The 71,771-nt window shown below is 30.9% G+C and overlaps 8 protein-coding genes across 12 annotated transcripts; 6 read left to right on the forward strand and 2 right to left on the reverse strand.

The window, feature by feature from the left end:
* Window positions 1–7,612: 7,612 nt before the first annotated feature.
* On the forward strand, window positions 7,613–11,193 carry LOC114370634. Its single transcript, XM_028328028.1, has 4 exons — window positions 7,613–7,981; window positions 9,256–9,331; window positions 10,445–10,529; window positions 10,830–11,193. The coding sequence occupies exons 1-4, from the start codon at window positions 7,689–7,691 to the stop codon at window positions 10,970–10,972; spliced, it is 597 nt and encodes a 198-aa protein (XP_028183829.1). The 5' UTR covers window positions 7,613–7,688; the 3' UTR covers window positions 10,973–11,193.
* Window positions 11,194–12,542: 1,349 nt separating this feature from the next.
* LOC114384393 (abscisic acid 8'-hydroxylase 3-like) lies at window positions 12,543–15,846 on the forward strand. Its single transcript, XM_028344066.1, has 9 exons — window positions 12,543–12,857; window positions 13,134–13,452; window positions 13,549–13,701; window positions 13,789–14,052; window positions 14,142–14,228; window positions 14,308–14,386; window positions 14,491–14,597; window positions 14,682–14,800; window positions 15,160–15,846. Exons 1-9 carry the CDS (start codon window positions 12,649–12,651, stop codon window positions 15,260–15,262), a joined length of 1,440 nt encoding a protein of 479 aa, XP_028199867.1. The 5' UTR covers window positions 12,543–12,648; the 3' UTR covers window positions 15,263–15,846.
* Window positions 15,847–18,900: 3,054 nt separating this feature from the next.
* LOC114370644 (transcription factor VIP1-like) lies at window positions 18,901–23,131 on the forward strand. The gene is made up of 4 exons (XM_028328037.1): window positions 18,901–18,987; window positions 20,850–20,979; window positions 22,284–22,368; window positions 22,729–23,131. Exons 2-4 carry the CDS (start codon window positions 20,890–20,892, stop codon window positions 22,824–22,826), a joined length of 273 nt encoding a protein of 90 aa, XP_028183838.1. The 5' UTR covers window positions 18,901–18,987; window positions 20,850–20,889; the 3' UTR covers window positions 22,827–23,131.
* A 3,770-nt stretch (window positions 23,132–26,901) lies between these two features.
* On the forward strand, window positions 26,902–30,552 carry LOC114384400 (abscisic acid 8'-hydroxylase 3-like). The gene is made up of 9 exons (XM_028344075.1): window positions 26,902–27,602; window positions 28,164–28,482; window positions 28,575–28,727; window positions 28,836–29,099; window positions 29,188–29,274; window positions 29,353–29,431; window positions 29,543–29,649; window positions 29,732–29,850; window positions 30,200–30,552. Exons 1-9 carry the CDS (start codon window positions 27,394–27,396, stop codon window positions 30,288–30,290), a joined length of 1,428 nt encoding a protein of 475 aa, XP_028199876.1. The 5' UTR covers window positions 26,902–27,393; the 3' UTR covers window positions 30,291–30,552.
* Window positions 30,553–31,144: 592 nt separating this feature from the next.
* Window positions 31,145–38,477, forward strand: LOC114384424 (receptor-like protein Cf-9). Of its 5 annotated transcripts, none has more exons than XR_003660688.1 (3): window positions 31,145–31,629; window positions 33,011–33,085; window positions 36,866–38,477. XR_003660688.1 is itself a non-coding variant. In XM_028344097.1 (2 exons), the coding sequence occupies exons 1-2, from the start codon at window positions 31,194–31,196 to the stop codon at window positions 33,046–33,048; spliced, it is 474 nt and encodes a 157-aa protein (XP_028199898.1). In that variant the 5' UTR covers window positions 31,145–31,193; the 3' UTR covers window positions 33,049–33,290. The 5 variants fall into 5 exon arrangements, 3 of the variants coding, with proteins under 3 accessions (XP_028199898.1, XP_028199906.1, XP_028199891.1); XR_003660689.1 differs by having other exon boundaries at window positions 31,145–31,494; XM_028344097.1 differs by lacking the exon at window positions 36,866–38,477 and having other exon boundaries at window positions 33,011–33,290.
* On the forward strand, window positions 33,500–35,018 carry LOC114384413 (SKP1-interacting partner 15). The gene has a single exon (XM_028344084.1). The coding sequence runs from the start codon at window positions 33,549–33,551 to the stop codon at window positions 34,650–34,652; it is 1,104 nt and encodes a 367-aa protein (XP_028199885.1). The 5' UTR covers window positions 33,500–33,548; the 3' UTR covers window positions 34,653–35,018.
* Window positions 38,478–48,358: 9,881 nt separating the features above from the next.
* Window positions 48,359–49,551, reverse strand: LOC114384448 (extensin-like). The gene is made up of 2 exons (XM_028344124.1): window positions 48,966–49,551; window positions 48,359–48,627 (listed from the first exon to the last, which is right to left on the reverse strand). Exon 1 carries the CDS (start codon window positions 49,503–49,505, stop codon window positions 49,002–49,004), a length of 504 nt encoding a protein of 167 aa, XP_028199925.1. The 5' UTR covers window positions 49,506–49,551; the 3' UTR covers window positions 48,359–48,627; window positions 48,966–49,001.
* A 1,547-nt stretch (window positions 49,552–51,098) lies between these two features.
* LOC114370056 (extensin-3-like) lies at window positions 51,099–63,124 on the reverse strand. Its single transcript, XM_028327349.1, has 3 exons — window positions 61,797–63,124; window positions 52,385–53,005; window positions 51,099–51,336 (listed from the first exon to the last, which is right to left on the reverse strand). Exons 1-2 carry the CDS (start codon window positions 63,111–63,113, stop codon window positions 52,412–52,414), a joined length of 1,911 nt encoding a protein of 636 aa, XP_028183150.1. The 5' UTR covers window positions 63,114–63,124; the 3' UTR covers window positions 51,099–51,336; window positions 52,385–52,411.
* Between the last annotated feature and the right edge of the window lie 8,647 nt (window positions 63,125–71,771).

The raw sequence follows: 71,771 nt of genomic DNA on the forward strand, positions 1-71,771 counted from the left end.
TAATTTAATATTGCATCTCGTTTGATGTATTTATGTATTGAACAAAATAATATAAATTTTACTCTAAAATCATAGGTGCATTAGCAGCACCTTGACAACGCAACAAAAGGGGGCATCACCATGGAGGAGGCGCGACTCCTGATGCCACCGGGCGTAGGGCCTGACAGCACGAGGCCGCCATAGGGTCACAACGATCGCGACGGCGACAAATATTTTTATGCTGTTCAATCCCTTATATTTTAGCAAATCAAATACACCGATAGTAACATATAACACAATTTTATTTTTAAAGAAAGCCACTCTTGATAGTTTTTTTTTTTTTTGCTATACAAAGCAACTCATGAAGGAGTTCACTTATACGGAGAAATCAAAAAAGAAAACAAAACGCATATCTTTATGAAATAGTATACCCTTTCAAAGAATATGATCTTGAGAACAAAATAAAACAAATATCCATAGAGCAAGCTCAACATCTCAACCAGCAGAGACATATCCCATTTCACATTTACATAAAAAAGAGGTAAGTTAATTCAGTGATTTAAAGATTAAGAAACCATGGATACTCAATCAGTTTTGTGGATGCAAGCGCCTTCGACAATAGCATCAAATTGCTTTACACTTTCTCCTCCGTTTTCTTCGTCTTCTGTCACTTTCATCAGAACATGCCAAGTCTGGCTCTGAATCTGAACTAGCTGTTCGATAATCTGGTGAATTAGAATTCCTTGACTCATGTTTCTGTTGTTGCATAATAAGACGCGGCATATTCTTCAAATACTCATGTAGGTGCTCGGTAAGACCACCAAGACCAATGGATGTGAAGAAGTTAATGCAGAACCGTGTGTTTTTCGGAAATATGATACGTGAAGAACAAGTTGTATCCTCTTCGGTCAAGCATATATATGACAAAATATGCCAAGGTATATATAGCATCCGGGCCAAGTAAATGATCCAAAAATTTTGCCACATTATGCAGTTTATTTGTTTCAAGTCTGTGAATCATTGAGTACTGCTGCACCAAGCACTTTTCGAGATTTTCTTGGTGTAATTTGTTGATCATGCAGAAACGCTGCCTGAGAAGACCGTAATATCGGAGATAGGTTTTATATTGGCTGCAACATTCCAAAAGCATGATGCACAGTTCCATCTCTTGGCCTGGCTCTAGCTTAATTTCCAGAAGCTTATGACCAGCTTTCTCACATAAATTGCTGAGTATATTGTTTTTCGAAGATTGACAAGATTTGTTTCTGTTTCATCTTTTATCTGCATCAGTTCTTCCTCTTCATCTTGGTCGTCATTTGACTCAGTAGTATCCAAGCCTTTCTGATCATCATCCTCAGATTCCTCACCCAACATTGTTTCAAAAGATAACTTTTAAAATTCGTTAACAATCCATTTAAAAAATTTGACTTTTTTATGTCACTTCGGCATAGACGTCAGTGTAAACAAAAATTAACTCATGAATTTTTTTTCTTCCAAAGTAATGCATGAAGGCCTTTAGGAGCGTACTTTGACTATTCACATTCATAGATAATTAAAATTAAAGTAATATATTCCCTCTTATCTAAAAAATATAAACAACAATTTTTTTATTTTATTTTTTTGTCTTAAAATAAAAGCAAACCTCAACTAATTTTTTGTTATTTAAGGAAATTATCTTCAAAATATCTTTCATTTAATGTCAAAAAAAAATTTATACTTGATATCAAGTTCTAATTAAGAAAATCAAGTGATTTGACACATTAGTGTGTTAAAGTTGAAGTTAAATCAGTTAAATACTACTCATATTTATTTCTTAGCAAAAATAATTCTTAATGAAATTAGTATTAAAAGGATCAAATAGGACCCATTACTTCAATTATTTAAAAGATATTGAGAAAATTAAATTTATTAAAAACCTGAACCCACCATTTTTCTCAACGGCTACCCGATTTTGTGTCACTGAATACAAGAATTATTCCTACTAACCTTCTTTCCTCTCTGTTTCTTGTCTTTATCTCTTCAAATTTTTCATCTTAACCACTGTTAAATTTTAGGCAGTACTTTCATCAATCAACCAACGAGAAGTAATAGGATTTTGATAGCAATGGCACTATTGATAACAATGGGAATATTACACAAGAAGAAGCTAGTAACAACAATAACAGGCCAAGGAGAGTCATAAGGGAGCCCATTTATCTCAATGACTTCGCGTGAAACTTGAAACCGCAAAGCACAACAGTCAGCTAGTTTGTTATGGCAATTCCACTCAGTCTGTTATTACAAATTATCAAATCAGTTATAACCATATTTGTATTCAGTTAGACTTGTGATAATTGAAGTAGTATAAATATGAGTAATAGAAATAATAAAAGGCAGATTGGAACTTATCTTAATTTTTCTTCCGTATTCCTTATCCTTTCTTCTCCAGTTCACTATCAGATTTGCTCTTAGTTATAAAACCTTGATTAAATGTTTATACTTTGTAGGGACCTAGTTGGGGGCAACTATCGTTTGATTAGACCATTGGCTAAACACACTTCCCTCAACTTTTACATTGTGGGAAAATGGGAAAAAATGACTTGTTTGATGCATTAAAGTTGGTTTGGATTTTGAATGTTGTGTTTGCATGATTCATTGCAGTTGGAAGGGAGTTCCAAATGCTTAAGACTGAAGTAACTAACCTCTCTGCACAAGATATCATGCTTCAGCAGGTACGTCATTTTCCTTATCGTTTTTATTGATTCTATCATAAAGAAAACAAAAAGAAACAAAGAGGATGTTTGTGTAATTTTTCATAAATCTTAAGGGATGTTTATGTAAATTTTAAAAATAAAGGATTTGTTTTGGAAAATCTATAATTTCATTTTTCAAGTATTAATATCAGAGCTATTCGATTTGGTGATCGACTAAAATGAGTATAATGGAATTGGCGGTGGATCTGTGGACATGAAAATCTCTTGTATCGGAAGTATTCATGACGGTTGAGTCCATATATGAAAGTGAGGTAGATTAAAATAACATCTGTTTGAAAGAAGGTCATCATGTGAAAAAGACTTAAATTTGAAAGAAATTATTAAAATATAAGTGTGAGGTAAAATCTTACATCAAATAAGAATGAAAAGACTGAACAACATATAAGTGAGGATAAAATTCATAAACTTAAATTTTAAGGTTTTTGATTGAAATATGGTATAAGATTCATGTGGTTCCTCATGATCCATTGATAAAAATCTCTCCAATATTTAACTTTCTCGGTTTCCCATCGATATGTGTGTGAGAGAGACAAAGATCTTATTGGTGTGTGTTGTTGTTATCCTAGCTAATTTATTTTACGATGGGCAAGATCCATTGAGCAAGACATTACAAAATTGAAAACTTAAATTGGTGCTTTTATTTGCACGCATGTGACTCTTGTATGAGAGTGATTCCCATCACTTTTTGTATGCATTCATAATGAGCAAAAGAAGAAAAAGGCAGCAAACTTATCAATGTCTTATGATGCAGAGACATAATACACATTGGACAAAAAAATGTATAGAGCTCAGAATGCTTTATGAGGTTTTGGAGCATGAAAAACAGCTTAGAGATGGTATATAAGCATCGTTTCATATTTGATTGGACAGATAAAATCATTACACTTGTTTGTTGCATGGACATTATCTCATGAATCTTCGCGTGTCGATTTTACCTTTTTCCTAAATTATGCATGAAACAATTGTGGAATCCTAATGCATATTTTTCAAAAATAGCAATATATATATATATATATATATATATAAGTTCAAGTCCAGGAAATCATATTGATTAATTGAAATTTGTCAAGTTGCAGATTTTTTTACTTGCTTGTTTCAAATTTAGCTCATGAATATAAACATGGCGTGCTATACACTATGTGATTGCAGATCTCAATGAGGTATTGAAGGAAGAAGTGCAGCTCCTTAGGGTACAAAGAAGTCTTATATGCATGCTCCTTTTTGTTGTGTTATTCAACAACAAGCACGACATGTTTGCATGAATCCTCGTCCCTATGAACAATCTTTCAATGGACAGAACTATAATTTGCAAAAGTGAACGATCTGGACAATTAGTTGTGTGCTAATGATGACTATTTTTAAATAGTCATAATTTGCTGTTTGTTTTGCACAATCAAATAGTTTTTGAATGTAAACACTTGCTATAGCATCTCACATGGGTGATAATCTGAGATACATCAGAACTATTTAATTTTGCTCCTCTATTCTATTATTTCTATTTGGTGGTTCTATTTTATAGTAGTATTCTTTTTGTGACCGAGTCCAATATATATTATGAGCGTACAATATCTCTGTTCCATTTTTTAATAAAAAACCATTGTTAGAATAAAATGGTTTTTTTTTATAATTTATTTTTTTAGCTTTAATTTAGTTTTTTTATTTTTAAAAGATTCAACTTGATCACTTAATTTATTTAATACGTTTCATTAGGTTCCTTTAGTTTCAATTAGTGTTTTTTTTAAAAGGTTCTATTTGATTAATCTACTATCTAGCTATGCCAACTTTAGGCTATGGAAAAAACATTATTGACCATTTTTCATGGATTGATATATATATATATATATATATATATATATATATTCCTTTTGAGGACTTCTACCCACCTTTCTTCTATGACCCTTCCTCCCTTTTTCTCTCTCTTTTAGTGAATTTTCAATTGCAATCACAAGATTCACTTACATTTGAACAATTTATGAAATTGTCATATTTTTTACGCATTTAAAACCTAAATTTGAAATTTCAATCTTTCATAGATTAAATTCACATTCAGAAACTAAAACGATTATTTATCCTAAAAGATATTGTTTAAACCGAATTAAATTATTAATGGTCCCATCCCACCATGAAAGTATAGTTCCTATTGTGGGATAGTCAATGTTTCCTCAAACAAAATTACCTATACCGATAAAAGATCACGAGAATACAGTAAAAATTATATTGTAGGACAACTAATAATGAACACAAAAATTTAGCGTGGTTCGACACCACTTGCATACGCCCACGAAATCATCTCAAAAATATTTCACTATCAAAAAATGATTACAAGATTGTAACCCAACCTAAATTGTGTATCACTCTATAAACTCGAGTACTTCACTCAATAGTTACATGAAATGATACCACCTTCACATAAAGACAATTTTCTCTCAATAAAGTTACTTTGTTTCATAATCTCTTTTCTCACACACTTTCTCTTCATGTATATCATCTCTACTATTTATTTTCTCTATTTATAGTTAAGAGTGTCACCAATTATAATAAATAAGTTTTCTTGAAAGTTGAAACAAAAACAACTTTTAATGCATCTATTCAAATAAATTTTATCTAGTAAAATATAATATTTCACTTTGCATTTAAACCATCTAAACCTTAGTAGTAAAAATTCAATTCTCACTATGCATCAAATGTACCTTATCTTTTGGTTTGAAATTTTACAATTCTCCCTCTCAAGCCAAAAGAGAAATATCATTCGATCAATTTGAAAGTGAACAAACTCTCCCTCCAATGGAAGTATCTCCCAACACTTCAACAACATTAGAAAACTTTACTTTCTTCTTCACTTTACTATCATGGTTCTTTTTCAAGACTTGTCCATCCAAATAGTAAATGTTACTTTTATTTTTCTGTCCTCACAACACCAAGTGTCCCCCTTTGTATACCTTGCATCCCCACTTTGAACCAATATATTTATACCTTTGTGATTTCATCTCCCCCATAGAAATGATATTGACAACAACAAAAGATTCAAACCTCACATTTGAGAAAATTCAAATAGCATCATCATGGAGCTTCATCCTCACACTCCCTATGCCTTCAACTTTCATTTTTCCACCATTCCCTAACTTGAAATGATCGAATTCTCCATTGGTTTTTAAAGTGTCAAACATCTCTCGATCTCTACAAATATGCTTTGAGGCAACATAATTCATCACCCATTTTGTTTTACCAACCTTGTCATTTGTTGTCAAAAACACATCATCTTTATCTTCAACACTTTTTACTACACTAGCTTGGGAGTTCTTACCATCTTTGTTCATATCTCTTAATTTCTTCAAGTCTTCTTTCATTTGTTTGCACCTTGCTTGCACATGATCATTCTCATCCCAATAGTAACATTGCATGTTACTCATATCTCATTGCACACGCGATTGCAATTTTGATCTTCCTCTTGATCCATCACATCTTCTTGAATGATTCCTCCCTCACTCAGACTCCACCACAATTAGTGCATGGTGTTCATCATCAACATTTTAGTTTTCATCATTTTCTCATTTTCTCTAAGAGCGGCGGTCACCTTATCCAACTTCAAAGTTGATATTCTCACAAGCAATGTTTGAACCAAAGCTTTGAAAGACATTGATAATGAGGCCAACAACAACAATGTCTGCTCCTCACCAGAGAGCTTATCATCTGCATTCAACAATTGACTTGCTAGCTTATTGAATTTGTAGATATGGTCATGGAGATCTCCTCCCATCTCTATTTTGAGTTGATACAACTCTATTTTCAAACAAAGGCAATTGGTTAGTGACTTTGATGATATATATATATATATATATATATATATATATATATATATATATATATATTCTCGAGTCTCTCCTATAAGGCCTTCGGTGTTGTCTCCTTCAACATGTTGTGTTTTATCTCAGGAGTAAAGGCTAATCGAATCATGCTCACAACCCTTATTTGGATCTTAGTCCACTCGGTTTCATGTATAGAAGTTGACCTTTCATCTTCTAACGCCTAATCAACACCTTGATGTATCAAAAAGTTTTGAATAGTTTTTTGTCAAATCATAAAATTTATTTTTCCGTCAAACAATAGTATCTCAAACCTTTGTGTGCTCTCGACCATAGCTCTGGTACCACTGTTGGGTAATTAATACTCCCTCAAACAAAATTACCCACACTCATAAAGAATCATGAGAACACAATAAATATTATACCGTAGGAAAAATAATAATGAGCACAAGAATTTAGCGTGGTTTGACACGTTTTACCTACGACCATGAAAGTATTTCACTATCACAAAATGATTACAAGATTATATCTCACCCTAAATTGCACATCACTCTACAAATCCGAGTACCCCCACTCAATAATTATAAGAAATTATACAAATCTCACACAAATACACTTTTCTCTCAACAAAATAGCTTTACTTTACAATCTCTCTTCTCACACACATTGTCTCTTCATGTGTATAATCTTTGCTAATTCTCTTTTCTATTTATAGTGACGATTGCTATCAACTATATAAATAAGTTCTCTTGAAAGTTGAAACAAAACAACTTTTAATACATTCGTTCAAATAGACTTCATCTAGTAAAATGTAATCTTTCACTTTACATTTAAACTATTTAAATCATAGTGATAAAAATTCAATTCTCACTATGCATTAAATGTACATTATTTTTTGGCTAGGAACTTTACACCTATTAACCTTCTTTATTCTCTATCCGTTTTTTTGTTAATGCCACTCTGTCCATTTGTCTGTATCTATCCATATTTTCTGTCTTAATAATGGTTTCTTTAAAAGTACGTTTTATTTTATTTTTTATATTAAAATTATATAGAAAACCTCCCCTCTCTGCTTAGGGAAAATATAAGGAGTTGTTCTTTTTCACTTTCTTAACAAGCACCATTTTCCTTTTCAGTTCTTTTCATTTCAACGATGGAACCAAAGTTCATCGGAGACCATTTTACGACGATGATCTTAAAGAAAATGTCAGAGAGTGGATCCCATCATCGACGATCTCACTCTGACTCCTTTGTTTGCTTCCTTGCAAACTTCAACATCTCCAAGCCCCCTTCTTTGCTATCGCTCCCATCTCTCATTACTCTTGATGTCGTTCCGATGGTCATGGATTCAGACGAATTTGATGAACAAAAAAGATCGATAGAAACACCAATCCCAAGACACCACCGGAGCTTGTCAGCGCACTCTTACTTGTTCAACAAGCCCTGGTTGGTTATTTTTTTACAAACCAATTTAGAACATATCTTGCATTTATTATTTTTTCACAAAAATATCTCCATATATTTTTTAGTTCAATAAGTATTAAATAAGTAAAATACATTATTGTCTTAGACTCTTTGCGCGTGTAAGAAGCCGTTTGGGAGCTTACTTTGATTATTCACATGCATATCCAATAAAAATGAAAGCAATACTTCTTTCGTTTTTAATTATAAGATCTTTTTTAAAAATTTATTTATTTCTTTTTATAAGACTCTTTTATAATTTTTAGATGTATTAATTATTTTTTTCCTATATACTCTTATTTAATTATTCTCTCTCCAAATATTAATGAGAAAAAAGTAAGTGGATAGTGAGAGAAGAAATAATTAATTTTGAAATCAGCGTAAGTAATTGACAAATTTAATGCGATAATTACTTTTCTTAAGACAAGTAAATTAGTTGAAAAAGTCTTATAACTAAGGATGGAAGGAATATATGTTAATGATAAAGATTATTAAAAGATCTAATACTAATAAAAAATAATTTAAAAAAATAAAAGTTTGTATAAATAATGTTATGGGTAATTTTGAAAATAAATATATGAATTCAAGACAATTTTAATGTTATTAACTACTTTAATTAATTTTATTAATTTTTATTAATTAGATGTTATGAAAAGACAGAATATTACAATTAAAAAGGACCAAATGGCCAATGGGACCATTAATTCGTTCCATTAAAAGATACTGAGAAAACTAAATTTATTAAAAGCCCGACCCCACCCGTTATTAAAAGCCCGATTTTGCGTCATAGAATACAAGAATTATTCATTTTCATATTAACCTTTCCTGGCTGTCTTATTGTTTTTAAAGGTATGTTCGTTTGCTGGTTTGCGGTAAAAGAGGACTAAACAAAGTGAAATAAAATTCAAACTTTTATTTATATTTTACCGAACGGATCCTAACTCTCCAAATTTTCCATCTTTAACAATTGTTATTTTTAGGCAGTACTTTCAGTCAACCACCGAGAAGTAACATTATTTTCTCCTAGTTATAAAACCTTGATTAGACATTTATACTACGAAGGGGCCTAGTTAGGAGCTACCACCAAACGAAACGCTCCATTCTTTGTTAGACCATTGGCTACACACTACTTCCCTCAACTTTTGCTTATGGGGTGTTTGCATTGTGGGAAAGCCGGGAGAAAAAGTTATCGGTTTAAAACCCTGACACCGTTGGTTTGTTATTTTGCATGTTGTGTTTGCATGATTAATTCCTTACAGCAGCGAGTTGGAGAGGGAGTTCCAGATGCTTAAGACTAAAGTAACTTACCTTACAGAACTGCATACCATGCTTCAGGTATGTCATTTCCTTTTCGTTTTTATTGGTCTTACAATGTAACTTATGAGCCTAACTTAATATTATAAAAGTGACTTGTATGGTGATAGTTATTTCTTATTTATATACATTAATTTGATCATATTACTAGTACATGTGTTATCTCCAACAATTGATTTCATTAGAAAGAAACAAAGAGGGTGTTTTTGTAAATTTTCATAATCTCAAGGGATGTTTGGGTAAATTTAAAAATATAGAGGTTGTTTATGAAATCTACAGTAGCATTTTGCTTGATATATATCTGTGTGTGTGTGTGTTAAAGAAATTGGTCATGAAAACACATATGTATAGCATTTAGAAAGAAAGAAAAATTGGGGACTGGAAAAATGATAATTATGCTATTCTGTTATGGTTTTGTATGGAAAGAGTGGTGGGAAATTATTTGTTGGAAAGAGCAACCCTGATAGCATTCGTGGAAATGCTACACAGTACGGAAGCATGCAACATATTCTTAAATGTGTATGGAAGAATAATTTCATATATTACCACTACGTTGGGATATATATAGTAACTTTCTTATCTTCTTTGGGTGTATGTTAGAGGGATTTTTCCATTGAGCATTGAGAGAGTTTGGCATGCATTGCTGAAATGATGAATTTTTTGTTTTCTTTATGTAATAGAATATCTTATCCTCGTCTCTTATGAATTTCTTCTGATAGAAATTACGAGACAATGATGTTCTTAAGTAATACCATAGCACTAAAGGAAAGTAACTTACAATATACTAAAATAGTGACTAGAATATAGAAATAGTCATTATCCAGGTATCCAACACTTCTAGGTTCCCTTGGTTTCATTGGATCTCTCCACTATTTTTGTATCCTATCTGTTTTACGAGCAAGATATTATAGATTGAAAACTTAAATTGGTGCTATTGCATGTGACTCTTGGTTGATGAGTGATTCCTACCACTTGAATGTATCTGACACCCACCTATGAAGCTTAACAAAGTTTGGCTGAATTCAATCCAACTATTAATCTGAGTGCTGACTATGTAGTTAAATTCTTGCATGCTTGCATAATCAGCAAAAGAAGAAAAAGGCAACAAACTTATCAATGTCTCGTATGATGCAGAGAAAGAAAGCACGTATCGATGAAGAGATTAAGGAGATCACAATGGATTATGAGGCATTGAAGGAAAAGAGTCGGCTTATTGATGGTATGCGTCTTTTCATATATTTGATTGGATAAATAAATAGATAAGGTTAATTCAGTTACACTTATTTGATGCATGAACAGTGTCTCATGAATATTTCATGTGTAAAATTTACCCTTCTCCTAAATTAAGCATGAAAGAGTTGTGGAATCCTAATGCATATTTTTCAAAACAGAAAAACTTATTTAAGTCGAGGAAAGCAAATTGCTTGAAATTTGTCATGTAGCAGATTTTTCATTTGCTTGTTTCAAATTTAACACATGAATATTAATCGATCAACATGGCTACACTATGTGATTGCAGATAGCATTAGGGCACAAATAAGTGTCTTGCAGACTGTTGCTCCCGGTCACCCTCTTTTGGATGTGTTACTGGACCAGTTTGGCATGCCTCCTTCTCCCTCTGAACAACCTTTCCATGGACAGAACCATAATTTGCAGAAGTGAATGATTCGGCAGCTAATTGTGGGCTAATGATGCCTATTTTTAGTTAGTCATAATTTGCTGTTTGTTTCTTCTCAAAAAAATATTTTGCCGTTTGTTTTGCGCAATCAAGGACTTGTTAGTTTTGGTATTTAAACATTTGCTTTTTGCTATAACAATTCAGATGCGTGTGTGTGAAAATCTGAAATACATCATAGCTATTTTGCTCCTCTGTTCTTAGTATATGTCTATTTGGTGGTTTTGTTTAACCATATTTTTCTTAGAGTTCAATATATGTTCTATTTTTCTAACAAAGCACCATTGTTAGGAAAATAAAATGTATAAAATGCCAAAATTGATTTAATTATTTGCTGAAACACTCCAAAATATCAAGTAGATGTTTACAAATTGAATGGAAACGAAGGTTAATGAGACCTATGGGCCGCAGTAGTATTCATTTTGAAAATGTCACAATAATACAACAATTGAGTGCAATTCTGAACCTTTTCAACGAGCACATAAATATATAAAATATAGAATGAAAGAAAATTCTTAAAAATCAATGGTCTAGGCTTTTAACAGCAAGATTCCTTTATAAAACATAAAAAGGGGAAAAGTGATCTTGGTGCGCCAAAATATAAGATTGGAGTAGGTATAACCTCACTCGATAAGGTTTTTTTTTCAATATATAATAAAATTTGAACTATTTTATTAAAGTAATGATTAAAAACACAAATTAGATATGTATATTTATGTCAATTTATAAAGGTCTTTAGATAAATCTTAATGTGAGTTTAGGTCTAACTCAATTTCAAAAATTAGGATTGTTCCTCATTTATATACTTTAACTTGATTTTATTTTTAATTAATGCGGGACTTAAATTTTTTTCAATTTATATTTTAATTATTAATAAGACTTTAATATATATATATATATATATATATATATATATATATATATATATATAATATTTACTTATATTATTAAAATTAATTATATTTGTAAATTTGAGAGGTTACACTGGGGGAGGGTAGAGAAATATATTTTTGGACACACTTAAAATTGAATACACTCTTGGTGGTATTGAGTGAATCTTGATAGATTCCCACTAAAAAGAAAGTAAGCTAGTTCGGTTCTTTTAGCGAGATTCATTTAAAATTCAGTCAATAATATTGTATTAGAAAGAATTCATCAACGAGTGTGTTGTTAGCCTTGCTTTAAAGTATATAAAAAAGTGCTAAAATACTTATTACCAACGAATGCTGAAATTTTGAGGACAGAAGACTAATAATGGCTATGCACTTCACAAGCCAGACAATGGGTATAGCCCAAAGACAGCAAATTGATATATATTATGTTTGTGTCAACCCAGCAATCAACATCATAACACCATCACAAGAACAAAGAACGCCCTGAGATTATACCAAAGAATTTTTTTTAGATTTACTGCTTCAAAATGTTCGCAATACATGTCGTTACCTTTTCAAAGTTGCATTGGCCTGCAGTTCTTAATTAATTATAAATGTACATATCTATAAAAACATCTTGTTTTGTGTCAACTATGAAATTAATCTATCACAGATGTCCTAAGCTCAAGGTTCTCAAGATAGAGATACAACTAATAATTGCAGCTTATAGCATAGACCAATATAGGAACTAGGAAGCATTTATTTGATTAACTACTATTTGGTGCTGTGGAATGGAGCTGATAAACTTGCTGTTCTCATTGATCCTTTCCTTGTTAGTGTTATCAGTTCTCTTGTTGTTGTATCTAACTCGTTCTCCTAAAGCATTGGAAGGAATCCCTGGCAGCCTTGGTTGGCCAATTGTGGGAGAGAGTTTCTCATTCTTCTCTGACTTTTCTAGTCCCTCTGGAATATCTAACTTCATGAGCAAGAGGCAAAAAAGGCAATAAATTAACACCAAATTTTAGAAAAGAGTTTAATTTTAATAAACTATATATGAAGATATTTATACTCTCAACCAACTAAAGATTATCCTAGTTTTAAAGTAATTATTATAGAGTCAAATAATTTTCAATTGTGACGATCTATGATAGGATGATATAGTATAAAAAACATCTTTACTCTGACAGCATATTTCAATTAAATTTATAATTATATGCTAGGTGCAAAAGAATTCCAAGAATTTTCTTTTTCTTTGATCACTTTCAACTTTTCACAGATATGGAAAGGTTTTCAAGACATTTATACTGGGGAGGTTCACTGTCTTCATGACTGGGAGAGAAGCAAGTAAGATATTGTTAACTGGCAAGGATGGAATTGTGACTTTGAATCTGTTTTACACTGGCCAGCAAGTTCTGGGCCCCACCAGTTTGCTGCAAACCACTGGAGAGGCACACAAAAGGCTAAGAAGGCTGATTGGTGAACCTTTATCAATTGATGGCCTGAAAAAATATTTCCATTTTATCAATACTCAGGCAATGGAAACATTGGATCAATGGGAACGAAGGAAAGTCCTGGTTCTTGAGGAGGCTTCCACAGTTGAGTAGTGTCACTAAGTTATCAAACAAGCAAACTTCCATATTTGGTTATACATCTTATTCCATACTAAGTATTTGAAATTTTGAATGTCACAGTTTACTCTAAAAGTGATTGGACATATGATCATGAGTTTAGACCCTTCTGGGGAAGAACAAGAAAAGTTCAGGTCAAATTTTAAGATTATTTCTTCATCATTTTCCTCATTTCCATTAAAACTTCCGGGGACAGCTTTCCATCACGGTATCAAGGTAACAAAGTCATGCATAACTAGCCACACACCTTTGAAGATCACTGAACTCTCCTTTCCTCTGATGCAATGCTATAAATGTGTGCAGGCTCGGGATAGGATGTATGAGATGTTAGATTCTACAATTTCGAGAAGGAGAAGTGGCCAAGAATTTCAACAGGATTTCTTAGGATCCTTAGTTATGAAACACCGAAAAGAAGATGGAGAAGAAGATGAAAATAAACTCACAGATCAACAATTGAAGGATAATATACTAACTCTACTGGTTGCAGGCCATGATACCACAACTGCTGCTCTTACTTGGCTCATCAAATTTCTGGATGAAAATCCAATTGTTTTGGAAAAATTGAGAGTAAGTATTGAAGACACTATAATCTTTCTCCTTTCCATGTTTGAAGATTTTAAAATGTAACTTCATGAATTAATGGTGATGTTTTGCAGGAGGAACACAGACGAATTATTGAAAACAGAAAGAGTGGAACAAATCTTACATGGTCTGAAGTTAATAACATGTCTTACACAGCCAAAGTGAGCATCAATGTTTTAGTTTGTCAGTAACTTTTAAGTTTTCACAGCTCACCAAGATTATTGGTCATTTAAATTTCAGGTGATTAGTGAAACTCTTCGTAGAGCCACAATACTACCTTGGTTTTCAAGAAAGGCATCCCAGGATTTTGAAATTGATGGTATATGACAATACAAATTAAATGGACAACTATGCTATATAATGTGTGCCTATTGAAATTGTTCTTTGAATGAGAGACTAAAAAAAATTTGTTAAACTTTGCAGGTTATAAAGTTAGAAAAGGTTGGTCCATCAACCTAGATGTTGTTTCTATCCACCATGACCCAGAAGTTTTCTCAGATCCTGAAAAGTTTGATCCCTCTAGATTTGATGCAAGTTACTTCCTGACAAGAGACTAATAAATAATCATCTATGTTTCTAAGGATCACAAAATTGATATTTTCATTCAATTGCAGGAACCCTTGAGGCCTTTCAGCTTTCTTGGATTTGGTAGTGGACCACGTATGTGTCCTGGAATGAACCTTGCCAAGCTTGAAATCAGTGTCTTCATCCATCACCTTATCAACAAATACACGTAAGATGAGAACAGATTCTTAATAATGTAGAGAATAACATAACTGCACCCAGAAAAAGGATAATCACACAATGGCTTACTTAAAACAATTTTTTTGGATTTCCCAAAGCAATATTTATTCCATTTTTTCCTATTTATTTCAGCCTAGCTTTTCTCTCTTCCGTGTTCTTTTTCTTGCTTAAGCTAAATATTCCATGAGTTTAGCTCATGTAAAAGAAAATTATGTTGTCAACCAATTAGAATAAATGAATAATCATGGATATGAATTTTAAAATAATTATTATAAAAAATATCATATATAACAATTTGTGAAAAATTCGTTACAATGAGTAGTCAAAGTACTCATATTTTTGTTACAGGTGGAGGACTCTGGAGGAAGAAAATTCTGTTCAACCAACAGTTGTAAGGATGCCAAAGAACAAGTATCCTATTATAGTTGAGGCACTAAAGAGCAATGAGTAAATTACATTGACATCTCGTGAGGATTCATTAAACTTTGCTCTATATATATATACAAGGGATCGAGGTTGCTGAAAACATTAAAATAAAGAGATTATATGCAGTTTCAGAAAACTTGAGGAAATCTCTTGTATATGAACATAATAATATCAAACCCCCTTCGACTCTCCCACTGTCTTGAGTATTTTGATAACAGTCAATTCGATCAGAGGAGTTTCATCAATGGATAGGTCCTCGCACATGGTGCTTAAGCATACTGAAGAGTACCTCAGACAGTGTCTGTGTTAGCAACTGTTGTTTAATTGTGACGCTTAGACAGCGCTCGCTTAAACAAGTATTGTAAAAAAATTAGCCTATATCAGCTATTAACCAACGCTTATTTGTAATTCTATTATTGTCATATTTCAAAGGACCAAGTCTAGTTAATTATTACCAAATGCTACATTACTGACGGCTAAGTTACAGTTTCAGTAAAAAAACAAAAAGAGAGGGCTAAGTTAGATTTACACAATTCAACTTTTTATACTTTTTTTTTGTGATTTCAATTTTTTTTTATACTTTGTTACTTGCTTAGCCTTGAATATTTCCAAAGTTTTTTTTCGTGACCATATGTAATACTTTATTAATGAATTCAAGACAAACCAAATTGAATAATATAAATAAAAAGAGGGGAAAATGATTTCATCTATAAATTATTATTATCATTACTATTACAAGGATTAGTCGAACTCAACTTTTGTTAAATGGGGTTTGCTTGTCTCGTTATTATGATGACCTCACATGTTGAAATCTTATTAGGATGTTCTATAAATTCATCTCACAATCTAGAGTATATATGGATTGGATTGAGTTGAATTTGTTGAAATTCATCAACCAATCCAATTAAAATATCTTGAGTTGGATTAGGTTGAATTGGATTTTAGTGACTTTGCTATTAAATTCAATCCAATTCAATCTAATCATAATTAGATTAGATCGAATCATGAAATTTAAAAATTAAATATTTTAGAACATATTTCATAAAATAATTTTCTTAAAATGTACAATATAATTATATAAAATATGTAAATTTTTTGCATAAAGAAATTTCAGATTTTTATTATTTTTATTTTTGTAATTTATTATAAGTTAAATTGTAATTTTATTCCCTTTAATTTTTTAAATTCATAATTTTGGTTTATTTAATTTTTAATTGTTACATTTGATCTCTGAATTTTATAAATTGACAATTTTGGTCCCCTAGTAAATTATTAACTAATAATTATAATTAAAACAATTATTAAACTAATTATAAAAAAATTTAATCATTCAAAAACTTTAATAAAAGATTATGAATCCTAATATGGTGTTATTGTCAGCTGACTCGCGTGCAGTGGTGGAGATAGAAACAGTGTTTATGGAAAAAAAAAATGGAAAATAATGTTAGGAGAATTAGAGTTAATAATTTTTTATTAAAATTTTAAAATTAATTTATGATTAACTTAATAACTTTGTTAATCAAAATTATTTATTAATAATCTATCAAGGGAAGCAGAATCGCTAATTTATAAAATTGGGGACCAAATGTTATAATTATAAATCAAGGAGACCATAGATTTGGAAAATTAGGAGAACCAAAATACAGTAAAAAATAGGGGAATCAAAATCATTGATTTAGAAAATTAAGACAACAAAAATATAATTTAGCCTTTATTATATTTTTATTAATAATATTAATATTTTATTATTATTATATGACTAGGTCAGTTGGATCACGGGTTGAAAATTCATAACATGTTGTCCAGTTCAGATATAATTGAATTTATAAGGGATCATATTGAATTTGACAAAAAATACTTTAAAAACTCAATCTAATGTAATTAGAGCGGTTTAGATCACATATCAATTCGGACCGTGAACACCTCTCTCACAATCACAAAGGAGCAGATGAACTTTATTTTGATCCCTCGACAGATATTGAGAAAAAATAATTCGTTAAAGACCTCCTCCCTCTCCCCATTTTTCCTAAATTGCTACCTTTTTTATATGCCACTAAATATATAAACTATTCCTTTAGCCTTCTTTTCTCTCTAATGGATCCAAAGTTCATAAGAATCTCTTCGGTGGCCCAAAGTTCTCACAGTTGTAAAACTCAAATAAAATATATATCTAACTAAAGGATATGATCCATAGTTACACACTTAAATAATGGTCCACCGTTGAATCTACCACTATTAAATATTTTCTTATAAATAAAAGTTAAAACAATAAAGGTCCAAATGGGTCCCATGGCATTACCTTGGCTCGATCCCTTAAAAGATACTGAAAAATCAAATTTATTAAAGACTTCACCCTACTTTTCCCTTAATGCTTGTTCTTTTTCCACCACTGAATACATGAACTATGCCTATTAACCTTCTTTCCTTTCTGTCTTTTTGTCTCTGTCTCTCCATATTTTCTATGTTAACAATAATTTTCTAAAACATTACTATCAATCCACCAATGAGAGGTAATATAATAGGATTTCCTCGTAATTGTACCACCAACATTATTTTTAATTTTTCAATGGACTCATTGAAAACCCATCGGTGACAGTGAACATAGAGTAGATATCAAAGTGTGGGGCCAATCATCAACATTCTCACCCAAACTCTTTGTTTCTACTTCGCTGCAAACTTCAACAATTGTCTCCTCTTTGATAGTTTTGATCTCAATTCAAATAAGTCTGGAAGGTGACCAAGGTTATAGTAGGAGCACCCTTTGTTGACCACCTTCGAAGCTAGTTGATGTTGACCTATTTGATACTCTTGAGTTTACCGGGTGATGGCAATGAAAGACAATGGGAAAATTGACACTAAGTTGAAGGAAGGGCACAATTGACATATCAATTTGACGAATGGGTCCTCACCTAGGCGGACCTCAAAAAAAAAAATAACAATATAAAATTAAGTCATAAATTATATAATTTTGTGTTTGTGACCTTAATCTTGTTATAAACTTGATTTGATTTTTATGTATACATCTTTTTAGTAATTGATATTTAGTTTTTAAAAATTTGTTATTGTTGAAAAACAGTCATTTTTGTGCATGTCCGTTTGTAGCTTTTGGGTAAAGCATTAATTGATGATGCATTAGTATAATATTCTTTTGTTGAGACTTTAAGTATCAAACAAAGTGAGATAAAGAAAACACTTTTTTTATTTATTAAAATTTATTAAAAAATAGAAATTTTTTAAAATTTAACTATCTATTCAATAGATTCTCCAAATGATATATGATTTTCAATAAATTTCAAAATGAATATTGTGTTGACTCTAGTAACATGGATATTGGGCATTGTTGTCTCAAATCCTACTAATGATATTCTTTTAGATCATATGTAGCACTCCAAAAATAGGACGCTAGTGATAATATCACAATATTGTATTATTATTATTATTATTACCTAATATGATGCTATTTATTTATGTTTTTTTACTTTGCATTATGTGTTTTACTCTTAAGGGAGACATAACCCCCTTAAGCTCAATATGGGTTAAAGAATGGGGTAGATCATAGGTTAAAAGAGAAAAACCAATTAGGCCCAATAGAAGGCACATGACCCTCTTAAAGCACTAAAATTCTTTTTCTCCCCCCCCCCCCCCCCCCTAACTCTTCTTATAACTCACAATTGGAAAAGAGGACAAAAGAAGGAAGAAGGAGAAAGATCAAGGGAGACCTACACCCACCCACACTCTTGACATTATCGAGTGAGTACTTCATATTCATCTCCTTCCCTTTTTTAATTTTTCTTTTTGAACATGGATTATATTGTTTGATTTGGGAAATTTGGGTTTGAACCCTAACTTGGTAAATTTGGGGATTTTATTTAGGTTGCATGATTTATGAGTTATTAGATGTTGGTTTGGTGTATTAATGCTTGATGGATCCTTCATGGATCTTTTATGATGTTTAGAATTGGTTTAAGAAGTCATTAATGACCAAGAAGCTAGCAAAATTGAAATTCCCTATATTTTGCCCAAAAATTGAGCTCTACGCCAAGCCACAAATTTGTGAGGCTTAGCCTAAGAAGCATAGATTGAAGATTTAGCTCTAGGGACTTATAGCTAAGCAGGAGATTTTCTCTCAAGCTTAGTAAGGGGTTCAAGCTAAGTGTAGAATTTCTCTAGCTAAGCATAAGAGAGGAAGTAAAGGGTTTGAGCATTCTAAGCTTCAGGCTAAGCATGAGAACATTCTAGTTGAAAGCCTTGGAACACTACATTTTCTCTTTTTCATCCTTAATTGTGTATATTTTTATTTTAAATTGTATCTCTCTCCTTAAAGGACTAAATTCTCATGATTGAATGTTAATTGAGCTTCTTTTGAATGAAGAAGGACAACACCCCCTCTGATATTAATTGTTGCCCAAATGTCTTAATAAGAAAGATGCATGCAATAAGATTTGAGATACCTTGTTTGGATGATGATCGGGATTCCATCACTTCTCATCCCGAAAGATGTGGTAAAGGCTTATCGAGTTAGAGGGTAAAATAAATATCAGGTCATGACATAAGAACAAGGGGACACTACTTGGAAGTTTAAGCTCAATACTAGTCACAGGACGGAAAAGACAAAGAAAGAAATAATGTTAAGCATGCAAAAGTTGGTGTCTTAGTTTATGTTTATGCTTTTGCCAATGTTGAAGTGAAACTATATGTAGGGATGCTTGTGGGTGAGCAGGTATGAGTTATCCGCGAACTTGAATTAACCCAAACACATTGGATATTTAATGTGTTTGGGTCGAACTCAAACCAACCCATTTAAACACTTGACTTTTGGATTGGGTCATGGGATTTTGATTCTTTGACTCGTTGACCCAACCCATGAACATGTTTTTAATATTAAATTACTATATATATATATATATATATATAATACATGATATATGTTTTTAAATAAAAATAAATAATAATAATAATAATAATATTATTATTAATATTAGTATTATTATTAGACTAATAAACAACTTTAATTGCTCTAACTCATTGATTCAACTCAAACTAATCCATTTACAATTGGGTTGGGTATTTAAAAAAAAAAAAAAATTTAAACATTGACCCAATCCAACCTATTCAAAAATTGATTGGATTGATTCAGGGGTTTGGCCAAATTGGGTCCAACCCATCTTGTGAACACCCGTTGCTATATATTTATGATGCTTCCATGAGTTACATAAGTATATTGGGTCATGTTTAGCACTCACTTAGATCTTGTCTCATTAGTTTAGTTTCCATGTTTCAGATTGAGGAAGTTATGGAGAATGAAAACTCTAGGCCATGAAGATGTTATGTTTTGTGAATTAATGTCTTTGGCTTATTACTTTTCGGATACTTAGTTATGTGGATATTCTTTTGGTATATGGATTCGTATGTTGGGAAATGCCCTTTAATATGCATATGATGAGGTTACTTGAGAATAATATATTTTTTATTATCCAGATTTGATGGTTAAAATGTAAGCTAAGGGTAATACCCCTTAAGGTATTACACCATTGGCAGGGTGTTTGGATTGTGGGATAATTATTGGTTTTATGCGCTGATGTTGGATTGGATTTGAAATATTGTGTTTGTAGGATTCTTGCTAATAGGCAATTTGCTTCCCCATTAAAGGAGATGAAGATTCGTTACATAATCATGTGGAAGAAGGTGCAGAGGCTTAGGATTAAATCTGCTAACCTCTCAGCAAGTATAGCCATGCTTCGGGTATGTTGACTATCTTCTTTCCTTTTCGTTTTTCATATTGATGACGAATAAACAAGAATTTGGTAACTTGTTCTTGCTAATGTTTGATGTTGCCCTGCAACACTTTAAAAGTGGTGTAGATTTACTTGTGCATAGCAATTAGGAAAAGAATAACAATGGTCATTAAAATATATGTACAACATTTAGAAAGAAGAATTTGGGTCCAAAAACAAAATTGAGGACTAGAAGACTGATAATTATGCGGGTTTGTTATCCTTATGTCTGGAAAGAGTCATGGCTAATAAAAGAATCACATGGTACGTGATCTAAATCAACCACAGAACATACATATCATGCATCAAAATCTTTAAAAATATATGCATAGAATACTCTTGTAGGTTGTATATCAATTTACAATTGAGATCCCCTATTATCTTCTCTTTTGATTTAATGTATTCGGGAGTTGGTTGCCTTGTCGGGTGTTTGTAGGGGTCAACCTAGTTGGGATCACTGCAAGCGCTTGAAGATCAGTCTCTACTTTTAGTTAATAGCTGTGTAAAAATCCGGTCATACTTTTAGTGCAAATGGTGAAGGTGGGTTGGGATGGATTATGCGTGATTTTATAATCAAACTCCCTTGTTGCATCGTTTATCATCAGTACTATCAATGAATATCTTCTTTTTGTTCTGAACAAGCCAAACTGGTTTTGTATTCTAACAATTTCATTCTTTCTTTGCCAAATTTTTTACATGTGGTGTGCACTGTACAATAATCTCATTATTTTTACACAGAAACATAATGCATGCCTAAACCTAGTGGCAGATCCACATGTTTATGAGGGTGCAAATGCACCCGTAATTTTTTTCAAAAATTACATAAATATATTAGGTGTGTAGATTTTGTCCTCCTAATTTTATATATTTGACTCATGTTCCTAATTTTTACCTTTTTCATAATGTTAATTTTTTTAAAAATAAATTATTCTCTAAGGATCTTACATCTGCTACTGTGACTAAACCCTACCCTATGTAGTTTTTCCATAACTATATTTTACATCATTGAAGTAAGTTGGCTTGTATACATTTCCTTATTACATATTCAAAACTTAAATTGGTGTTTTTTCACGTGACTCTTGGAAGATGAGTGGTCCCCATCACTTGAACCTTTCTGACACCCGCCCTTGAGGCTTAATTAACAAAGTTTATCAAACAATTCTATGTAGCATTACTCTTAGTATTTTAGTAATTAAACTCAATTTTGTACACATACATAATAAGGAAAAGAAGAGAAAATTCACTAACTTATCAATGTCTCATACGATGCAGAGAGACTGCATAGCTTCGGATGAAAGGATTAAGAAGCTGAGAATGCTTGTAGCGGCTCTGAGGAAAGAAGCACAATTTAAAGACGGTGTGCATCATTGCATATTTGTTTAATTTATGCCTTAAAAAATTGAATGTATGTGATGTCCCCTTTTTTTATCCATCAATTCATATAAAATTGGATAAATAAAAAAAAGTTCAATCATTACTCTTGTTAATTTGTTTTATGAACATAATCTCATGAATCATCGTGTGTCAACTTTACCTCTTTCTTAAATCATGCCATGAAAGAATGGAGGAGGAACCCTAATGCGCATTTTTGGAAACAAAAATATATATCCAAGTCCAAGGAAATTATTGCTTGAAATTTGTAAAGTTGCATATTTGTCATTTGCTTGTTTCAAATTTAACCCGTGAATATGAACATGGCTACACTATGTGATTGCAGAAGTCCACAAGGCACAACAGGAAGAATTAAAGCGCCTTAGGGAAAAAACTATTCTTTCAGGGAACTATCCTCCTTATGGTAGGCGCTCCTCCCTCTGAACAACCTTTCAATGGACAAAATTGCCTCAACTCCATGAACATCAATTAGCAGAAGTAGCTCATAATAGTAACAGTAATTAAATTATGTGTGTGTGGTGAGACTTGTGAAGGGTATATTATTATGCTGTTCAGTGTTGTTTATTTTCTCTACTTCTAGATTGGAAGCACAACCTTTGAAGTTTTATGTTTTATAGCTTTTTGGATGAATGAAAGTAACATCTTTCTAAGAAATGAATTAAATTAACATAATCGGTACCCAACGTGAACATTGGTCAACAATAATACCTGGGCAGGCAGCAAGCACCATCTTGTGGTTGGTTGAAATCTAGATTTATAGTTGACTTTAAAAGTAACATAATAAGATGTTGAAAGAGTAGTTGATAATATTGTAGTAATTAGCTTCTGGAATTAAATAGCAAGCTACGGAAAGCATCTTCTCAGTATGCCTTGGCTTGGTATCTAATAGTATGAGTTCAAAACTTTTCGTATTTTAACCATATCTAGCTAGCATGATGAGAATGTCAAACATTGATTTTTAAGATTATCATTAAAAACCGTAGTTCAGGAAAATAAAATATGTAAAATGCATAAGATCAGTGGGTGTCAACATTGATTATCATTAAAGTAATTTAATTATTTTCTTATTTAATTACTTTAATGATGAGAATTTCAACATCCCTGTCTTCATGATTTAAGTACATTTTATTTATGTTCTATTAGTGGGTGATAAGCTTATTTGATTGGTTATATGACAAAACTAAGCACAATAATGTTGATAATATGTTCTCTAATAAGAAAATATAGCTTGATATATTAGTGTCATATACTAATTATTCAATCTAGATTGGTCGAAGTCTTGCAAATAAAATTTGTGTTGATTTAATTAAGTGAAAAGAGTTGTGCAATATTTCATTGTTTTATGTGCTACCCTAATTGAATTCACATGGGAAAAAATACTAGTTATTAGCAGCAAATCAGCGAGTCAATCAATTAGAAATATATTTTATTTGTTGCCGATTATGTTATTATATATTATTTAGATAAGATTTTATTTATTTATATTGGTAGGATTTATATTTTTGACTGATTGACTTGTTGATTTGTTGTTGATAAGAGTACTATTGTTATTATTTTATAATTGGCTCTTCATCACTAGTTGTAGCCATCTCTAGACTTGAATGAAGATTGATCAATACACAGTAGAAGTGATACTATGTTGAGGATAACCCTCAACATCTCTAGGATTGTTCCTTACCAACCTTGCGTTGGATTGATGGAGCTCTCTCCTAGTCTAAAGAAGAAGAGGGAGGAAGAATATGTTGGTGGAAGGGGGTGTGCGAATAGGTGGAGGAGATAAGGGTAAGAAGAAAATAAACAAAAAAAAAAAAAGTACAAACGGCAGATATATGTATATGTTTAACAATTTCCTTTTTACAATCCTAATTAGTCTTAAGCGCCATGCATTTTTTTTGTCTTCTATTTCATTTTACTTTATTCCAACTTATTCTCTCCATTTCAAATGGGGCTATGTTCTTCCCACCTAAATTTTCACTAATTTCACCCTATATTTTGTTTGTTATTTTTTTGAGAAAAAAAACCATTTCAAAAATGTGTTTTCTTGTGCAATAGACATAGTAGCTTAATTACAAAGGCAAAATAACATAATGAAAATTAAATTTTTCTTTTATATAAAGTGACTTGATGACAATGACGTACGTAATGAAACTCAATCCATATTAAAGTTGTTGACAAAATCAATCACACCGTCATCGACAACCTGAACAACTTTATTCTCTCACTCTCTTCAACTTCAACATGGTAAAAGAAAAAAGAAGAAAGAAAATATTTAAAACAAAACAAATTACTTTATTTTCAATTTTTTGATGATGGACTGAAAGTCATATACTTTTCATCCTGTCAAATAGTTTATTATAACTAAAAAATAAAACCAATAAGTAGTAATTGTTTATTTCGTATTATTAAAGAAACTCACTTAATCAAAATGACTAAATGGACCCCATTACCTCGATCGATCACTTAAAAGATATTGAGAAATTAAATTATCAAAGACTTCACTCCATCTTTTTCCTAAATGCTTTCCTTTTTTCTTTTTTTCTGTCATAGAATGCACGAACTATGCCTATTAACCTTCTTTCTTCTTTGTCTTTTTGTCTCTATATCTCAGAAGTTTCTAACTTGACAATGGTTTCTTGAAACATTACTTTAGTTCCACCACCGAGAGGTAATAAGATTTCGTCGTAGTTGTAAAACCTTGATTAAATAAGTATATAACAATGGGAGCTAGTTAGTAGCTACCACCAATCCATTGGTTGATATTAGGAGTATTACAAAAGCATAATAATGCATGGAAATAAAATTTTCTTTTAAATAAGAACTTGATGAGTCCGGTAAAAAACAAAAAGAAACTTGATAACAATGACGTAATGAAACTTAATGCATTAAAGTTGTTGACAAAATCAAACATACCATGACCATCACCGACAACCCGAGCAACTTCTCTTTTCCTTTAACATCAACAACACAGAAGAGGGAAAAATATTATTTTTAATTAGTTTTTCAATGGACCCAAAATTCATTGGAAACCCATAAGGAATGGTGACAGAGGTTTCGATTTTTAACCTTGTTGCAAGTCTCAAGGTTACCGATGAAGACGACGTAAAAGAGTGACTAGGAAAAGCAGTAGTGAGCGAAGGGAGGGGCACCACTTGCACAGTAACTTGATGGATGGGTCCTCAAGTATGTTCACTAGTAGCATTTATTTGTATTATTATAAAAAATAATAATTTAAACTATATCAAATAAATTATTTAAATAAAGTTCTCAAATAGCATTTATTTGTATTATTATAAAAAAATTAAACTATATCAAATACCTATAAGATGAGAGGAGATTAATTACTTGAAACATGTGTTCCATCGAATTATTCTCACAACTACTCTTCTTCTTTATGTTTTTGTCGTTGGCTAACCAAATGATTAAACATCTCCAAAAGCTATGTGATGTTGATCAATTATCTTAATATTGGAAAAAGATTGTGATATTCATAACCAGCTCCCTGTAAAATCAGAACAACAACTTGATAGTTCTCTTGTCAAGTTGGAAATATGTGATATTGATGCACAAACTGAAAAGGGGTGTTAAAATCCATTAATTATAGGAATTAACTATAATTTGAATGATAATTGATCCAAATTCTTGTATATTTTTTTCTTTTTTTATTTATAATTCTATTTTAATATTTTATCTTTAATAATCATAAAGAGATAATAGAGAATAAAGAGATAATAGAGAGAATATGTATTTAGAGAGAATATATATTTATTTATTGCCTCATATCAATCAAAATTATCATATACCATTTTCTTTAACACATTGTTCATATCTTCCGCTGACATGCAAGCTTGTAGTTGGCATATATATATATATATATATATATACACGTTAAGTTTTGTCCTTGGAGTATTCATCATATATATGTTGGATTATATGCCACCTAATGTCCTGTGATTCTCGAAAAGATCACCAATTATAGAATCCACGACGGTCATCTTGATCTTAATCTTGTATATAATTTTTCAACTAAGCATAGATTAACATCTAGAACTTTGGGATCAAGTTTTTTGTGGAAGTGGAATCCTAGCACTTGAATTTGGTAAAAACAGAAATTACAAGACAGGACACGAGGTGATTCGAAAGTTTCTGATTCCTCATCATCAAGGGATGGGTCATGTTTTCCTTAGTTGGAACTATTTTATTTAGAATTTGGAGGCCGCAACCTATTGTAGTAAAGCTTCTTTTTAGTTAAAAGACAATTAAGTTTATTTAAAATTAGTTGTCTTACTCTCAATGAAAAAATATATTATGTAAAATTAATTTAATCAGCATAAATTTATTTTAATGATAGCAAATATTTTAAAATATAAAAAATTAGAGTTAACTATATTATTTAGATCACAGGACATAATATTTATATCAAGGAGTGTGTTGTTAGCCCTTCTCGAGAATTTATATATAAAAAAAGTGCTTAAATACTTCTTACCGACGAATCCTGAAATTTTAGGCAGAGGAATCTAATTATAATGCAAAAATGAGATAGCTATGGACTTCAAGCCAGACAATGGGTAGTCGAAGGACGGCAAATTAATATTTTGTTTGTTTCAAAATATTAAATGTCTAAATGGACTAATTGTTTCAATCTAGCAATCAACATCATAATTCATAACACCATCAACAAGAACAAAGAATCCCCTGAGATTCTACCAAGGAAAAATGTTGTATTTATCGCTTCAAAATGTTCACAATACATGTCGTCACCTTTTCAAAGTAACATATTGGCCTGCGGTTTAATTGATAATATTATTATAACAACATGATATAAATATAAACATCTTGTTTGTGTCCAGGCTTAAATCTATCACAAATGTCCTGAGCTCAAGGTGCTAAAGAAAGAGATACAATTAATAATTGTAGCTTATACTATAGATATAGGATACATTTCTTTGATTAATTAACTACTAGTGCTATTTGGTGCTTGCGGTAAGAGGGAATGGAGCTGATCATGTTGCTGCTCTCGTTGGTCCTTTCCTTGTTAGTGTTGTCTGTTATCTTGTTGTTGTATGTTACTCGTTCTCCTAAAGCAATGGAAGGCATTCCTGGAAGCCTTGGTTGGCCTATTGTGGGAGAGAGTTTCTCATTCCTCTCTGACTTTTCAAGTCCCTCTGGAATCTTTAGCTTCATGAACAAGAGGCAAAAGAGGTAACAAATTAATTGAACTGGGTTACTTTTGATACACTGCCGGTATAACAAATTTACAATGTCAGTGTCAACTAATTAGAATCATTATGACTTTTAAAATAGGTTTAATTATGTTTTTAGTCTCTTAGAAGATTTGTTTTTTTCAGTCCCTCAAATAAAAACATGTATGCTTTAGTCTGTGTATGTTTTAGACTTTTAGTCTTTGAAATTTGAAATTTAGTCTTTCCTCTCAAATAATAATTTGCATCTTTTAGCCTTTGACAGAGAGACTAAAAGGAACAATTTTTTGAATTTGAGAAACTAAAAAATACAAATTTTTATTTGGAGGACCAAGAAAGAAACACACTTAGTTTGAGGAACTAAAAATATAACTAAAGCCTTCAAAATAATTACTGACAAGTCAACAAGTTTCAATTACATGACAGTCCATGACTACATGATATGACACTGTAAAAAATCCTTCGACTGTTGATGCATTCCGATTAAATTTATAATTACATGCTAGGTGCTAAAGAATTCCTAGGATTTTCTTTTTCTTTGATAACTTCTATTTTCTCACAGATATGGAAAGGTTTTCAAGAGCTTTGTCCTGGGGAGGTTCACTGTCTTCATGACTGGGAGAGAAGCAAGCAAAATTTTGTTAACCGGAAAAGATGGGATTGTGAGTTTGAATCTGTTTTACACTGGCCAGCAAGTTCTGGGCCCCACCAGTTTGCTGCAAACCACTGGAGAGGCACACAAAAGGCTAAGAAGACTGATTGGTGAACCTTTATCAATTGATGGCCTGAAAAAATATTTCCATTTTATCAATACTCAGGCAATGGAAACATTAGATCAATGGGATGGAAGGAAAGTCCTGGTTCTTGAGGAGGCTTCTACAGTTGAGTAGTGCCACTAAGTTATATAAGAAACTTTCTTATTTGGTTATACATCTTATTCCGTACTAAGTACATGAAATTTTGAATGTTACAGTTTACTCTAAAAGTGATTGGACATATGATCATGAGTTTAGAGCCTTCTGGGGAGGAACAGGAGAAGTTTAGGTCAAATTTTAAGATTATTTCTTCCTCATTTGCTTCATTGCCATTCAAACTTCCAGGGACAGCATTCCACCGTGGTATCAAGGTAACAATGTCATGCATAACTAGCCACACACTAAATATGTGCACTGATTCAATTTTGAAGATCACTGAACCCTCCTTTCTTTTGATGCAATGCTATGAATGTGTGCAGGCTCGAGATAGGATGTATGAGATGCTGGATTCTACAATTTCGCGGAGGAGAAGTGGCCAAGAATTTCAACAGGATTTCTTAGGATCCTTAGTTATGAAACACAGCAAAGAAGATGGAGAAGAAGATGAAAATAAACTCACAGATAAACAACTGAAGGATAATATATTAACTCTGCTGGTTGCCGGCCATGATACCACAACTGCTGCTCTTACATGGCTCATCAAATTTCTTGGTGAAAATCCACTTGTTTTGGAACAATTGAGAGTAAGTATTGAAGCCCCTATAGTCTTCTCCTTTCGATGTTTGAAGATTTTAAAATGTAGCTTCATGAATTAATGGTGATGTTTTGCAGGAGGAACACAGACAAATTGTTGCCAACAGAAAGAGTGGAACGGATCTTACTTGGGCTGAAGTTAATAACATGCCTTACACAGCCAAAGTAAGCAACAATAATTTTATTCATAAGTAACTTCAAGTTTTCACAGTTCACAAGGATTATTGATCATTTAAATTTCAGGTGATCAGTGAAACTCTTCGAAGAGCCACGATACTACCTTGGTTTTCAAGAAAGGCATCCCAGGATTTTGAAATTGATGGTATGGCTATACAGAATGGCCAAATATGGCTATATAATGTGTTTGTGTGTGTATGTATGTTGAAACTGTTACTCTTTGAATGACACTCAAAGTTGATGTTAAATTTGGCAGGTTATAAAATTAAGAAAGGTTGGTCTGTCAACCTAGATGTTGTTTCTATTCACCACGACCCAGAAGTTTTCCAAGATCCTGAAAAGTTTGATCCCTCTAGATTTGATGTAAGTTCCTTCCTGACAAGAGACTTTAATAATCATTTCTATTTCTAAGGACTTCAAATTTGATATTTTCATTCAATTGCAGGAAACATTGAGGCCTTTCAGTTTTCTTGGATTTGGTAGTGGACCACGTATGTGTCCTGGAATGAACCTTGCCAAGCTTGAAATTTGTGTCTTCATCCATCACCTTGTCAACAGATACAAGTAAGATTCTGAATAACGTAGATAATCACATTGCACCTAGAAAATGGACAATCACACAGATTTTCCAAAACAACATTTATTCCAATTTTTTCTGTTTATTTTAGCTTTGTTCTCTTCCATATTCATTTTCCATATTTAAACTAAACATTCCATTAGTTAAATTTCTATGCACTTGTCAACCAATTGGAAATCATAATAAGGATGCCTTATAAGTAAATTATTGTAAAAGTCAACAAAATTAGCATACAGAAAAATTTGTGATTGAATAACACTATAAAATTCTTTACACTTTCAGTGCTTAAACTATTTACTCATATTCCATTGCATGTAACAAATTTTTTTGCTACAGGTGGAGACATCTGGAGAAAGACAATTCTGTCCAACCTACGCTTGTAAGGATGCCAAAGAACAAGTATCCTATTATAGTTGAGGCACTATAACACGATTCCTTCTGAAACTACAAACAAACAACAGAAGACGATATGGCAATGCAGAAATCTTGTATATGAACAGAATCATTGTCTCTTTTCTGTTATTGTATGGAGAGAACTCAAGTTCCAAATCATGCTTTATTACTTGTGAGGAAAGAAACTAATCCTCAATAAATAATTTGCATTTCCTTTTTCAGTAGGTAGGTAATGCTAGTACAGAAAGAAACTACAAATAATTAAGATCATTTTCAAATTGATAAATTCCTGTTGATTCTGTTTCCCCCCCCCCCCCCCCCCCCTTTCGTTATCTACTCATCAATATTAGTCATCGTTAAATAGTTTAACAGACTGTAAAAGCATAAGAATTCTGAAAATTGGTATATTAAAATGAAAGTTGCATAGACAATCTGCATTTAGACATACAATACACATTGTTTCGCGACTGCAACCATCAAGGATTCTGTGGTGGTCTTGTTGTATACTTGTTAGCTATTTCAAAAGTTGAGTCCTACATTGTTTGATAATTGATATTGAAACTTTTAATGTCTGTAATTTGTGATTGAAGCTCACAAACAAGTAAGAAGATTAGACTCATGCAAATGAATAGATTTTAAATTTATCATCAAATGAATCATGTTTGCAGAAAATGAGTTCCACGTCAAGTCAATTTAAATTGCAATATAGTGGCGACAACTTTCATATAGCGTGATGAAAGGGTTAGAAAATGGGTTGTTGAAGTCTCGAAGCTGCTGGGACCACAATCAACTCTTAATTTAGCCACAAATTGCATATCGTGTTTTTAATTTGATGGCTATAAATATTCATCTTTGGTTCCTTAATTACCCTTTCATGTATATTTTCCCTTTATACTAAGTCCACCTAAAAACTTTGGAGTTGCACACTAGTTAAAAAATGGAATCATGGATATGGTGGTTCCTTCTGTGCTGGCATTTGCTGATCCTTTACTTTTCACCCTCTCATTCCTTATGCCACCCCCATGACAGCTTTGCCTTGCTTCAGTTCAAGAACTCCTTCACTATTAAGACTAGTTATCACAATTATTATTGTCATCCTGGTTATTCAAAGACCACAACATGGGAAAATGGGACAGATTGTTGCTCTTGGCCTGGAGTCACCTGCCGCCATATCTCCGGTCACGTGACTGAGCTCGACCTCACCTGCAGTGGGCTTACCGGCAAAATCCATCCAAACAGTATGCTTTTCCATCTTTCTCATCTTCAATCACTCAACCTTGCTTTCAATGATTTCAATCAACCTCAACTGTCATCTCTCTTTGTTGGGTTTCTGAGCCTCACACATCTCAACTTGTCTGGTTCTAACTTTGAAGGTGAAATTCCTTCCCAAATCTCTCACCTTTCCAAATTAGCCTCACTTGATTTCTCTAGTACTAATAGTATTTATCCATTAAAGTGGGAAGAAGACACTTGGAAAAGGCTGCTCCAAAATGCAACAGTTTTAAGGGAGCTTGATTTGGCTGAAACAGATATGTCTTCAATTTCAATCAGGACACTTAATATGTCTTCCTGTTTTGTTACTCTTACATTAAGAGAGAACTGGCCAAGAGGAAACTTGACAGATGACATTCTTTGTTTACCAAATCTTCAACACCTATATCTTTCAGAAAATTGGGACCTTCAAGGCCAGCTTCCAGAAGTGAGTTGCCAGAGCATATAAGTGCAAACTCATGTCATTCCTTGCAGAGTCTACATTTGTCCTACAACAAGCTGCAGGGCAACAAACCAGAATCAATTTTCAGCATTTTAAACCTTACTCTGTTAGATCTATCATCAAACAATTTAAGTGGATCTGTCAACTTTCCACTTTTCTCTAGGCTTCAAAATTTGGATAGTCTTTACCTTTCACAGAATGATCAGTTATCACTAAATTTCAAATCCAGTGTCAAACATAGTTTCCCCAGTTTAAGGAGTTTAGACTTATCTTCTGCGGTTTAACTGAATTTCCAAAATTATCAGGAAAAGTCCCAATTTCAATTCTGTTTTCTTGGCAAACAAAAGTCCCAATTTTGATAACCATACACCTTCCTGTCAAATTTCAATTCTGTTTTCTTGGCAAACAAAACTCGAAGGCAAGAAATTATTTTAATAATTGATGATTAATTAAATTAAATAATTTAATATGATTTAATGATTAATTGATTTCAAAAGATAAAATATTATTATATTTTTGCTAACACTCAAAGTATAAATAATATGAAAGATTTGATGAAAGAATAAACAAACATGTATGATTTTGTATTTGGAATTTAGGTTGAAAAAATGGCTAAATACAAATTTGACTTGTTCAATTATTATTTTAATTTTAATTGTTAAATGGTTAGCAATAAAAGATAACAAGAAATAATATAGCTTAAAAAGAATACTATTAATAATAATTTGATGAATCGGTCTCAATCTCACTTCTTTATTCTTATTTTTTTTTTTCACCAAAGCTGTTGACGAATAAAAGTCACTCTAGGTGAAGTTTTAAATTTTGTAGAAATGGAAAGGTTAAATATCGTATAAGTAAAAGAAAAATTTATAAATCTAAGCCTTAAGATTTTGTATTAAGTTTACTTTTATGATTATTCATGATCTATTGGTATAGGTGTAAATCAAATTTCTTGATGAAAATCCAACTATTATAATCTTTATCCTTTACATGGTTGAAGATTGTAAACTGTAGCTTCATGAATGGTGATGTTTTTGCAGGAGGAACACAAACAAATTGTTGCAAACTGAAGGAGTGAAATAGACCTTACATGGTTGAAGTGAATAACATGGTTTGTAAGTAACTTCAAGTTTTCACAGCTTACCAAGAATTTTGGTCTTTTGAATTTTGGGACTACTAAATGCATCTCCCAGTTAGTTAAAGCCTACCCATGGCAGTTGCATGTTAATTTGGTTGAGCTGAAATGAATTGTGTTGTGAAAGGGATGGTAATCATGCCAACCAGCAGCCTCTATGGGTGGCAATAAAATTTAGATTTTAATTATCAAAAATAAAATAAAATTTAATTTTCTCTTGTTTTCAAACTTAGCCTGGATAACTGGCAAAACGAAATGGGTCTGGTTCTTTTTATAAGGTGAATAAAATCTAAAGAGTTCTAAACTTTAGTATCGATTTTAAGACGCATTAATAGAAATAATTAAATGAGATTGTATATTTAGTGGAGATAGAACTAAGTGGTTCACCGAAGAAATAAATAGAGAGTTGGTTAAAAGTAGGAAATGAAAGTGAGGGAGAGAGAATGGAGGAAGAGGCAGGGATCTACCGTCTAGCGGAGGACAGCCTCCGGCAGATATTCTGCAGGCTGCCACTGAGGGAAATAATGATATGCCGCTCAGTGTCAAAATTCTTCCTGCAGCTGCTCTCAACACCTTCGTTCCTCCAGGTCCTCTCCAGCTCCCATCCACCCCTCCAGCTCCTGGCCCTCCGCAACCGCCACCACACCCCTTCTCACACCTCTCTCCCCCTCTTCGACCCCGCCACCAAATCATGGCTCCACTTCCCCCTCGACTTCCTCCCCTTCCACTCCCCTCTCCCCGTCGCCTCCTCCCTCGGCCTCCTCTACCTCTGGGCCCACAACAACTCCAACTCCAACTCCAAGTCCCTCATCTGTTGTAACCCTCTCACCCGCACTTTCCGCGTCCTCCCCCACCTCGGCTCCGCCTGGTCCCGCCACGGCTCTGTCCTCGTCGACTCCGAGGACCGCGTCATGGTCCTCACGGAGCTCGCCGCCCTCTACTGCCACCGCAACACCTCCACCTGGCTCAAATTCTCCTCCAACCTCCCCTCAAAACCCCGTTCATCTCTTCTCATCAACGACTCCGCCTTCGCCTTATGTGATGTCGGCTCCCCCTGGCGCAGCCAGTGGAAGCTCTTCTCTTGCACCATCAAATCCACAACTACTTCAGTCGTCCCTGTCTGGTCCCCCCTCGACCGCCACGAGTGGGGGGACGTCTTCGATGTCCTCAATCGGCCCCGCCTCGTCCGTGGCGGCCACGGCAATTTCATCCTCATGGTCGGCGGCCTCAAGTCCTCCTTCGCCCTCAACGCCCCCTGCTCCACCATCCTCGTCCTCCGCCTCGACCTCGACAACCTCCGCTGGGACGAGGCCGCCCGCATGCCTCCTGAAATGTTCCGCGCCTTCCGTGAGTCGACCAAGTTCAAGGTCTTCGGCGGCGCCGGCGACATGGTCTGCTTCTCCGCCAAGAGGATCGGGAAATTGGCGCTCTGGGACCGCCGTGCCTCCGAGGGGCACGAGTGGAGGTGGATCGATAACCTCCCCGAGAACGGCAAAGGCCTCTACCGCGGGTTTGTGTTCGAAGGGAGGCTCAATGCTGTCCCCTGACTGAGGATTTAGGGTTTAATGGCTTGCTGGGAATTGGTAATGCTGTGTTGGATTAATATTGCTTGTGGTTTTTTTTTTATTTTTATTATGAAATGTGTTGCTGTAATTGTATTGTACCATTAGTTTCTACACAATGCAATTTTTAACTGATTTGTGGAATCTTGCTTTGTTCTTTTGTTTTTTGTTGTTTCGTTACTAAATCATCGTAGATTTTTGCTTTCATTGACATATATAATGTATTACTGGCAATGAAAGTTGAAAGTTGGAACTATGGGACAGAATTGACACCTAGTCAATCTAGTGAAACTACTTGTAATTTGTAAAGACAAGTGTGGGGATAATAAAGGAATGCTATAATTGAGTGAAGACTGGTTGATGTATATGGGGTGTCTGTAGTTCCTATCTATCACTTTGGACATTGGATTTTTCTGTGATTTTAGGAAGTTAGCAATTTTCTGTGGTAATTGAGTGAAAATTTAGCTTGATTTCAATTAGCAGTTTAACTACAGATTTCATTTGTTTATCATTTCATCTAGGGTTCAGAATAGCATAACCTTTGATGTGAGTCATATCACATAGGTTGATTCTAGTTTAGAATGACTCTATAATGGAAATAAAAGATCAATCAGTCTTTCTATCACCCTCTCCAACCCCATGTTTTGCACTGCATATTGAAGTTATTTGCTAGCCCTACTATGTAATTAGTTTATGGAGCTTCTTCCTAATTGAAAGGATGATTACTATAGGCAATTTTATGGCTCACTTTAATTTTTCACATTTACAAATACAAATATGAAAGGAAAAATGATTGCCCACAGTAATAGCTCATTTAGATATGTGCCGCAAACAATCTTTCTTTCTAGCATTGGACACCAAGAGTTTTCAGCTCTTGTACACTAGAAATTTGGTATGGGTTTATAGAAAAAACGATGTAGGGATCAATTTGGTCTTTGTGGTTACATGTTTTCATATGTATAATGTGTATGAAATTACTGATATGATGGAGATCAAGATTAGCTGTTATAATCATGTAAATGTATTGAGGAAAAGAGCAGAAAAGTTAACAAGGTTTCCTAATTTTATTCAATATGATGTGTCTCTCTTCATGTTTACATCTTCAAACTTCAAAGCTGAATATGAAGAGCGAACAACATTTCTAGAAGTAGAGATATGAATTGGTTTAGCCTCTTTTAGAATCTGGATATAAGCTGCCATAATAGCAGAAAATTTTCAACTTCAGTTAGTCTTTAACATCTGGTCATAAGATATTGTTCCTTGAACTGTGTCTTGAACATGTCTTATAATGTGTTACTGTTATGCAAAGTTTCTTCTTGTGCGGCCCTTTCCTTATTTCTGTTTCGATATTGATAACCTTGCTGTTGCAACTTGTGACATAAAACCCTCTGCATCACTATCTCTTTCTCTGAAGTCATCTGAACAAATGAAAAATGCTAAATTCTATCAAATTGTACTACACCAAAGCAATTGTCTTTAAATTCATATCTAAATATTTAGATATGATTGTGTGACAATCCCATGTTTGTTATCTGTGTCTTTGGCTGAAAGAATATCTGGAAAATATGTAGTTACTACCTAAAAGCCAAAATGACATCAAATGTTCAAGAACAGATATCTTCTTTTTCTTTAAAAAATTAAAAGAAAATAGATTAGGAGTTTACAACCATGCACCTACCAGGATGCAGGGAGCCAGAGATTGGGCCATTGGGGCTGGCATAGTGAGAAGACAATTGGAGCATCTCCTTCCCTCTCCCCTTTTTTCCCCAGCCCCCCATTCAAGAAAGAGCTGGACTATTCTTGCTCTAACAAGCGGCATCTGATTAGAGAGAAGTCAAGTCATCATTTATTTTGTTGTGTTTCCCTCTATATTTTGCACTAATAAAGTGTGATTTGACTGAGATATAGATATTTAGTATTTTATTCCATTATTATCTTTAGGAATCACCAAGAAATATGTCTAGAGCAAACAGAAGAAAACAGCTGTTTGTTTCTATGTAATATATTCCATTCAATTTTTGTTTCTTATTCTGTTTTACTTTTAAATTCATGGAAATTAGTATCTGAGTGAGCTACAGCCTCTGGAAATATAAATCATATACTTTTCTATGCTTACAACCTCAAAGGAATATAATTCCATGATATAGAATTAAGGTGGTTAGGTGGTATAGTAACTTGATGGTTGCTAAATTATGTAGGGTCCTGCACCTCCAAAGTTATGGGGTTGAACTAAGATTTCCTATGAATTTTTAGAAGATCTGACCTTAGTCTCACTAAGCTTGCTGGTGGGAACTTTAACTTATATGGAGCAAGCTGATTTCTTTTGGTTGAGGTCACTGATTTTGTGATAGCAAACAAGTTTTCCCAGTTAGATCACTGTCACCATCTTGGAACCATAGCTGTAAAATGTCTAGTTACCCATAAACTAGTGCAGCTATTGTTCCTGGTGGAGGCCAAGGGTGCAGAATGTTAGGAACATAAGCTGGAAGTGAAAGGTTACTACTTACTGGTAGAGCTACTCGTATTTCTCAGGAGCACCTCCCTGACAAATCTAGCCTCCAAGGTTGGATGTCTTATTTGCTATTTATTTCACCTCTAGGATGCAGATTAGTACCTTTCATCTTTCCAACTTTTGTAAGCAAAGTATATCCAACCAAGGATTAAAAGATTTAAAAGTATGTATCTTTCTTTGCACTACCATTAGTGACATTAGTGATATGTACTGTTATAAACACATTGAATAATGAATATAGATAGAGCACTTCATCAAGGATTTTATAAAGAAAATTTTGCATATGATGGTTTATACCCTTATATTTTTAATAGAATTTGTATGTTTTCTTCTAATGAAATTAAAGTTCATTAGGTCTGTATTCGTTGTACTGGATAATCATAATGATATTTTCCATCAAAGGAAAAGCGAGAGAATCAAGATGCCTGTCTATGACTAATTGAACTAAAGAACTCCATGAAAGGGCATCTTTTTTTTTCTAAATACAGTGAAGGAAACTGATGTTTGGACAACTTTATATGGAGTTTCTGTAAAATTTAAGCTGTTTGGAAAAAGTTGGGCTAATTGTTATGCAGTAGCTTTAACCAGAAGACTGCGAAAAAATATTCAAGGAATTTCATTATATAATTTTAGTGAACCATGAGAATGATAAACCATGAGAAATGCTCCAAGGCATCTTTTCAGTCTGGAGCTCTCGAGTTCTTACTGAAATATTATACTTTTTACATATCTTGAGAATGATAAAGTTTTTGTTTTGTAACCTGGAGGTAGGGTTTGAATCTTAGAAACAGTTTCTTTGCCTGTGGAGATAAGATTGTGTACACTTATCCTTCCTACTTTTACGATAAGGTTGTGTATATTTATCTTCCCTAAGCTTCAATCACTATTCGATATTTTGAGCATTTGACCCTAGTCTACATTCTTTTGCGTTTGTTTATCGGAATAAAAATAATTTCTGTTGATAACCTTTCTGTCATTAGTATGCTCCAATCACGTTTATCTGAAATTGGCTATACACCAGTTGGTAGGTAATTGGTTGGTGGAGATGGGAACGTTAGCATGTACATTAGACAGTCAAATTTGGCATTTTAGAAACAGAATCTTTGATGACAAAAAGGAAAGAAAGAGAGAAACAGCATCTTTGAACAATGATGTTACTTAACTTTTTTTCTTATCATGATGCTTGTGACCATCTGGAATATGTGTTGGGCTTCAATGGAATATATTGGGTTGTTTAGGTTTACTTATACAGGCAATTGCTTCCTGCATCTCCAATATTGCTTCCTACACCTTTCTAAGCTTCCGAAACACCTATTTCATAACGTAAAATTACAGGGGTGTATTGGATTAGGATTTTAAAAGTTTATTTTAGTATAAAAAAAAGTCTTGTAGATTTTAAAGATAATGTAAGAATGTTATAACTTATTAGATTTTTTTATAAAATTTTTGTGATAGTTTGAATTTTAATGGATTTATATCATAAGAATTTAAAGGATTTTATAGATTTATAAGATTTAAAAAGACTATAAATTTTTAAAAACACATTCAAAATTATAAGAGTTAGTGAAAAAGGTAATAAGAAGTGATGAGGTTTTGATTAAAAAAATAAAATCAATATAATTTTTTTAATCTTTTAATAGCTAAATTGATTTTAGCTTTAGGTCATCCTATATTAACCCTTCTTACAATAACATTTTTCATTCTTACTTTTGGATTTGAACAATATATTTAAAATTATACAATGATTTTTTGATTTTTTTTCAATTATTAGAATTATGTCATGATAAATTCAATGACGTGTTAAATGGGGTGCAATAATAAGGGTAAAAATTTTGTAGAGGATTACTCAGCTATGTGGAGGACAACATTAAGAGTGATAATCATAAAAATATTGTGTCGAATAGGTGATGAACATAGTCAATATAAGAAAAGTATTATTAGCATTGACACATAAGACAAACATTAATTTAATTTAGAAAGCAAATAGAAAAGTATAAAGTGGAGGAATATATTTAATATTTTTTTGTTCCAAAAGAATAGGAGAAACATATATGACACACATCTTGAATTACATTATTTTTTTGTCACTGTTTGATACTTTTTTCAATTGAGTAGATCTCATTTTTGTGTTAGTATTGAAGAGAAAAGAGGGTATGTATGATGAGAAAAAATAAAGTCTAGTAACCAATATATAAAGACAGAAAAGAGTCTTACAAAATCTCAAGGATTTTGGTAAGATTATTTGATAGATGTATTAAGGGGGATGTATTGAATTAGGATTTTAAAAGATTATTTTGGCATAAAATTTATGGATTTTAAAAGACTTTGTAAGAATGTATTGACTTTTAATTTTTTTTAAAAGACTTTTATGATTAGGATTTTGTTATTCAAATTTTAATGGATTTATAAAATATGAATTCATAAGATTTAAAAAAAATATGAATTTTTAAAATTTTAAAGGATTTTGTGAATTTTTTATAAATATTCATTAATTTTTTTCACCTAACATTTTAAATAAAACTCATCTTATACAAAGAACCTTAAACCTATTACAACCAATCAATTTTTCCTAGCATATTTACAAGCACAATAGACTCATTCTCCTTCAATCATCAATAATGTTAATTGTATAAAAATATATATACCACAATATCTACCAGTAACATCGATACTTGTCACCATTATCACAATAAGGATCCCACCAAACAAAAAGCATATCTAACAATTGTTTCATATCTTATTTATATATTTATCTACTTATACATAAGTCAACTTTTCATGTTTATTAAAAAATTTCACATTCAGAAAGAGAGAGGGAAAGAGAGAGCGGAGTACGAAATTGAAGGAGGAAAAGGAGGAGAGAAGTTGAACTTTGAGTTGTGTCTCACAAGACTCTCATTCATCAAAGTTACAAAAAGTGTTACACATGCTTTTATTTATAAACTAGGTAGCTTCCTTGAGAAGCTTTCTTGAGAAAACTTCTTTGAGAAGTTTCTTTGAGAAAACTTCCTTGAGAAGTTAGAGCTTAGCTACACACCTCTCTAATAACTCACCTCCTTGAGAAGCTTCCCTGAGAAGACTCCTAGAGAAGCTAGAGCTTAGCTACACACAGATCTCTAATAACTCACCTGCTTGAGAAGCTTACTTGAGAAACTTTCTTGAGAAGCTTCCTTGAAAAGATTCCTAGAGAAGTTAGAGCTTAACTACACACACCTCTCTAATAACTAAGTTCACCTCTTTAAGACGAGAAGTTAGAGCTTAGCTACACACCGCCTGTAATAGCTAAACTCACTCTTATGCCAAACTACATGAAAAGTACCTACCACAAAGACTACTCAAAATGCCCTGAAATACAAGGTTAAAACCCTATACTATTAGAATTGTCAAAATACAAGACTCAAAAGAAGGAAAAAATATTTTCTAATATTTATAAAGAAGAGTAGACCCAACCTTGGCCCATGTGCTCAGAAATCTATCCTAAAATTCATGAGAATCCTAGGACCTTCTTTAGTAGCTTTAGCCCAATGCTCTTGAATTCTTTTATTCAATACCCGTGGAGAGTAGGATTACATCAAACACACCATCATTATACTAAAAAGTCAAATCAAATTCATCTTAAAAAACAATTCATCGAAATTTGTATATTTTTTTATTCTAAAAGATTTTTTTAAGTTATAAAAATCATGATTGAATATCACTGAATTTTGTTGTATTCCTTATAAAATCCTGAAAATCTTAATTAAATGTCACAAGACTTATTTATATTATTTAAAAATCTTAATTGAACACCACAAGATTTTTTTTTTAATTTTTTTAAAAATCTTTTGAAATCTTAATCAAATTTTACATTCCGAAAAAATTATCTGGAATGTAATTTTAAAAATCTCAAACTTATTGTTACGTACATGGCTCCTTTAGATGGTTTCAATTGGCTTATGGATAGGCTTTTCGATATAACACATCATGCTTCAAAGCTTTCCATAATCGATCATGCTTCAAAGCTCTTATGGATAGGCTTTTCCATAACTCAATTTCTTTTTCCCTTACGAATAGGCTTTTCCAAAATTATGTTGACATGGATTACACAATCCGTAACATGAAAAATAATTTTTCCCTAATGAAATGCTTATTCCAGAACAAACATTTCAAAATACATTTCGGCAAATGGTGCAAGAAGGGAACAAGAAAGGGGGGAGGTTGAAGAAGAGGAGGAAAATGGGGTGCTTGGGCGGCACATACTTAGAAAAGGAAGAGGAGGCTAGGGTTGGAGGTGTCTGGTTCATTTGAGAGGGTGAGAGGAATTTTTGTCCGTTTGGATCTCCATGGGTGCAGAAAGAAACAACCTTAGGTAGCTTTGTTTTCTCTTCTTTTGGGCCTTTGGCCCGAGAACCATTGATCAGTGGATCACTTGAAAAAAAATTCCAAAAATTACTTGGCTTACAATGGATGAGTTGAAATTAACACGTCACACTAAAAGACGTCATGTTAGATTGCCAATCAACAATTAAGAAATTTTTGTCCTTCAACTGAAATTTGGTTAGTCATTTATTTCAACTTGAATCTAACTCGACTAAAAGAACGACTTAAAAAAAAGGTAATTTTAAAAATTATTTATTAAAGAGGAATGGTTTTAACTATTGAAATCGATTATAATCATAATTAATATAAAAAAATCAATTTTCTATCTCGATTATAATTATAATTGATATCAAAACATAAAATTATTCATCTCTAGTAAATAATTTTCTAAATCACTAATTTAGTATATAATTTTACAAAAATCACTTTTTTTGTGAGAAAAAAAAAGGCACTGAGAACTAATAATATATCTAACAAAGACTAAGTTAACTTAATTTATTGATATAATGTATTAATGTTAATATTATGTATAGTTAAATTATAAAATTAAAAAAAGTATGCAACTATAATGAAAACATATTTTATGATAAATAATATTAATATAAATTAATATTATATAAAGTCAATAAATTGTATTATTAATGCATAATTATTTAAAAAATATATTTTTTGAAAGAATATATGATGTTAGATTAGTTTGGGACAACTTGGAATATAATTTGCATCTATCTTTAAAATATATGGAGTCTAATTTCTAAAATTCAAACTCTTCAAATTATTTTTGAGTTGAGTCAAATTAGTGAGGTGAAATGAGTCACCATTGAACACCCCAAAATCAATCAATGAGATCTCTCCTTTTTTTTATTATCTTTCTTTCTTTTTTTAATCTCCTTCATATCATAAATTTAAATAGCCCATCTTAGTAGTATATATTTTTAAGAATTATTGTATTTTTTTTATTAAATTATATGATCTCTCTTAAATTAAATATTTAATTTTAATTTTATTTATGCTTTTATTCTCTATAAACATTATTACTTAAATTAAAGTAATTCTAAGTTATTTAAATTAAAAATATTTTATTATTTTTATTAATATTTTGTATCCTATACAAATACTATTACTTAAATTTAAGTAATTCTCAGTCATTTGAATTTTGATATATTATATAAATTAAAATATTTTATGCTTAGGTAAAGTAAAGGATTATGGTACTATTGAAATATATCGATTAAGCTATATGTGTGAAATGGCTAAATGTAATTTGTACCCATTAAATTATTGGAGCTGACAAAGATGAGATCGATATTGAAGACTTAATTAAGATGGCCATATGCACTACTACGCAGTTTAATGGTGTAATAGCAACTTCCACGAATATATCAACTGTGAAATGCTACACAAATAATCTGTAGACTAATGTTTTAACAAAACGGTCAATGCCTAACACAAATTTTGGCCTAATTAACATGAACTGCATATTCATGATTCCATTTCAATAGTAAATTATGAAGAGTACTTTCATGATGTGGTGCTTTTTATATCACTGTGAAATATCTATTGATTTTGATCATGATAACCTTTATTGATAAATTTAATTGATTATTTTTAATAAAATTTTATCTTTTAATTATTATTTTTCATACTCAAAATTTAAACTTGAGACCTTTATTAAAAAATCTGAAACTAGAATGGGATTCGAACTAATTACAGTAATGTCATCATGATTATATATATTCATATTAGAGGAGGTACCTTTCATTGAGAAGAATAAAAATAACAACTAGTTATTTGGTAACTTGCACTCTTACAATGATGGGTTATTATTGTAAAGATTTATGGATCCAATTAATAGAAACTGGCGCTTATTTTCTACCATCTGTGCCGGTCAATATATAACATCCATTTCTTTAATTGATTATTAAGAAATCCTTGACATAAACACGATATGGCTAGGAACCTTCAATATGCATTGGAATATCATTGATCACCTAATATGTAGCTGCATAACGCAAAGCTTGACAGGGATCTTATAGTAATATTATTTCCTATAATGATATTGGTCGGACGCGGAAAGAAAATTATATGAAAAATAAGAATAGAAGAAAGACTACGATCGATCATGATTCATGAGGAAAATATTTCTTTTAATGCAAATAGAAAGGATTTCTTTCAAATTTTTTAATGTATTTCTCATATACACGTCCGCCATAAAAAAAGAGAGAGACTATGATGTGATAATTGTTGTTGTCAAAATTTTTATATATCTTCAAATATTTTCATGAACATCAATCTTTTGTTTTTTTTTACAGATAATAATATCATATCCCTCACAGTTCTGGCTGTTTTCCAATTAAAAGAAATGTAAAAAAAAAAAAAAGCAATTTCTAGTAAAACTTTTTGTTTTTTTTTTTCAAAAAGACCACATGTATCTTTTATTAATTAAAAATAATTATAGTTGAATTAAATAAGATTATTACGTACCATAAAATTCTGATCTTTTTTAATTTTTTAATTTTATTGTTACATACTAAGATTCAAACTCAATACCATAACTAAAGTGGAATAACTTCATGTTGTTGGGTGGTCTAGAAAAACTTTGATGGACAATTGATTCCTCTTTATATATATCTTGTTTTAATTTATGTCTTAATTAAATTTAAATGGGAACAGAACTAATATATAAAACAAAAAAGATGAAAAAATGTGTTCAATCGCCCGTATGAGCACTTCAATCTTTTTTGCATAACATTGACAAATATGCTTGACGAGTGGCTAGATTCAATCTTATGCACCATCATTTACACAATATGAATTTAATTAACGAAGAAAGTGTATTTCTGCATTTGCATTGCATTGATCCCGTAAGTTTCTCAAAATTTAAGAATGTATAACTTTCCCATATAAATATTAGCTCGATCTCTCCGCATATAATATTCTCGCTTAGTCAAGACTGTACACATCAAAATCTGATATCTCTGTCTCAGCATATATATATATATATATATATATATATATATATATATATATAATGTGTGTGAGAAACTTGGACTTGAAGAACTTCCAAAACTGTAAAGCCATACAGAATAATACAAAATTACAATAAAGTATAGTAACATATGCATACCTAGTGCCTTTGGATCTTTGAATTCTGCTACCTACGTGAGATCAGTTACAGTGTAAGAATCTATTTGGAGATCTAAGTTCACATTAATTTATAAACGTTTCAATTTTTTATATCAAAATTTTTAATAATTTAAAATTAAATATTTTTTAATTATAAATTATTATAGCAGGCAAGGATATACTCACTTGTTGTCAATGTAGGGCAGAACTCTCTCACACACATAAATAATATTTCACTTTTCAATATTAGACACGTTTGTTTCAACTATAGTTTGATTACTCTTAATTGAATTTCGAGAAGAAAAATGTACACCTAATTTCCTCTCCTAAATACTTTTATAAAGAGAGAATTAGCATCTTTACGTGTACTAGGCCATAATTGATACGAAATTTGGTTCGTTAAATCAAATAATTAATCTTAGACTTTGTTAGTCATATTGTTTCATTCATAGAAAATTAGGTTTCAGTCATATTGATAGCTACTATTGACCATGGTGATTGATGAATAATAATACACTTAACGATGAATTTCAAAGGTCTTTTCTTCCCAAATACTTCTTTGTAATAATACGACATAAACAACCTTTCGTAATTAAGGGAAGATGATTCATACAGAAATTTATAAAATTTCCTTATGTCTATTATTTAATCATTAACTTACCCCTTCATTTGTCAAAGAAGAGGGATCCACGAAAAGGAAAGATAGAAATAATCAAATAAAATGGCAAATATTTCTCATTATCCTGAACTTTCTTACCAATACGAGTCAAGCAGTTGCCATGTCTCAATAATGTTTCTTATAATTGTACACCAGTTAGGAAAACTGACACTCCCCCACCCCCAAACTGATTAGAAAACTGACACATTAACAATTGATGGCATCTAGTTAATTAGCATTAAATATTATCTTTGAACTCGAAATTCAAAATACTTAGTTTTAACTATACTATAAGATTTGAGAAAGGATTGACACAAATCGGAACAATAATTCCCTTTAAAAGAGTTTGATAATTACTTAAGATGTTTTGTGAGAATGCAGGAATAATTTATCTTAATCGTTTGGTATGTTTGGTAGGTGAAAAATGATGGAGAAAATTAAGAAGACATAGTGGGAAAAAATAGGAAGGGATTGTTTGGTCATGCAAAGAGAGATGAAAAGGAAAATCATGTCAGGCCCACACATTTTTATTCCCTTGCAAAACATTTATCGATACAAAACATTTAGTGGTTTAAAATTGCGACAAAACATTTATTTACCAACTATTTTGATACTTGATGATTATTTTTTTAGTGGTTAGAATTGAACTACCAAAAATTGTGCATTTAGTGATATTTTTTTGTCGCAAACATTTTAATCAGTTTTTTAAACACAAAAAACTAGAATCGATTGAAATGCAAATTTAACAAATTAAAATTCTTAATCTATTAAAATACGAATTTTAATAGATTATAAGTATTTTTTTTATTTTTCTCTTTCCTATTTCTTTTAAAACAAACACTTATTTAAAATCACTATATTTTTCATCTATTTTCATTGACTTGTTTATCTCTTTCCTATTTTCATCTATCATATTTCTCAATTATTTCACTTATATGTTTGATTGTAATACTACATTAAATTTAAATTAAAGATGAATTCTTTAAGGGCATTATTATGAAAAAATGATTTTGTATGACATTTTTTTTATAATTATGAGATAGGAAGCGAAAAGAGAAAAATAAGATAAGTAACTAGATAAAAAGAAAAAAATAGGATTAATTCTGTTTTTTAATTCTTAAAATTTAAAGTGAATTCAGTTTTGGTGGCCCAAAATTTAAAAAATTATTTTAGTCCTTCCAAATTGAAAAAAAAAATTATGATTTTATACATATTAAAAAAAGTAATAATTAAATTTCAGCTAATTATTAAGAAAGCCATAGAAAGAAAGTGTAAGAGAAGAGATGTGACTAGTATTTCTCTAAAAATAACGTAGCAAAGAAAATATCGTGACTAGCTAGTGCCGCAAAAGTTGTATATTCATTGAAGTTGAGTCTAGATATGATTAATTCATTGAAAAAGCCAAGTCTGAAAATCACGAATTATTCTTATGCAAAATTACCTACTACCATTTAGAGTCATTTAAACCATTATTAACACGGCTTGGCTTAATTTTCGCCTCCCGCCTACCAAAATCAGTACAAATCGACTATGACCTAAAATGGGGGTATTCATCTACATCTAGTGTTTATATTAATCTGTCGTGTTGCTCTATACTTTATACCATTCATGCACTTAAAACGAGTGCTTATAAGTTATATCATTCGATCATTCTAGATGTTTTGTAAATATTAAGTTTTACATATTCAAGGAAAATTTTGATTATTTCAAGTTAATTATTTTTAAAAAATAGTAATCAGAATAGATTTTTAAAATTTTATATTCTTATCGAATTGGTCTTTTAATTACTACAAATTTAGCCTGCCATCAAATTAGTCTTGAAAATTTTAAAATATCACAATACTATTCAAATTAAACTCAAAGTTAAATTTTGTTCTTTTATTTATTTTAATATATAAATACGCCAAGGAACCGTTAAATATTTTGATTACATCGGCCGGTGTTTTAGTTTTAAAAGTTTTAATCTCCATGTAAAGTTTTGCTCTAAGGCATGGTAAGACACATTATGAGATGAGGGTGTTTGGAAAGTAGCTAATAAGTTAACTGAAAATTTAGTAGCTGGATGAAAGTTAAGTATTTTTATTTTATATTTTTAATAAACGGCTAAAGTTGAGTATATATAGCTAGTTGAAAGTAGATAAATTAGTTATTTGTATTTACAATATTTGGTAAAATTAATTATTTAACTACCTGATAAGTATTAAATAATATAGAAAGACATTATTACCTGTCGTAACTAAATTTAGTAACTATATATAATTTAAATATAATTAGTTTTCATATTTTAATTTATCTCAAATAATGCATCATCTTAAAAATTACGATATTTTTTAATTTTATTCTTATTTAAAATTTTGATTAAATTAATATATATGTATTATAATTTTGATGATTTTATTTCACAAAGAAATGAAATTTGATGAGAGTGAAAGAGAGTGTATTAAGGTTTCTAAACATATAATAAAAATGTTAGGGACGATAAAAGTGAGAAAAGAATAATAAGTTAGAAATTGGTAAATATATTAAAACACCAGAGTGTTCCAATAAAACATTATAATTTATAAGTTGTTTTTAACAGGAATTATAATTTATAAGTTAGTGGTTTTTTTTTTTATCAAACTTTTAAATTAACTAGTCCAATAAGTTATAAGAACTTAACTATTTCTCGTAGTAAATGCACTCTATATGTCTGAGCTTCTCCCAGCAAGTATCTAAATTGTACTTTAACACTTTGTGGGGCTAATCCTTTTGTTACAACCAATTCCGGTTGATAATTTTCCTGTAGAATTAATATGCTTGCATTATTTTCTTTTTTAATTTTTTATATTGGTGAACAGTATCTGATTGAGTAGTGAATAATTTGTTGACAATCATAACAACCATTTCGTTAGTAAAATAATATATATACATCTTTAACTTGTTAAAAAAAAGTTACTTCATCTTCCTTTCATGTTCGCGTTTCTTGCATGCATGTCAAACTCTAGCCTTTCTCTGTTTCTCATACCGAAATATATACAAATTTTAAATGCAAAGTTCAAAGTGATAAAGTCAGGGTATTTATTTATTATTTATTATATAATATAACTTGGCATAACAAACCCCTGCATGCATGCCCAGCAGTTACAATACCACAACACATGCAGGACAACGAGTACATATGGATCAGATCTGAACAGTGCCTTAAAACTTTATAAAATACAAAAAGAAAAAAAAAGTCAAGCCAAATTAACTGATATATATGTATGGTGCTTCACTGCTTGTTCCTTCCATATCAATCTTCTTTATTTGCACACATTCTTCAGATCCTGAAAAACCACACGTGTCCACGTAAAACTTATTAGGTTGTCATAACATGTAATTAAATGATCCCGCTATCTAGCAATGTAACGAGGAAGTTTTCACATTACACATGAATGCATCCTATGAAATGATTGTTTATTTTAACGTGCTATACTAATTAAATCACTATATAGTTTGTCACAAGCTAGTCATAACATTAGACATTACTTATAAAACACTACCAAAAAATCTAAAATAACGACAGAAAATAGCCCGTCTCTGACAGAGACGGAAACTGAGACCGATTTTATTGTCCAGAGACGAATCTAAAATAACGTGCTCTTTAATTTTATGTGAATCTTACCATGGGATGATATATATATATAGTAAATCACTATACTTAGTAGTGGTAAGGGGGAGGTGGAGATGAATACTTGTATGGTTTCTTAGGTGGTGGTGGAGGGGAAGGGTACTTGTATGGTGGTGGTGGAGACTTGTACTTGTAAACTGGGGGTGGTGGAGATGGATACTTGTATGGTGGAGGTGGAGGAGAAGGGTACTTATACGGTGGAGGAGGTGACTTGTAAACTGGGGGTGGAGGAGATGGATACTTATATGGTGGTGGTGGGGGAGATGGGTACTTATAGGGTGGTGGTGGTGGTGGTGATTTGTACTTGTAAATTGGAGGTGGAGGAGATGGGTATTTGTAGGGCTTCTTAGGTGGTGGTGGAGGAGAAGGGTACTTGTAGGGTGGTGGTGGTGGTGACTTATACTTGTAGGGCTTCTCTGGTGGTGGAGGAGATGAATAGTCGTACTTGTCAGCTGAGGTTTGAGATGGCAAGCTTAGAGTGACTATTATTGCCAATACGAGAGTAAGAGTAGCATAGGCCATTAGGGACCCCATTTTCTCTCAAACTTCAGAAGGGGTTTTGGTTATGGTGTTAGGAAAGACAGTGCCCCTTTATATAGTTTATTTCACCTCGTTAACACCACTAATTAATTAATCATCTTTAAAGATGTACAGTGATTTTGATCTAATCAAAATTGGAGAATCAGCCTCGGACACTCTAAGTCAAGGGTATAGAGTATAGACACTTTTCATCTATTCAAATTGAAAAATCATCGGACAATCATGGGTATAGACACTCACAGAAAGGAGAATTAAATAAAATAATGAGGATGTATCAAATTGAAAAATCATCGGACAATCATGGGTATAGACACTCACAGAAAGGAGAATTAAATAAAATAATGTGGATGTATTCAAATTTATCTTATTTTTTTAAAGTAAAAATAAGTGATTTCTTATGAATTTAACGCGTTAGCAATTGAGTTATGTTAATTGGATATTTAAATTTATCTTATTCAAAACTCTAAATAAATTTAAATTTTATACATTATTAATGTAAAGTAAAAAGGTTTGTATTATCAAATACTTAAAAATTAGAGCAAATTCCATAAACCTTTCATGAGGTATGTATTATTTACATATATCTTTTCTAATTTTTTTATACTATACAAAATTCCTAACTTTTATAATTCCATTATACTTGTACTTCCTTCATGTTGTTAACTCTTTATTTTTAGATTACATGACACGCGACTTTTATTAAAGTTTTAATCCTCAAATTATCATCATGTCCTTCCATGTTTAAAACTCCTATCTTTTGTATATGATTGTTGAATCTTTACAAATCCATGTTGTAGTTGAGTGCAGTGAAGTTGATGCTAGTTTGTTTTCATGGATGAATATTCATGATATATTGATTTTCTTTTTCATTTTTATTTTATACCTAATTAATATTTTCCTATCTCTCCGCCCATTTTGGGATAAAATAGCACCCAACTTAATTATAAGTTTATAACTGACCCAAAAAAGTTTTTACAATGGTTAAATTTAATTAAAACCGAATTGTGGCAGAAAAATAATATAGCTATATCTACATCACGATTTGAAGGCTGCTAAAGTTAATTACAGCATTTCTCCTCAATCTGATGCAGTTTGGTGAAGTCCTTCTGCACATTCCACTTTTTTGTATCACTGCAATAATTGCGTGTTCCTTTCTTAGGCGTGAGGTGACGACTTTTTTATGTGCTTATATATATATGATATATGAAGTCTTTAATCCTTCGCTTTCCACTTTCTCAGTATTTCTCTCAATATACTACTACTAATTTCTTTTTTCAGTTAATGAATTAGTCAGTAAGGATCTAAACTGTAGTTTAACACTCAGTGGGATTAGTAATTTTGTTAGATACAGTCTCGGCTGTTTTCATGTAGATACGCTTTAGTTTTTTTTATATACTGCTGTAATAGTGTGTAAATAAGTAGTGAATAATGTGTTGATAATAATCAACCATCATTTAGTTTATACATTAATAGAGAGAGAGAGAGAGCAGGTCATTTTCATTTCATCACGTTCGCGGTTCTTGCATGTCAAACTCCTGGTGGGTACGTATACCGAAATTTGTAGAAATTTTAAATGGAATTTTCAAAAGTAAAAAAATCAGGGTATTTATTTATTATATAGTAATATAACTGGAGTAACAACACATGGACCAGATCTAAACAGTGCCTTAAAACTTTAAATACATAAAGTACAAAGTACAAATAAAAATAATAAAGTGAAACCAAATAAACACTACTTTCACAAAACGCGTTCCACACACTCTTCACTGCATAAACTGTATGGTGCTTCTTCCCTCTCCCTTTATTTGCACAAGTTCTTCAGATCCTGAAAAATTAATTTGTCATAACATGTAATTAATTCGATACTACTTTCTAGTGTATAATGTAACTAGAATATATATATATATATATATATATATATATATATATATATAAAATCAAATTACATAAATATAACTTTAAAATTTAACAATTATTATATTATTTTATTACTTACAATTGGATAATATTTCTCTGGATTAAAAGTTCCTTTCACATAATTTAAAATTATTTATAACCTCTTTCATATAAATTAAAATTAGTGTAATATAAATATTTTAAAATATATTAAAATATTAATTATTTAATTACTTTTTCCTATTGTTTAATTTTTATAAAATTTAACACAAACAATCTTAATAATACATAAATATAACTCAATGATTGGATCAATAAAAAATATATTATATATCAAATTATATATATATTTATATATATATATATATATATATATATATATATATATATATATATATATATATATCCTAGAATGAGCAAGATTTTTTTTCCTACACCGTGTGGATATATACAGATATGGAATGAGGGACAAGAAATGAATAGACCAGAAAGTAATAAATATAGGAAGAAAGAAAGACAGATAAAAAGAAGTACTGGAGTAGAAGATCATAAATGTAAAATTTAGAATATAAAAAATTAAGATATATTCTTATAAAATGTTCTTCCCAGACCAATATTTACGTATCAATTTATAAGTCTCACTTTGACTTCGTGTACGCTATTTTTACACTTCTAAGGGAGAGGAGAGGAAACAAATGTGTATTTGTCTTTTTTCGGGATAAAAAATAAATGTACAAGGAAGTGGTAAAGTTGCAACAGTGGGAATTCTATAATTGTAACATTAAAATTTCAATAAATAAATAAAAGTTTCATACTTTCATATCATAATAGGAAACTTTGATATAAAATTTTAAATTATAGTAGTAGTTAACTAAAATTATGATTATAGTATATTAATATTCTAGAATTTTATGAAATTTCAAATTAAAACCTTGACTGAAATAACATGGACAATATAGATTCTATATGAAGCTTACCATGGGGTGCTACACTAAAATCACTATCTAGTTGTGGTATGGGGGAGGTGGTGATGCATAGACATAGTGTGGTGGAGGTGGAGATGGATACTTGTATGGTTTCTTAGGTGGTGGTGGAGGTGATTTGTAGTAATAAGCTGGGGGTGGTGGAGGAGATGGGTACTTGTATGGTGGTGGTGGTGGAGAAGGGTACTTGTAAGGAGGAGGAGGTGACTTGTACTTGTAAACCGGTGGTGGAGGAGATGGGTATTTGTAGGGCTTCTTAGGTGGTGGTGGTGGTGGGGACTTGTACTTGTAAACCGGTGGTGGTGGTGATTTGTATTTGTAAACTGGAGGTGGGGGTGATGGGTACTTGTAGGGCTTTTTAGGTGGTGGTGGAGGAGATGAATATTTGTACGGTGGTGGTGGGGACTTGTACTTATAAACAGGTGGTGGAGGAGAAGGGTATTTGTATGGCTTCTTGGGTGGTGGTGGTGGTGGAGAGTGGTAGTTGTAAGGCTTCTCCGGTGGTGGAGGAGATGAATACTCGTACTTGTCAGCTGAGGTTTGAGATGGCAAGCTTAGAGAGAGTAATGCCAATACAAGAGTGAGAGTAAGAGAGGCCATTAGAGACCCCATTTTCTCTCAACTTCAAATAGGGTTTTGTTGTGCTATTAGCTAGCAAAGGTAGTGCCCCCTTTATATAGAGTTTACTTTACCAAGTTAACACCGACTGACGAATCATCTTAGAAGGAGTAATTTGATTTGATCTATTCAACTTTACCTTGTAGAAAAATCTGAAATCTGTAAAATATATTATGTTAATTAATTTGGAAATACATAGAGAGAGGATAATGATCAAGTTAATTTCCATTCAATAAAGCGATCGAGTATTAAAATTCCTACAAATTATAAGTAAATATCAATAATAAGATTGCTTAATAACAATTATATTACATCATTGTATAATATTGAAATGTTTAATAATTGAATTATTAAAATTACACACACATATTAAATAATTAACTTTACTGAAAATTATTGCTAAAGCAACTTGACCTCTTCAGGTATAGGTGTTCTCCGTGTGTTTTGTAAATTGGACTTTTATTAAGGGTACCCGTACATTGAAAGTAGTCGTTATGATGTATCTTGTCCTTGTACGTACGATAGGAAATTAAGGAAAAGAAAGATATAAAATAAGTGAAAATTGAGGTGAAGAAAAATTTAGATTATTGGTTATATTTCGTGTTTGTTGAACCAATGTAGATTTTTGCATTGAAGACCTCAATCTAATTGAGCAGGAGAAAAGTATCCAGCTAAACAGCTGGTAATGTTGACATTACCCTTATTTTCTCTGTAGAAAATGACACCGGACCTTATTTAACTATTTTAGCTTTGTACACTGAGCAATTTTTTTATGACTCAAATATTCAAAATCAAAAAGGTCTTTGACAATAATATTTTTTAATTTGTGTCACTTTGCCCCTTTATTCGCTTGCGATTCATACCAAACTTTGTAAACTGCGTAATTGTTGCCTAACCATGGCATTTTTCACTTATTCGCTCAATGAAATTTTATTAAATAGTTGAGCACAAAAAATACTCATCACTAAGGAGCACATTATTATAGTGTATGTTAATTGTGATCATGTCATGAGGATCCTTGATTGCATGGGAGACTAGCCTCCTACTAGAAAAATCCCAAATAACAATCGAAATTAGTGACCGAAAATGTTTTGACGCAAAAATCATTGGTTGGCGACAGATTAACCGACCAAGCTAAAATACATACATTTTTGTGTTTAGAGACTGAGTAGGTGATCCATGAGATTAGTTATAGAAGGCTAACTCGCTAAATCAGTCGCAAAAAGAAAGGTCTAAGTAGCTATTTTATAAATACATATACATATATTGCATAGTGTTGCTAATGCTTTTATAGGGCTTCCAAGAGAAAGATAAGAGTAGTCTAGATTTTTTATCCATAATGAAAGGATTTATAATAACTGTTGAATCGACTAAACTAAACCCTTTGGTATAAGAGTAGTTTATATATTATAATTAGCTTTTAACTTTTTCGATTTTTAGGTTTTTAAAGTACTAGATTTAACGTCGCTCAGTTCCTAAATCGGGGGAAGTCACGAAGTGATGACAGAAGAAATTAACTAGAAGATAAAAATGGGAGATGAATTATATGTAAAGAGGGAAAAAAACATTAAAAAAATATATCGTTAGGATTTTGAAATATATTTTCAAGAGTAATTAATCATGTTACGTATAAAAAACATTAACTTGTTTCACTTTAGTTTCTGAAATTTTCAAATATTGAACACGGTAAGTCATTGAAATATTAGCCTAATTAAATAAGTTAGTCCAACCTTGAGTTCCTATATAATTTGTCAAAGTGTAACACGTTGCTCATGAGGCACAAATGATTAATTGTATGCATTACTTGTAGGACAATCAAGATGATGGCCTTCTAAAGGAAGAAAGATTGTTTTGTGTTTAGGTTAAGGAGACATGCTGAATAAATCAATGTTAAAATTTATTTATTTTTACCATGTTATTGCTACAAAATAATTTTTATCAAAAGTGATAATTAATTTTTATCAAAACCTCAAATGTACATAATATACCTATTTTTTTTCCAATATAATTTATTTCATACTCAAAAATGATTTGAATCCTAAATCAGACATAACCTGTTATTACCTACTGATTGTGTTGGAAGGACCTTGGCCCCTTGATTTTTTTTTTAATTTGGTTTTTCATTAATATTAGATAATGCTAAAAAATATGTAAATAATATCATTTATGCTATTTATCTTTTTTGTGTTTTGATATCATATTATATTATTTTCTAATATTTATTGTAGAGATGATTTTATTTTAATTTCTTCTTTTTCTAGATAAAATATTTGAGTATTATTTATTTTTCTTTCAAATAGTTTTCTTTATATAACATGTTATTATTACTATTTTAAAAGTTATGGATAATTATAGTTTGCAAAAAAATAATTTTATCAACATTTGTCAATGGATTAAATTTAAACACTATATATACGAGATTAACAATTTAAATTTTAAAACGTAGACATCAACAAATATTCCATCTTTCTATTACTGTTTTTTATATTATATTATTGTTGTTTCTCTTGTCTCATCTTTGTTTTTAATTCTTATTATTGTGAGGTTTCAATGTGTTTTTAATCTCAGGATCTAGTTCCGCATGCAATATAAATCTCAGAAAAACAAATTAGATATAAAATTACACTAAAGATTTATTGTCACAATTTGCTTTTAAAGTCATAGTCTTTGTCATGATAAATATTTTACTTATATTTTTAAAAGTAAACTATTCTTATGTGGTTGTTAGCTACTATTATTCTTAAAAGATAATTTAGCAAGTAACATAATTTATTCAAATTTAGTATATTTTTAGAATAGAATTAATAGAATTTTTTGTAAAAAAAATATGATACTCATAAATGCAATTTTTTTATTATAAATTCATTAAAGTTCTTGGTGGCACATGAAATGAAATTAGTGGTTGTCATTTATAATTTTAAGTCTTTAAAAATATGTTTAATAGCTTCTTTGTATATGTATTTTTTTTAATATATGCCAAGTCATTTTAGAAAATATATAAATATTTTGTTTAAATTTTAATGCTAATTTTGGTCCCTCCAGCCATTAAATTCAGTGTCCACCTATATATATAACTATTATAGATAATAAAACTTTCCATATATAAATATTTAAGATATAATTAAATATAATATTTAGAATTTGAATTCAAAATCATGGACTAAACTATTAATGTACTGAGTGAAAGTACATGTTAGTGTTTAAGTACACACAAAATAACAAAAATAGAGAATGCGTTAAAAAGAATAACTAACATGTACATTTGATTTATTGGTGTCTGCGGATCAAGAAAAATTATCTAAATAAAGTAAAATCTATTACTTTGTAAAGACATGATTCCAAAAGATTTTAAAAAAACTCCAATGAAACTAAAATTACCTCCAGCTGCTTTTATTTTATTTTATTTTCATTGCATATATAGCAATGAGAAGACAAAACGGGGGGGGGGGGGGGGGGGGGGGGGGGGGGGGGGGTTGGAGGGGATTAGATAATTTATAAGCTTTAGATGCATTAATGAATTGATGGCACCTACTGTTCTCACTGTTTTTTTTAATTCAAACAATTTTTCATGTAAATTTGTAAGCAAAAGGAAAGAAAATCTCTACAGAAATTTTGGACAAAGACGGAGATTATTCCTAGAATTAGCTTCGACAGGTAAGTGGTCTCAATCTGTTTCTCCCTTGTCTTGAACCTCTTTGTATATTAATATTCTTATACATTTAAATTAATTAATAGCGATAAAAATAACAATAAAACATGAAAGAGAAAATAGTCAATACCTTCTACATTATTCATTGGCAAGCTTCACTGAAAGCAGCCATTGTAAATCAAAGGAAGATAGCATCCCCATATCTTGTTTTAATGTTTAATAAGGTTTTTCGTTATTTTCATAGAGGTTGCTCCATCCCTATAGGTCCAAACTATGCTACTTATATAATAATTAAGTTGCAAATCAATCTGAACTCTCTAGCATGCAAATTAAAGAACTAAAAAACCTCTTCAAATTATGTTACATACATGTGCACTTGTGTGCTTCTAGACTTGTCTACGGCTGTGTGAAAACAATTCCAGTTAAAGAAAAAAGTACATGTATTTAGATTGCTCAAATTGACTTTTAAAGTAATATACTAGTATATATTATTTGAAAATTTAATATTTGTTTCAATAAAAGAAGCTAACTGTCTCACATCACTAACCTTTCGCAACGGGAGAAGGTGGAGTCAGAGCTATCTACCACCATACGTTGTTAGGAATGTTGTTTCTAGATAATCAGCAAAAAGAAACTTACAATAAGATTTGCCATATTTTTTTAGTTAAATAGTGATTATTAAAGTTGAAACTACGTACTTTTTACTCTTACATATATATTTAACTCTTAACTGCAAATTATTTTACTTATCAATGCTGATTTTTTCTTTTTTCTTTTTACTTTCAGAGAGTTTGAGCACAAATAGGCAGGGAAAAACAAACTAGCTTCTGGGGTTCTTCACTTCTTCATGTCAATACGCTGTAAGGCTAGCTTGAGCTACCCTTTCAAAATATAAACAAATTAAATAATTTGCAAAGCCAGCTGTATATGTGCTTTCTAGAGTCAGCATCAGTAGTTAGTACAAACTATATAATATTTTTTTTTTCTTGTATTCCGTATGTATTGTTCGTTATCAATTCGGCCTAACAAATCTTACTATTGGGATTTCGAGGATGTTTCGAATTAATTGATATAATCAATCTTGTACATTTGTTTCAACAATATTGGTTTCTACTTTTGAATGTTAGGAAGAAAAAATGGATTTGATGGAGAAAGAACAAATTGATAATCTCTATCTTTTAAAAGGTTATTCGACTATCAGAAATATTCTTGGTGTAAAAAAAAGGGGTGCATGAAATGATAGTAATGAATATATAAAACAAATTATACAACAAAATGTACAACTAAAAAAGAGAAAAAGTAATGAAGAAATTGAATTTGAAATATAATAAATGATAGAATAATATAAAAGAGATAAACACAAAAATAATAATGTCGGGTTTGATCTTCCTTCCAAATATTTGTTCTAATTAATGAGATCATATAAACAACCTTACCCAGCACAGTAAAGAAATATAAGAAAGTAAAAATCCTTGCAGAGGAAGAATTTCATTTGGCAAACAGAATCCATGAGAAAGGAAAGATAGAAATAAATTCAGTTCTCATAATGTCGAACTCACCTACCCATCGGGTCAAGTGGCATAAATAGATATAAAGGATGTGTTCTACATCGGGTCATGTCTCAATAATGTTCGTTATAAGGGGGCTGTTAGGAAAACGGAGAAAAAGGAGACAAACTTTTTGCCAAGGACATAAAAGTAATTGGAATAGCTATCGAATTTGTATGTACATAATAATTTATTTAACTAATGTAGTATTGTATAAGACCAATAATAGCTCCATGTGTCAGCGTATTATCCTTTTATAATTGTATTATATAAACCTTTTATATAAAATTCATCCAGAATACTGAGAAGTCAAAACAATAATTAAGTGAAAAATTATTTTAATCAAGAATTAAACTAATTAAATAATTTAATATTAATTTCAATACATTAATTATTTGTGCTCAAAGTAACGAATAATTAACATTTTTAAATAAATAAAAGAAAGCATAAATATCTTATGCAATTCCACTTTTTTTCTTATATATTTTTTTAAAATAGTTCATGTAAATATCTTCTATAATTTATTCATTCTTTGGTTTTAATTTCCATAATACTTAGGTCCTTTAAAATTAATCCCTAAGAAAAAAATTGATAGAAACTAAAAGTAAATTATCCAAAAAATTAAAAAAAAAACATCTTATAAAGACTAAAATAAAATAACAAAAAATAAAAATATTACAAGAACATTTAAAATAATTACGTGGATGAAAAAACATACTCCCTTGGATAAATATGTTGCAACATGTACATAATATTAGAAAATAAATTTTTAATATCGCTTGATTAATGTTGTGAAATTGTTGTTGAAAGAGGAGGATTTACAACTCCTTTTTATTGTTGTGAAATTGTTCTGATTATAATTTTGGTGTTTATACAGTATGGGCATTTGATACATGCAGAGACCAGGTGTTGGTCACTCATGGAGGCGAAGGGGGACATACCAGTAGGAAATTTTGTTTCATAACTGTGCAAATGCTGCAGCGATAGAAATTGCTCTTGTGCATTGTTATTATTGATATGCTAGGAACTGTGATATTGTATTACATATTTTTGCTTCATCATATTATTAAATCTTGATAATAATTATTGATTAATTAAAATGTCAAAAAAAAAGAACCAGGTCATGGATTATGATTGATGACTTCCCAGCTGTGGGTGGAAATGCTCTGTATCTTGATCAAATTGATATTTTCACACTTGACCAGCATGTAATTCTCATAATACATTTGAATTTGTTTGTCAGAAAGTCAAGACTCAATAACATTAATAATTGCAGATAAAAATGATGTAGAAACATAGCCTGTGATTGCACATTTACCATAGAACTAACATATCATCCTTTGCTTTCTTTAATTTTCATATATATGTGACACTAATAATTCAAAAAACATGTTTTAATATTGTTTGGTGGTGAGGATGCAAAAAGGAAAATTTGAATGATTTACATGTTTGATCTCCAATATCCTGATGTTATGTTGCCTTTGAAATTATATAACAACACCTCCAAGATTAAACCATGGAGCTGCTCTTTATATATTTGGAGGATTATCAAAATCCAGGACCTTAAATATGATTTATATTCACTTGACTTTGAAATCATGAGTGAGCTCTGTCGGTCCAGATGTGTCTATGGTCTATACTGCAATAACATGGAACTGAAAAATAATTGATCACACACTCATATTGATAACCCTTTGGTTATTCTTCCTTTGAGATATATACTCAACACTAAGGGATTTTAATTACCATGACTATATGCAGTTGGTCTGTGATCCATTTGACATATGCATTTTCAGCAAAACCCTCATTCTAGACCATGAACCACATCTAGAATTGATTTTCTTGATAAAACATGCACTCCTATTCATGCAGAATATGACTCTACTTTTTTTTTTAGATGATACTCTGTATCCCCTCATATTTGGTCTTGCAAAAAGCATGTCCTCAAAAATATGAAAGGTATGTGCCTGCCGTATGCTAAGTACCATAAAACTTTGAAGGATTAAAAATATATTTAAGTTATTTATTGTAAATTTTTTTACTATAATACTTAATTTTTAAAAAATTAATTATTATTTTATCGTTCAAAATTATATATGTAATACAGACAAATATGTCAATGTTATCTTGTTTCTCATTAGTCCAAGTCTTGTTTCTCAATGGAAGAATTTTAAACGTAACCAAATTGAAATAGATATAAATATAATATATGAGAAGTTTTTATGCATTATACTATGAGGACTTTATTTTGTCTGATAAAAATCATAATGAGTAAATTACGTGATTATATAAGAAGTTGGATTAAATATAAAATATTATTTAATTATCTTTTCATCAAATATTATTGAAGATACTCTATAAATATTGTATAATTTTTCAATAAATATACAAAGAGACAGAGAGAAAGCATTTGTTTTTATTTATTATTAAATTGGCTTCACAACCCCTTGCAAACGTAGCAGGTTACAAACCAAAATGCATTCATGTGATATAGTGCCATACAACTGTCTAAAAACACAATAATAAAAATTCATAAACAATACAAACGAAGAAGAAAAGGATGGACACTTCTTTCTTCTTATGTGACAAAATGCGCGGAAACTTTGCTTCCGTTGTTTTCCTTGTGTAATTGCGAAGTGCATCTTCCTGCTATCAAAAACGTTCTTTATTGGCTTATATTCTTCATTAATAACCTACAAAAGTACGCGCACATGGTTAGAATAATATTCTAACAGTCCCTTTCATTAAGTATCCCCTCAATAATATCAAAAAATGAGAAAATAACTTTCTCTTAAACATTACTAATACAGGCTAAAATGTTTTTGTTTGGGTTATGAAGAATTTTTTTTACAACTAAAGTTTTTTCCTTTAATTTTGGAAGTATATTTTTAAAATATGTATACACAGAAAAAAATTATTCTTGAATACTCCTTAGTTATATGTTTTTACATAAAAATAGCAATGGTCATATACTTCTCAAAATTTCAATAAAATAGAAAAAGGGAAGTTGAAAACGTCATGATTACTTTATAAATGAAATAAAAATTATATCAACCGCAAACCTTTTCTATCAACAGTCAAAAACCTTTGAAAGTTTGAAATTTTAAAAATAGAAAATAAAAAGAAGAAAATACAACGGTTCTCTTCAATCGAACAAAATAAGAATGTTAACATCATACTTCTCATTTTAGTTTACTTTCTAAACTGTCTACATAGGTCGAGTAGTTATTTAATGACTTCTATGTTTTTTTTTTATTTGACAAGTGCTACGAACATAATTTTTAAACATATTTTTTAATTGATTATTTTTTAAAAAAATATAAAATTTGAAGACAGAGAATTATTAATTATTATGTAGGACTCAAAATATTTTATTGTTTTTTTTTTAAATTAACCAATAAAAAAGAGTGTGTTGAATGAATATATTAAAGAGTGTGTTTCTATTTTCTTTTTATTGTTCGTGAAAACTTAATGACTTGCATGTGACTGCATGTAAAGAGCATTTAAAATGTAAGTTGGTACATAATTTTATGATAATGCAGGTTTTATGAAGAAGCTTACTACTCGGGAAGCTAAGCAAAACCACTATCTAGTAGTGATATGGAGGAGGAGGGGATGCATAGATGTAGTGTGGTGGAGGTGGTGAATGAACAGGAGGAGGAGGAGACTTGTACTTGTAAACTGGGGGTGGAGGAGATGGGTACTTGTAGGGTGGAGGTGGTGGAGATGGGTACTTGTAGGGAGGAGGAGGAGATTTGTACTTGTAGACTGGGGGTGGTGGAGATGGGTACTTATAGGGTGGTGGTGGAGGAGAAGGGTACTTGTATGGTGGTGGAGGTGACTTGTACTTGTAGACTGGGGGTGGTGGAGACTTGTACTTGTACACTGGGGGTGGCGGTGATGGGTACTTGTATGGTGGGGGTGGTGGAGATGGGTACTTGTATGGAGGAGGTGGAGACTTGTATTTGTAGACTGGTGGAGGAGGAGATTTGTATTTATAAACTGGTGGTGGAGGAGAAGGGTACTTGTATGGAGGAGGAGGAGGAGATGGGTACTTGTAAGGAGGAGGGGGAGATTTGTACTTGTAAACTGGGGGTGGTGGAGACTTGTACTTGTAGACTGGGGGTGGTGGAGATGGGTACTTGTATGGGGGAGGTGGAGGAGATGGGTACTTGTAGGGAGGAGGAGGAGACTTGTACTTGTAAACTGGTGGTGGAGGGGATGGGTATTTGTAGGGCTTCTTAGGTGGCGGTGGTGGGGACTTGTAGTAGTAGGGAGGAGGAGGTGAGTGCTTTGGTGGTGGTGGAGAGTGGTAGTAATAGGGAGGAGGAGGTGAGTGCTTAGGAGGTGGTGGAGAGTGATAGTAGTATGGAGGAGGAGGTGAGTGCTTAGGAGGCGGTGGAGAGTGATAGTAGTATGGAGGAGGAGGTGAGTGCTTTGGTGGTGGTGGAGAGTGGTAGTAATAGGGAGGAGGAGGTGAGTGCTTAGGAGGTGGTGGAGAGTGATAGTAGTATGGAGGAGGAGGTGAGTGCTTAGGAGGTGGTGGAGAGTGATAGTAGTATGGAGGAGGAGGTGAGTGTTTCGGTGGTGGTGGGGAGTGATAGTAATATGGAGGAGGAGGTGAGTGTTTTGGTGGTGGTGGAGAGTGGTAGTAGTATGGAGGAGGTGGTGAGTGCTTTGGTGGTGGAGGAGAGTGGTAGTAATAAGGAGGAGGAGGTGAATGCTTCGGTGGTGGTGGAGAGTGATAATAATATGGAGGAGGAGGTGAGTGCTTTGGTGGTGGTGGAGATGAGTAGATGTAGTTGTCTGCTAATGTTTGAGATGGCAAGGTGAGAGAGATTATGGTTAATGCAATAGTGAGAGTAAGAGAGGCCATTGGAGACCCCATCTTGGGTTTTGGTACTTCCATTAGGAGAGGTAGTGTTGCCCTTTATACAACTTTTTTTATCCATTTATCCAACTATTTTATCTTGGTAGGTGGAGTACTTAGATTTTATCTCTTACAATTCTCTTCCTAAACAATGCTAAAACTATTTTGAAAATATTGATATTGAGTTTTTTGGACCAATGCGACCAAGTTGGTTGTGGAACGCGGATTTGGATTAGATAGAGACAGCTAGCTATATGGAAATAATTATAAACAAGAAAATAAAATAACTAACTAGTTGCCTGGAAATGTTGACACTGCCCTTATTTTCTTTATAATAAGAGACGCCAACTAATTAAAATAAATATATAAACGCATAGTCGTCTTTGTCAAATTATTGCGTATTAGATGTAACAATTTGTCACATCTCTTCATTTTTTGATTCTATAGCAAGCATTTAAAGCATTATGCATGGTGACCTTTTATGTCATTTCATATCTCTAGTGCTTCCCTGGGACCATGGCTGCCATAATGAACTTCATATCTCTTACTTTTCACTTTCCATTAACAGATCGTGGAGGCTAAAAGCCTAAAACGAATATGTGCATATTGCATGCTATTATGCTTTGGCTGCTGCAGGAATTATAGGGCAGATGAAGACAAAGAGTACATTCTATATAATTCCATTTATTACTTCTTCTTCTTCTTTCTTTTTTTTGCTTTTAAACATTTTACTGTCGTAAGTACATAATTGTGGCATGAGATAGGTAAGCTAAAGAAATTGTCTTCAAATTGTCTGTGACTTCCTATTAATTACATTACATAATACTGCAACTACATTTTCCTGACATGTAAAGCTACATAATTTAATATAGTACTATCAATCAATCTGTTTCTTAGTAATTCATCCAGGGAAGAAACTAATTACAACATGGGTGACATGTGGAACGCTTATGCACACATATTTGGAAATGCAGTAAACAATTCATCGATCGGCATTCTGCGCATTATTGTCTATACACACATATATTCAGTCAAAAATAAAATATACATATATATTCACTCAGCTCACACATATATATAATCGACATATTTTTTTCTCGATATTTCCTTTTTCAATTTCTTAACTTTTTTTAAAATGAATTATATTTACAATTTTTTGTCATCATCGATAATTTTTAATTTATACTATTTAAATCTTAACTGAAATGTGTTGGACATGTTTCTTTTATAACTTTAGACATATAAGTTTACATTTTTCTCTAAAACATATTTATACAATGTGTAACATACTTACAAATTATGTAATTTGAACCCACATATATACATCATTCAGCATTTTAATATGGTTATTTAAGAGAGGTAAACCTGTTTTACAATTGACATGGGCATGATTGTGTTGGTATCAAATAACATGACAATTGAAAGCTTCACATGTTGAATAGGAGTATATCAGTCTGGCAATTTGGTTTAGAAATGCTCTACTTAGCTATTTTTACATTGCTGTATTTTCATTATTGATCTTGAATGGTACATATACCAAACTTTATGTTTTGGCTTCTAGCATATTTTAAGTCTGGGGTCCATCGTATTTTTGTAATAACTCTTTCTTTTGTCAATAAAAAAAAGTTATTAATGAATGTAAATTTTTCCATATTTTTAATATTATATTATTATTTTAAATAAAAAAATAAAGATAAATAATATGATATTTTATAATTATTAATAAAAGCAAAAAATATTAAAAAATATTTTTTAAAACAAGCTTAATTCTTTCATTCTCCAAAAGTAGTAATATAATGAAAGTTTATGTTTTGTCCCTATTTAGTAGATTAGGGCCATGTCTAGCTAGGTCAGATTTGGTTATATTTTGTCGCTGTTCAGTAGGTAAAAAGGTTTGGCAAGCATATACAACTTTTGTTCCAGCCTCCAGGATATCCCAAAACCTAGTCAAATCTACACAAAAAACAAAAAAAAGTCAATAAGCACCTAACGAACCTAAGATATGTCTACGCTAAACTAAAGATAGATTTTTAAAAAAATGTAAAATAATAAAGAAAGAGTCACTAGGTAAAAGAAAAACCCTTTCAAAATGGTCCTGCCTTTTCCTATCCACGTAGTGAAATTTGACGTCAAAACTATCTTTCTACTTAAATCATATAAATTTATCTATTCTTCTTTTTCCTCAATTCTCTCTTTTTCTAGAACATGTATATATAAATTTATTTTATCTACTTAAATCATAGTTCAACGTAGTGTTTATATTGGGCGACTGGGTGATTAATTATTTCTACAACATAGAAACTATGTTGCGTTATATAGTGAGTAGAGAAGGCCCATGGCCTGAACCGAACTACAAGAATTTTTTTTAACACATAAAAAATTACTTTTATAATTGATCGTCACGTTAACGAAAGCATTTTAACTGAAAGAAAATCTTTAGCTTTCAGGTCCAACTACGCCTCTGCCCCGTCCTTTTTTTTACTGTTAATCACTGACGCATACCACTTTCTCATACCTGAGACAGGGAGAGTACCTTCTCACGTGACTCAATCATTCTTAGACTTGTGTTATTCCTTAATCTAACCAAATGATAACTTCTTCCAATTTCTTTACATCCACGTAAAAATCTAGGGCAAATTATATTCTATCCCTTCTAATTTATCTCTTTCAAAACAACTGTTTCAATTATTTTGTGTTATATGGAAAACGTTAGTCGTCCTTTAAATAAATTTGTAAATGACTCGTAAAATTTGATATTTTCTGTTCTTTGTTTCTCTTCAAATCAAACAAGGAAAAGTTATATAGTTAATATGTTAGGATACAATTCTACAATGCACATATCTTCCACATCCCTTACACCACTTTACTTGATTTTCACATAAAAATACATGTATTGGAAGTATTTCTAACCATGCTTTCAATCCCTACCATTTCACTCCCTCACCTAATAGACCATACAATTAATGAGTTTTCTTCGTCATCATCATGAGATTTATAATACTTATACATTCTATTTAATCAATTAAATTAAATTCTATTGATATTAAAATAAATGTATTACTAGCACTCTTTTAATTTGTTAAAAGAAATGCTTTCTATAAATGTGGATATAATTAATGTTTTGATTTCAATTTAAGTTGAAAATGTTAATTTTTCTATCCAGATCGATCATAAATATTTTTTATTGGTATTTTAAAAAAATTATGTCCCACATTATCTAAGAATATGTAAAAATAGGAAGTCATTCTTACCTTATAAATTAAATTTTGGGGTTGAATTTGATTTAAATCTATATTATAAGATGATATAGTTTTTTTAAAAAAAAATCTTATCCTAAATAACGAGAGACAATTTTGCGAGTCTAGCAGGATTATAACGAACGTAATTTTTAAAAATTACACTCAACTGATCAATTCAATCAATTAATCCATTAGGACCTCCAATTTGGTGATTGGTCTGTTAACTCCTATAAACTGACTTATTTTAGAATCGCCCAAACTATACCAATGGTTAAAAAGCCATTATGAACTGTTTTTTTAATTCATTTTTTAATTATTTTATTTTTAATACAATATAAAATATTATATGATAAATAAAAAAACACGTTTAAGGATTACACGCAGGTAAAAATTATTATTATTATACATTATTAATTTTTATCTCGTAAAATATACAATTTAGTCATTTATATTAATTTATATTTTTTATTTCTTGATTTGTTATAATTTTATATTACTTTAAACATAATATAATATTGAAAATGAAATTTTAATTATTACCAATTTAACCATTGTTCAACCATTAAACTATGAACAAGCATTTTCATCATCAATTATTAATTAGTCTAGTTTTAAAACATTTACTATAGGCAAATAAGTTTAATTTCCTTCCAAGTATTTGATACAATTCTATAATTTTTTTCTCGGACTCAAAACTAACTGAATAAATTTAAACAACCTCATACCCATGCATTCATGCGTTTTGTGGTTGACATTATTAATTTCAACAACATTTAACATTTTCTTAGCGTGTTACCTAAACCCAAGTTTTTCTATAAAAAAAAAAAGTTAAAATATTAAGCCGTGGTAAAATAAAAAGTAACATAAACAACAAATAAAGGTAATTAAATCTATAATAAGTACTAAATGAAAAATATTAAAAGGAAAAAATATTAAAAATAAATTACAATTATCCAAAATTTAACACAAAATATTCCTTTTCAACATAATTGTTATGTATGTATGTGCGTGCGTGCTTAATTAGCTTTATGCGGGAATGAAAAGAGAAAAGAAAATGACTTAGCCGTATAGCACATAAGTTAAACGACATTAAAGCAAAATTAATGTCATATGCTTTTCTATATAATTTTTCTATTTAGCTCTCCATTATTTTATGAAAAATATTATATATAAAAATAAATGTATTTAATATAATATTAAAATATCTAATATTTTTATCTAATAAGTAAAAGGATTAAAAAGAAGATATTGTAAGAAGGCTTAGAATTATTTATAAGTAATTAATGTAGTAAATTATGTATATTTGACCAGGTCAATGGTGACAATTATTAGCGATTGGCAGCTACTTCAATACTCTTTTGGTGCCTTTTAGGGTACATGTAGTCAAGAAAGTGACCGGTAAATGAGTGACAACAACATATTAAGTAGTACATAATTAGGAAATTTTGGAGAAGGTTTTGATTTGTTCTATTTCAAAATTGAATTAAGGCTTTTACTTTCATAGTCCACTCCTAACAATTCATTATCCAGACTTCTTGTAGCAAACTCAGTTGTGTTTTAAAATAAATATGTCCAAAAATAAATAAATAAAAATGAGCAAGGAAATGCTCGATAGCAAACACATTGAATATATCTCTATTAAATAAAAAAGATAAAAAAAAACTCTAACAAAAAAAACACATTGAATATATATTAAGTGACTGAATATTAAGAACTAGGCCCTTAGTTCAAACCTTTTATTAAAGGTTATCTAGAGCATAAGAAAAATGCAATATACCCGAATTCAAAAATTTCACCAATTTAGTTAGTTGAATTTTCTAGTTATTAATAGGCATTTGCCTACTTCTTAATTTGGTGCTTGCAATGCTTACGGGACTGAAACCAATCAAAATCATTATTGACTATTGACTAACTCTTTGGGGGAAACCCAGTAATGTTTTCTGGGTTTATATTTAAAAACTTGATCATTAATTTCTGTGAAGGCTGCTGCTATATGCCCACTTAGGCTAAAAATTAAATAAATCAAATACGACTTAATGTTACTAGATACAATTATTTCACTACAGTCCAATGTCTCCTGCGGCTTGAGAACTATCCTTCTATATATCAAACTCATATAGGTGTGAAACATGGACTTATAAACACAATTCATTAATCACAAACAACATACTCATCTGATAAGCGTCGTATGCAATAATTAAGAAACATATATAAAAGATATCTTGATTCTTCCTAACCTAGGTTAGATATAAGGTTGATCCAATAATTAAGAAATAATAAAGGAAAAAAAAGAGAGAAAGAGGTTATAAGTTAATCTTTTTAAATGACATTTGTAACAACTAATTATAAATTAATATTTATCAATAAAAAAATTTAAAACATTTTCCATCTTGAGCTGCTGCTGATAATTAATGAATTGATTAAATGAGCATTAATTAAAAATCTAAGAAAGAAAAACTCGAAATGGGTAGGGTAGTTCGCATGTGAATTTGGACAATCATTGATGGTGATGTCTGCGGGAAGGGTATAGAATCCACAAGAGGCTAAGCATCTTAAAACTAGTAGGTCTTGGCATAAAAAAGTTAATGCATGGAGCTAGTCAGTATCCTAGGAATGTTCACATGGAACAGGTCAATTATATTTCAGAGACGTTCGTATGAAGGCATCAATAACTACAATTTTGCCGATAAAAAAAAAACTACAATTTTTGAATACTATTATACAAAAAAAATACATATATAATGCAATATAATAATTCGTATTTTTGTTTTTAAATTTTAATGTCCATATAACGAGTGATTATACACCATTTGAAATGTTCGTGTACTAATTCCGTATTATTGAATGTGAGGTTATAACTAATATTGCAGCGACTTCATAGGTAAAAATTTTCCATAACCCTTTATAAGAGGCAAAAGAAGATGAAATACATTCAGCCTTTCAATAAGCTAAAATTAATTCTCTTTTTTTTTTAAAAAAAAAGCTAAAATTAGCTTATAGGTATTAGTTTTTGGGTAATTAATCAAACATAATATTAGTTTTTAAAAGAAATTAAATGAAAATAGTTTTTATAAAAATTAAATGCAAAATTTGATTTTAATTTATATGAAAAACTTAATTTATTTTACTTTCTTTATTTTATTTTATTTTTTTCACTGCATTTTCTTCTTTTATTAGTACTTATAGAGAAATTTAATCTGTTACGTAAATTCTAATCATAGCATATGTATGGCATGTAGAATAATAAAAAATCCAATTACTTCTAGAACATATATAGAAAGAAATACTTTGAAAGCATACAATAATTTTTTTTCCAACTTTCTGTTAGCCAAATTGTGTAGGTGATTAGATGTCTTTATCCTTGCAATATTTTCAAATTAAAAAACAAATTGCCTTTTGAAATTGTCTTATATCATAGCTGGACAACATATTAAGCTACCAACTTCGAAATTACGTGTAACATCTTTCTTTTGTTTTGTTTACTGCTAATCACCAATAAGAGCAAAACTTATAATTGACAATTATTAAATATAAAATTACTAATTATTAAGGTCTTTATTTTGTAATTTTTGTGTTATCAATAATCTCGATGATATTATTTTTAAAAGAATAGTTGAATGACTTCTTATTTAATAAATTAACAAGAGGAAATCAAGACTTAGATCTACTGGTCCAGGAAATTCAGGACAAAATATATATTATGATATATGTACGAACATCAGGTAAATATAATTAAAAAGGGATATCAAACATGACTTGCATATGCACTACAATGACATATTTAACATTTTTTTTGCTATATCCTGTTGCAGGTCAAAATGGCACATAAGAAGGACCAAGATGATCAGAGCATTCAAATTCTTAAAAGAATAAAACTTAGGTGGACATTATTAATATTTTGGGTATTATTTTTTTAATTACAATTTGAGTTTCGTTTTGATAACTTATGTTGACTTTTATTGTACAAGTTATCAAAATAAAACCTTCATTTCAATTATATAGTAATACCAAATGTACAATCTTCTATCTAATTTTGTTATTTTTGTGAAATAGTAAACACATACAACAACTGTTATCTTATAATTTGACAAATGCTAACTAACAAACATCAAATAAAAAATTTAAAGTAAGAAAATATATTAAAAAGACTTTTTAATAAACTTTTATCACAATTTTAAATGCAGAATATTTAATGTGATCGTCAATAAAAATCTACATGTTATTTTTTAATTAATATCCTTGTAGCCTTCAATAAAGAAATCTTTATGATTTTTAATTAAGGTCAACCTATTATTTTACCCGTATAGGTTACCGACAAAGAAAAGACTCGTTCACATTCTAGGCATACATACAGCAGCAGCACCACATGATCATTATCAGGATCTGATTCCCTCAATTTGAGATTAAGTGCATTAATTTAATAAATAATATGGTGGCATCCACCAAACATATATACCCTAAAGCCACACAGTCATAGTTTTACACATCATATATAGCCTCCAGTTTATCTAGCCTTAAGTTTTTGGATTCTTTTTTAAGGCTCCGAATTGGGACAGTTGCCAAACAAACTCCAAAAAAGTCTTAATTGTGAAAGGTAAATCTATTTTTGAAGGCTGGCTTTTCCTTCATTGTGAAGTATGGCATAGGTTTGTGGACCACTGTACAATATTGTAGTAAAGTCTTTGCCTTTGTCCTTGCCCTATTTTTATATATTCTTCATCCCTCCCACAAATATCCAAGGATTTTTGCTTTCAGTTAACCTAAATCTAAATTATATTCTACTTTAATGCTATGAATGCCTCCAAAATCGATGCATGGATACATTCAAATTGCTTAAATTGTCCTCCAATCACAATATATTTTGTAATATATAAACTCAATTTTACAAATAGACACTCAAATTGTTTTTAGTTATCCTAAATTGTATTTTAATGGTGTGAATGCCTCCAAAATGAACGTATATAAAATGAATACATTCAAATGCTTAAATTGTCATCCAATCACAATATATTTCAGTAATATATGGCTCAATTTTACAAATAAAACACTCAAATTATTGATAGAAACATGCAAGGACCATAATTCAGATAAGAATTGAAAAACCAATTCTATAATGTTAACGATACGACATTATGTGTTTCTTTAATAAAAATGATCCATATGATTTTAATAACTATTAAGTTGATATCCTAACCACGAAATATATCTGTCTTGTTGTTAACTAAATTATATTTAAATAATTCATCGATGGTGCTAGCTAAATGGAGATAATTGCAAAATTACAAACAGAAAGCATAACTACTCTTAGTGCTTAGTTTTAGTCACATTATATTTTTGCTTACACGCAACTCTCTTGATTAAAGATAGTTAAAATGCAAGATAATCAATCACATTAGGCACATACTTTTTACATGTAAAAAGAAATAAAAAAGAGTTTAGTGTGTGAAACAAAGAGGAA

This window comes from Glycine soja, chromosome 2 (assembly GCF_004193775.1).
Source record: "Glycine soja cultivar W05 chromosome 2, ASM419377v2, whole genome shotgun sequence".
In the NCBI taxonomy this organism is placed as follows: Eukaryota; Viridiplantae; Streptophyta; class Magnoliopsida; order Fabales; family Fabaceae; genus Glycine; species Glycine soja.

What these genes read in the sequence shown, in the direction of transcription:
- LOC114370634 (XM_028328028.1), top strand. Translation starts at nt 7,689, where the DNA reads ATGGAACCAAAGTTCATCGGAGACCATTTTACGACGATGATCTTAAAG. An exon ending in AACTGCATACCATGCTTCAG is followed by an intron (nt 9,332 to 10,444) that starts GTATGTCATTTC and finishes CGTATGATGCAG; the next exon opens with AGAAAGAAAGCACGTATCGA. An exon ending in AAAGAGTCGGCTTATTGATG is followed by an intron (nt 10,530 to 10,829) that starts GTATGCGTCTTT and finishes ATGTGATTGCAG; the next exon opens with ATAGCATTAGGGCACAAATA.
- LOC114384393 (XM_028344066.1), top strand. Translation starts at nt 12,649, where the DNA reads ATGGAGCTGATAAACTTGCTGTTCTCATTGATCCTTTCCTTGTTAGTG. An exon ending in TTGTTTTGGAAAAATTGAGA is followed by an intron (nt 14,053 to 14,141) that starts GTAAGTATTGAA and finishes GATGTTTTGCAG; the next exon opens with GAGGAACACAGACGAATTAT. An exon ending in TTGATCCCTCTAGATTTGAT is followed by an intron (nt 14,598 to 14,681) that starts GCAAGTTACTTC and finishes ATTCAATTGCAG; the next exon opens with GAACCCTTGAGGCCTTTCAG.
- LOC114370644 (XM_028328037.1), top strand. Translation starts at nt 20,890, where the DNA reads ATGAAGATTCGTTACATAATCATGTGGAAGAAGGTGCAGAGGCTTAGG. An exon ending in CAAGTATAGCCATGCTTCGG is followed by an intron (nt 20,980 to 22,283) that starts GTATGTTGACTA and finishes CATACGATGCAG; the next exon opens with AGAGACTGCATAGCTTCGGA. An exon ending in AGAAGCACAATTTAAAGACG is followed by an intron (nt 22,369 to 22,728) that starts GTGTGCATCATT and finishes ATGTGATTGCAG; the next exon opens with AAGTCCACAAGGCACAACAG.
- LOC114384400 (XM_028344075.1), top strand. Translation starts at nt 27,394, where the DNA reads ATGGAGCTGATCATGTTGCTGCTCTCGTTGGTCCTTTCCTTGTTAGTG. An exon ending in ATGAACAAGAGGCAAAAGAG is followed by an intron (nt 27,603 to 28,163) that starts GTAACAAATTAA and finishes ATTTTCTCACAG; the next exon opens with ATATGGAAAGGTTTTCAAGA. An exon ending in CACCTTGTCAACAGATACAA is followed by an intron (nt 29,851 to 30,199) that starts GTAAGATTCTGA and finishes TTTTTGCTACAG; the next exon opens with GTGGAGACATCTGGAGAAAG.
- LOC114384424 (XM_028344090.1), top strand. Translation starts at nt 31,194, where the DNA reads ATGGAATCATGGATATGGTGGTTCCTTCTGTGCTGGCATTTGCTGATC. An exon ending in GTCTGGTTCTAACTTTGAAG is followed by an intron (nt 31,630 to 31,712) that starts GTGAAATTCCTT and finishes TATCCATTAAAG; the next exon opens with TGGGAAGAAGACACTTGGAA.
- LOC114384413 (XM_028344084.1), top strand. Translation starts at nt 33,549, where the DNA reads ATGGAGGAAGAGGCAGGGATCTACCGTCTAGCGGAGGACAGCCTCCGG.
- LOC114384448 (XM_028344124.1), bottom strand. Translation starts at nt 49,505, where the DNA reads ATGGGGTCCCTAATGGCCTATGCTACTCTTACTCTCGTATTGGCAATA.
- LOC114370056 (XM_028327349.1), bottom strand. Translation starts at nt 63,113, where the DNA reads ATGGAAGTACCAAAACCCAAGATGGGGTCTCCAATGGCCTCTCTTACT. An exon ending in CTCCTCCTCCATATCACTAC is followed by an intron (nt 53,006 to 61,796) that starts TAGATAGTGGTT and finishes TGAAGTTGAGAG; the next exon opens with AAAATGGGGTCTCTAATGGC.